At 42.9% G+C, this 72,089-nt stretch overlaps 1 protein-coding gene across 1 annotated transcript; it reads left to right on the top strand.

Moving 5' to 3' along the window:
• Positions 1 to 41,722: 41,722 nt before the first annotated feature.
• On the top strand, positions 41,723 to 70,798 carry LOC124593873 (trans-aconitate 2-methyltransferase-like). Its single transcript, XM_047132219.1, has 3 exons — positions 41,723 to 41,959; positions 57,223 to 57,440; positions 70,645 to 70,798. The coding sequence occupies exons 1-3, from the start codon at positions 41,723 to 41,725 to the stop codon at positions 70,796 to 70,798; spliced, it is 609 nt and encodes a 202-aa protein (XP_046988175.1).
• Positions 70,799 to 72,089: the final 1,291 nt, after the last annotated feature.

Raw genomic sequence — 72,089 nt, 5'->3', positions numbered from 1 at the left:
TTGTGTATTCACAACAACAAAAAATATGTCGGCAGAAAACAAAAGTGGCATTTTGAATTTGGCAGTAACGTAAGGTTTTCGCTCTGACACTAAGGGTTACTGAAAGTAGCAAGACGAATTTTGCTCGAGCGTTGTCTTACGATTCCCTTATTGAGTTTGTATCTGCCTGCTTGTAGCTCTGCTACAAAAGAATTAAAAATCTGGCTTTCAGCGAGTCTCGAAAGGCGAACGAAAGCAGCTTGCACCTGGTAGCCAAGCATGTTTGTTACCTGGGAACTGGTTATTTCCTAAAGTGGGAAGACATCCTTTTGTGGTTGAATTGTTGGCAAATGTCAGTCATACGTATTCCGTTGGTCTAAGCTTTTGGGTGTGTTGAATTTGTACCAAAGATTTTTCTACAGGTTTCTTCTGTCCCAAATAGAGAGCTGAAGTCTCCCATTAGTATTTTCATGTCATCTTGGTTAATTTTGTTCATAGTATTTTCGAGTGTGTTCCAGAATTTTTGAACATTTTCGGTGTTTTTCTTATTGACAATGCTGGTGGGGGCATGTGCATTGATGTGTGTATACTTTTTACTGGGCCTCTGGATGAGCATAGTCATAAGTCGATTGTTGATGGGCGTGATTTCTTTGACAGAGTTGATGATAGACCTGTGTTCGAGAAATGCAGTGCTGAAGACTGGTACGCCTTTCGCTACTTTATGTTGTATTTTGCTCTTGAAGATGCAATGGTTTCCGTAATGCAAGGTTTCATTGCCAATTAGTCATGGTTCTTGAAGATCAAGGATGAGAAATTTTTGTCGGTCGATTTCTTTTGTGAGATTATTTAGTTTCGTGTTTGGATCAATGTATCGATGTTTGGTTTTCAAATGCATGTTTTGTGCTTGTAGGGAACGTTACCAGAGATCTTCGATATTCTCTGCCGTGCTAACCTGGACTCCCAAGAATCCGAAAATCCAACTGCCGCCTGTCGACAGGCGGGTTGTGCACCACCTGGAGTAAAGTTGACTTCGCTTTCACAGTTCATGTTTGTTTGTGTTTCATTGGTTTGGCCAGGGTGATTCCAGGACCGGACAGGACCAGAGGGTGGTGAAGCCTTTGGAAGCAAATATTTTCATCCTAGTTCATTGAGCTAACAGACGGCGACCAGAGTAGCAGTGATTTCCACTCAGAAGTGTCTGGATTTTGGGTTCAGAGGATTGAGTAGCCGTTTAGGATTGAGTTAGTGTTTGGTTCACCCCACGTATTTGATTTCCTCGGTACCACCCATATGGGGGTGGTTTTCCCCTATCGGCCACACGTGATTTTTATTATTATTATTAATATTATTATTGTCATTATGTCACCAGCCAATCTGATATGGTGTATCTTCCCACCACTGAAATAGATGTGTATTGTTCGGTTCAGTATTTACATCACGGGTTATAATTACGTTACATTGCTGCTAGTAGACATATTTCTCACTGTTTCTTAGACAGTTGCTGCCTGTTACTCCATCATAGGAATTTATGTGCGCAGCATTGTTGCAATACTGACGTTCAAATTATCCGATTTCTGTAATTTCATTTCGATACCAGATCGTTATAATCGGATTCAGTCAGTCAGTCTTAATGTGGATACGACTCTCATCATGTGATAGACTGGGTAAACCACATTCTTAATCGGACTGTTGAATCTAGGTCACTTATCTATGACAGGGCCTGAATTCTTAAACACTGTGCAAAATAATAATCCAATGTGCTTATTACAAATACGTTATTTAAATATAAATATATGATCTAACGAGATAACAGTTTATTTACAAGAGCAGAGCCCCATCCATTATAGCAGAGCAGTGCGAGGTTGGTTTCAGGGCCAAGAGAGGATAAAGCTGTTGCCGTTTGTTCCACGATCACCGAACATCAACCAGACAGAGAATATGTGGGCAAAGGTAACAACGTCATTGCCATGTGGACCTACAAATGCAAGCGACCTTTGGACGAATATAGAAAACGTCTGGTGGGAAGTAAACCATCACGCTACACTATCGACGACTTAATAAAATCAATGCCCCTACGCCTTCGAGAAATCTTACGTAATGATCGTGGGTGGGTTGGTTACTAAAAGTATACTCGTCCACAGAACCCATGTGGACAATTATCTGATATCGGTCAAGCTTTGCTTTTTCGCAGCTCTTTAGCATACAAGTCCATTTACTTTCAGTCTCCTCCTTACAACTCTCGCAATGCAAGGTAATTGAAAAATCTCATCCACTCGACGCCAACTGAGGAACTGACTGGTGCATGTGTTGTTCAACACACAGTAGATGTCACCTTCACTGGAATCAATGACTGTGTGTGTGTGTGTGTGTGTGTGTGTGTGTGTGTGTGTGTGTGTGTGTGTTTTCGTGTTCACGCACAATCTGAATCAATACTGTTAACATTAGAGAGACAACCAACAATAAATATTGCATCAAATATGACTGTAAAGTATTTTAATGCGATGGGAAGTTACAAACTGAATTTTTACAAAACCCACGACCTGCATATTACGTTAAGTAAGATGTATTAGCTCCATAGTATCGTTAGCAGAGACAGTGCACTCTTGTTGTCAAGGCTCGCGTCAAGTGCAGCGATTAGCAGTGCCCAATGCCGCCGCGATTTGTTTATGTTGGCTGAGCGTGGACACTGCAGCAGACGCTTCGCCATAAACAGAAAGAAATCACCTTGGCTCTGACTGCAGTTAGCGGGTATCACTGCCTGCGTGTTGTTATAGTAACCAACGTGACACTCTACTCACAGGTGCCATGGAGCAATTGCAACTGGGATCATGTCATTAGTCATCAGAATATTAACCACTGCTATTTGAATCCCAAGAAAATAGGAACCTTCTCACAAAGGAATATGAAGTGATATAAAAATTTATCCAACAAACAAAAATTAACTGCAGAGCTTTATGTATGCAGTAGTAGCACACAAGGAAATATTATGTCTTGGAAGCGTATATTTCATTTCGTCTTCTCATATTAACGCCCTTGTTTTAGTATGAAGTGAGAAAATAAACACGAAAAACAACAGTTCCTGAGAAGCATATAAGTCATTTCCTCTTCTCATATCATAACTTTTGTTTTAATATGAAGAAAAAAAAATAAACAGTTTAGGGTTCTGAAGCATAATATGACATCAGATTCTTATCGTAAGCGCTATCGGAAACGCAAAAAGCAGAGAGCTGTCCATTCTTTTGTCCAACAGTCTGTTTCCTTTCATGCATTACTCCCGCTAGGAGATTCTTATTTAAGGACTTGTGGGCATCAAGTTGTTCAGCAGAACAAGCCTTATGTTATTGTGCTAATTGCGGTATGGAAAAAATTCAACAAAGACGAGTTCCCCCAGAGCAGTGGGGATATTTGCACCTGTCTGTATTCAGCAATGACTGCCAGCTGTCACAACACTTCACAGAATCCTTGCGGCAGGCATCACAACCGTGCGTGCAGTTCAGACTTCATTCAGTAAGACGTCAGGAAATGGATGGAAACGTCAAATTAACGTCGCTTTCCGAGTCGTATTTAATCCAGAATGAGGTGTTATTAAGGTAGTTGACCGTTCTAGCAATTACACTTTTATAATTCCCATATGAGTATTCCGATAGCCAAAAGAACCCGTTAGTGTGAAACCATCGGGAACTGCATTAATAGCAAACTGCAACAACTTGACACAATACGTGGACTCTTCTCTTCGCTGGGTGACCTATTACTGTTATCTAGGATTCTCTCCGTCCTAGTCGTAATGCAAATGGAACTTCAGAGGCGCTTTCCGCTATTCTTGACAAACACCAGCAACTTGCAATCACTGCGAGTCACAACTGGGTGATGATAATGGTTCAGGTTGTCAGTAGTTGTGGTGGTGTTATGCTGTCAAACTGCTTACAGTAACGTTAATGGTGGCGCACATAATTCAGCGCTGACTACCTACTTAAGATAGTGTTGCGGCGTCGTCACTTGTCTTTATTGGCCTCATCTTGAGTAATCCAATTTAACGAACTTAGTACTCCATTCGCGGGCTGCTAATGCCACTGGAATCAATCAATAGAGGAAAGTCCACTGGACCTGACGGGATACCAATTCGATTCTACACAGAGTACGCGAAAGAACTTGCCCCCCTTCTAACAGCCGTGTACCGCAAGTCTCTAGAGGAACGGAGGGTTCCAAATGATTGGAAAAGAGCACAGATAGTCCCAGTCTTCAAGAAGGGTCGTCGAGCAGATGCGCAAAACTATAGACCTATATCTCTGAAGTCGATCTGTTGTAGAATTTTAGAACATGTTTTTTGCTCGAGTATCATGTCGTTTTTGGAAACCCAGAATCTACTATGTAGGAATCAACATGGATTCCGGAAACAGCGATCGTGTGAGACCCAACTCGCTTTATTTGTTTATGAGACCCAGAAAATATTAGATACAGGCTCCCAGGTAGATGCTATTTTTCTTGACTTCCGGAAGGCGTTCGATACAGTTCCGCACTGTTACCTGATAAACAAAGTAAGAGCCTACGGAATATCAGACCAGCTGTGTGGCTGGATTGAAGAGTTTTTAGCAAACAGAACACAGCATGTTGTTATCAATGGAGAGACGTCTACAGACGTTAAAGTAACCTCTGGCGTGCCACAGGGGAGTGTTGTGGGACCATTGCTTTTCACAATATATATAAATGACCTAGTAGATAGTGTCGGAAGTTCCATGCGGCTTTTCGTGGATGATGCTGTAGTATACAGAGAAGTTGCAGCATTAGAAAATTGTAGCGAAATGCAGGAAGATCTGCAGCGGATAGGCACTTGGTGCAGGGAGTGGCAACTGACCCTTAACATAGACAAATGTAATGTATTGCGAATACATAGAAAGAAGGATCCCTTATTGTATGATTATATGATAGCGGAACAAACACTGGTAGCAGTTACTTGTGTAAAATATGTGGGAGTATGCGTGCGGAACGATTTGAAGTGGAATGATCATATAAAATTAATTGTTGGTAAGGCGGGTACCAGGTTGAGATTCATTGGGAGAGTGCTTAGAAAATGTAGTCCATCAGCAAAGGAGGTGGCTTAGAAAACACTCGTTCGACCTATACTTGAGTATTGCTCATCAGTGTGGGATCCGTACCAGATCGGTCTGATTGAGGAGATAGAGAAGATCCAAAGAAGAGCGGCGCGTTTCGTCACAGGGTTATTCGGTAACCGTGATAGCGTTACGGAGATGTTTAATAAACTCAAGTGGCAGACTCTGCAAGAGAGGCACTCTGCATCGCGGTGTAGGTTGCTCGCCAGGTTTCGAGAGGGTGCGTTTCTGGATGAGGTATCGAATATATTGCTTCCCCCTACTTATACCTCCCGAGGAGATCACGAATGTAAAATTAGAGAGATTAGAGCGCGCACGGAGGCTTTCAGACAGTCGTTCTTCCCGCGAACCATACGCGATTGGAACAGAAAAGGGAGGTAATGACAGTGGCACGTAAAGTGCCCTCCGCCACACACCGTTGGGTGGCTTGCGGAGTATAAATGTAGATGTAGATGTAGACTACAGAGATCATCGTGCGGGTATTACACTGAACTGGCCAACTATGCTGTTCTTCGACATTCCTCTTCATAGCAGAGGTCTTGAATATAGGCTGGACATTTTTTAACAATTATAACAATGAAGAACGTATATTTTATGAGTTAACGTCCATTGAATGTCAGTATTTCGGTTCTTATATTTCATTATTTAATTATTATTATATAATTATTTCATTATTCAATAATCTGAAATAAAACAAAAAAAAAACAGAATACAGAACGTCGAAAGACTTTCTTTTATTCCCTATATCACACGAAACCACGATGGATTCGTTTAAAAATGAAAAAAGTGCTTTACTTCTTGCATCTATATTGGTATGCTCCTCGCAAGACAAATCCCACAAACATCTGCAGTCTTCAAATTTCTCCATAAACTCTGTCCTTGTCCTTGAGATATCCGCCTCGCAGCCTGTTATGTACATTACAACAGCGTGAAATCCCACGCGCAGTGACAAAAGACGAACTCTTGTTTGGAGCGGGGGGGGGGGGGGGGGGGGTGTTGGCACCACGACAGCGCTGCACACGGCACGATTTGACGATTTGTTGGGTGAAGTGTTGTGGGGGTCGGCTGTCAGGTGGTCCTACCCGCCCGACGTCACGATGAGCAACGTTCGTCGGTCGATCGGTCAAAACGACTACACACCTCCAATTTGTCGGTCGGTCTGTTGGTGAAAACGCCTAACACGCATATTTTGTCGGTCGGTCGGTTGGTGCGTGTGTTGAGCCCTTAAGGCAGTGCTGCAAGCCGCCAGATGGCGGAAAAGCACCGGTGCTGCTGTTGGTCTGGGGTGTGTTGCACCTATTTGCAGTGCGTCGCTGCACCTTGCTTCCTGTTGACGAGTCTGGTGAGTTTAGATCAGCTCAGCTTAGTTTGGTTAAGCTGAGGATCCACTGCTAACGCTGTCTGCCATCACTAAGCCATGTCTTCACTCTGAAGACATTGCTGTTTTTCGTACTAGTTTTCCTGTCAGCCGACAGTATGTGCTGCGATATGTATTACCACACTGTGTCTTCTAAGACGTCTATGTCAAATAAACAATGTCAGGCGAAAGCAGGGATACTTGGACCCCGGAGCTAATGTTTACTGTGCAAAGTCACATGCTCTAAACAAAACCTTCTAAGTGCCACGTTTCAAGCACGTTTTTTGTTCGTTTCTGTTCGCCCACATGCAAGCTCTTTGGCACAAGCGATTTTAGCAATATTTATTTCCAACTATCTTAATATATATTTTCGTTAGAGGATTCAGCGTAACGTACAGGATTTTCTTTTAGAAGCTGAGAAAATTAATTTACCATTCTAAGATTAATAAAGAATTTAATAAATTTCATTAGGTATTAAGTTTTCAATTACACGTGTTAAAGGATTTTCTAAAAAAAAATAAAAAGTGGTGAGCGCGACAGACTGTAAATCCTAAGAGCCCGGGTTCGATTCCAGGCTAGGTCGGAGATTTTTCTCCGCTCAGGGACTGGATGTTGTGTTGTCCTGATCATCATCATCATCATCATCATTATTTCATCCCCACCGACGCGCAAGTCGCCGAAGTGGCGTCAAATCGAAAGACTTGCACCAGGCGAGACGCCGTCGTCACACGACATAATTATTATGAGCTGGTTTACCGAGCCAGTCACTGGAGGTGCGGAAGAAGTTTTTCTCATATTAACCGTTCCCAAAGATAACAAAATGAATTAAAGTTAAAGTAAATCGGGAGATTCGGTCTAACAAATGTTTGCTGCAAATATACTTCGGTAATAGCCGATGAAACGGACTGATTTTGTGGGGTAAGACAGGGCAAAAGTCGTTCACAGCACTTTAAAAATCGAAGTAACAATTTACGGTAGAAATAGTATGGCTGTTTAGTTACCCTAGTTAATGTCACAGAAGAGAGATCTTAATCTGTTATGAAAGATTTTAAGAAAATATAGTATAGGTCTCACGGAACTATTGTCAAAAGCCACTAAAGTAGGCAGCCAGCAAAGATTATGAACAGATGAAGATTCATATCACAAAAGATAACTTTTATGACCTCAATAACAACCCCTTTACTAAAAAGTATTTGCGGGCGATGTAAGCCAGCACCACCACTGAAAAGACTGGAATCATGAAGAAAAAGTGAAGAGTATGGCTCTTCAGGTATCTAGACATTAACGGCTCAATACATAGTGTCACGCTATAGTTTAAACATTGAATGAATCACCATGTGTTATCGTATCCAATTCCGTATCTCTAATTAAAAAACTAGATTACGGCCACTTTTGACATATTGGCCGCATAACGGAAGTTTAAAGCTTAATTTCATGTGCTTTAGCAGGGTGCACTTTCGCATTTAGTTTTTTTTCACATCTAGGAGTCTTTGCTATAAATATTTCTCGTTCTTGAATACTCCTTTTCGTAATCTCGTTTTCGTGCTGCTCCATTTTCCCAGAATTACAAACCTTCGTTTTCTCTTTTCGTGCATTTTGACAAATATCTCATTGTCAAGCCTTTAGGCTAGAGTTGTTCAAATGTTATCTACAACGTCTATCGACATTAGTCTTATTTATTTTGCCTCATGTTTCCAATATTTTGACACATTGGTGGCATTGCTTTTTGCCATTTTGTTGTAATGGAATTTGTATGTAGCTGCCGAAAACGCACCCAATGCTTACGCGTTACTGTTAACATTATTTCTGCCAGTTTTGTTGAGCCATTGGTGCTCATAAAGTATACAAAACTCGCAAATACTACTAACGTGAACAGCTACCAACTTAAATTCAATTGCGTAAGTCTTCAAATTTTGGAATCTGGTTTCTCGTGCAAACTGTTTGGCAAATATGGTCACGAGGAATTTTGTGCAACCATGCCTCATCTGTAGGGTAAATTCGCGTGAGCGTTTAAACTGTAGTGGTGGCTACAGACTAAAATATGCGCTTGAGCAGCGTGGACGATCAGCCGTTTTGTGCAAGCACGGACGAATCGCCCTCGGCTCCTCAGACAAGTTTCCTTGTTAAAGTCTCTGTTCATGACTGAAATATTTAGAGTTTGGATGGCGATGATGTTGCACATTTGGCCAACTACGCTGTTCTTCGAAGACCAGGGTACGTGATATTTGTGGTAAAGACTTGTAAATAAAACGTGTTCTCACATTCACTGTCAGTGGCTAAGAATGCATCCGCATAGTGATTTTAAGATCGAACTTTAACATCTGACCACTTGTAACGCATTTGATTAAAAAGCATGATTTAAGAGAAACTGTAATACAACATTGAAAAGTGACAGTAATATAGAGGGGACCCGTGTGCCGAAGGTGCTTGAAGACTTGAAATACACACCTATGCACATTATTCTTCACCTGCCCATTCAGTCTACCCCGGAATAAAAAACATTCTTTTATTTTTCCATTTTGTATTTGAGTGCGGGAGAATTTAGATTTTAGTAAAATTGTTCGTAACACAGCGAAATGTTTTTGTTTAAAGTATAACGTTTAAAGTATAACGTTTAAAGTATAACGTTTAAAGTATAACGTTTAAAGTATAACGTTTAAAGTATAACGTTTAAAGTATAACGTTTAAAGTATAACGTTTAAAGTATAACGTTTAAAGTATAACGTTTAAAGTATAACGTTTAAAGTATAACGTTTAAAGTATAACGTTTAAAGTATAACGTTTAAAGTATAACGTTTAAAGTATAACGTTTAAAGTATAACGTTTAAAGTATAACGTTTAAAGTATAACGTTTAAAGTATAACGTTTAAAGTATAACGTTTAAAGTATAACGTTTAAAGTATAACGTTTAAAGTATAACGTTTAAGGTATAACGTTTAAGGTATAACGTTTAAGGTATAACGTTTAAAGTATAACGTTTAAAGTATAACGCATTCCTAGTTGCCTTAGTCACGGACTTTCGATTTAATGCTGCTGAAACAAGGCTAACTTTAATGCATTCCAATACTTTTCCAGCAATTCGCGACGGGTTAGCTTGACATCGCTCGACATAGTGCCGCTATGAAGGTTGTCTCGCAACTGACTTTTGCTTGTACATCTCTGCATTGTTAGGAACTGCTAAAGAACATACACCCTTTGTATCCTTGCACAAGCTTGCACGATTGAAAACCGATAAAGCTTAAAGCAGCTTGAATAGTCATAATTCTTGTGCAAACATTTCGAACTCGTGTGTGTGTGTGTGTGTGTGTGTGTGTGTGTGTGTGTGTGTGTGTGTGTGTGTGTGTGTACACAAAATATTGAGGGCTGTTCTAGCGAACGTAAGCACTGAGACAGTTTCTGTATCGGGCATCATTCCAAACGATGTGGAGAAAATACTTTAGTTGGGAGCGCTTATTCGATGACTGGAAACTCAGCGTTGCCTCTAGTTTTAAATACGAAACATGTCACGGTAACTCAGAGGAATGCTGCACACCATACTGGTTCAATGAAATATAAAGCAACAGACGCAATCGCAAAACAAAAATGTTGTAGGAAAGGCTAATTCCCCGAAGGCTATGAACACAAAGGAAAAGAAGAAAATGAAATCGCTATAAATACGATGGTGTCACAGATAGTTTCTTTTAGCAAATTCCAGCAACTAAGAAACTTAATGCCTGTAGAGATGAGTGTGTGAAGTACTCCTAAATCCTAAGTTGCGAGATACAGCAGTGTTTCACTGAATCTTTCATATGTTACAGATTCTATTAGTTTTGCAACCTGCTTGTGTTAGTTAAATGACAACGTTCAAGTAAGTTTCTTTGTTTATCTTGAGATAAATGTCACGTAAATGCATAAATTCAGTACGTTAACGCAGAAATGTCAATCATTACAAAAAGTTGCAGGTATGTGTGTAGCCCTATACGCCAAGCGAGACTAAAATATCCATATTGTGGGAAGTTTTCGTTCCTCGAGCCAATTTTTAAACCTCAGCTTTCTCCACATTTTTTCATCAAGAAACTCTGGGAGAGCGGGATCGCGTGATGAAGATAGCATGCAGCAGTTGTCAAAATTAAGTCCATAAACGTTCAATTTGTTCAACAGAGCCGGCGATATTAAATAACGTCGAAAAATTGTTTGCGCAGAAGCAGCATAACAAAACTCTCAAACTGAATACTGTCAGATTCGCGGCGTGTAAACCTCCTTAATAAATTAGTGGTCAAATGCACATTTAGCTGTTTAAAGTGGAGAAACGGTATGGCATTGCGTCGCACATATTCTGCGATCTATAGACGTCATTAGTCACAGTTAGACGATATTTATGGCAGCGAGAAAGACTATATACATTTCATAATATGAAAGCAAAATTTCCATGAGAGGATAATCAAAGTATGCGAACCGTGTTAAGTGGCTAGTAATTAAGCAAGGGTTAATTATTCATACAATATGAAATTGCCGCCCAAAAACGGGTATTTTTGCAGTTACGTCCGTTTTCAACGATTTCATTATGCAGAAACGCAAACGTTCTTAGGTTATTTTTTGCTGTTCCCTTTCAGTCGGTTCGCATTTTAATGGTACTGCGATCTCCGGAAACTGGTCAGATGGGTGTAAACTTGGCCCCACATTTTTCTGGTGGTAATGCTGAAGCCAAGCAAAGTGCCTATCAGGTTCACTTGGATTGGAGAAGACTAGAAGAAATACTTCAAGATCGCATTACACGCCTCACTTATTCAATTTAGCTGCTTGTTTTAAGAGCCGTCCATAGTGATGTCATTAGACAGCGCACAAGCTCAGATAGGTCAGAAAACGAAATCAATCACGGCAGTTTTCAAGAAACCAACCTGACGTTCAATTAGACGCACAGAACCGAAGGAAAACCATAATTTGGATTACCAGACGGTAGTTGAATCCCGCTTCATCACAGTAAGAATCCATTATCATAACCTCTGCTCCTATTGCTCCGTTTACAACAGCTGAAGGAAGCGTTGACACAGCCAGCGATGTGATACTGGATATTGATGAATTATCATTCTGACTAGAAATAAAGTAACATTCTCTCCCGGTTTCGCCTTAAAATTCGCTTATAGAATGTTAGAGTAAAACTTCGTATATACCTTGTACTAAATCGTGTGCTGATTCAAATTCATATGAACAAATTCATTGTGAGAAAGACGCTTTTGCGCGTAGTTTAAAGCAGGTCAACGTGATAAGAAGCTGCATAAGATACCGAGAGTAGTGAATACGCTACAGTAGGCAAGACAGAATTCTAACACCCACCACAAGTTAGGTTATATGCCTACTAGCGCTGCAAACTATATAAATAAGGTATGAAGAGATAAACGAAATTATTGAAATAGTTAAGGGGGAGACGAAAATCTAATTATGATAGAGGGCTGTTATTACATAGTAAGGAAAGGAAGAGATGGAAAAATAAAACATTTCAGGAAAGAATTTTATGCAGAGAACAATTAAAATACTAATGGTTTAAAAATCGTGAAAGAAGGTTGTGTACTAAGGGACCTGGAGATACCGGAGGTTTCAGATTGATTATACACTCCTGGAAATTGAAATAAGAACACCGTGAATTCATTGTCCCAGGAAGGGGAAACTTTATTGACACATTCCTGGGGTCAGATACATCACATGATCACACTGACAGAACCACAGGCACATAGACACAGGCAACAGAGCATGCACAATGTCGGCACTAGTACAGTGTATATCCACCTTTCGCAGCAATGCAGGCTGCTATTCTCCCATGGAGACGATCGTAGAGATGCTGGATGTAGTCCTGTGGAACGGCTTGCCATGCCATTTCCACCTGGCGCCTCAGTTGGATCAGCGTTCGTGCTGGACGTGCAGACCGCGTGAGACGACGCTTCATCCAGTCCCAAACATGCTCAATGGGGGACAGATCCGGAGATCTTGCTGGCCAGGGTAGTTGATTTACACCTTCTAGAGCACGTTGGGTGGCACGGGATACATTCGGACGTGCATTGTCCTGTTGGAACAGCAAGTTCCCTTGCCGGTCTAGGAATGGTAGAACGATGGGTTCGGTGACGGTTTGGATGTACCGTGCACTATTCAGTGTCCCCTCGACGATCACCAGTGGTGTACGGCCAGTGTAGGAGATCGCTCCCCACACCATGATGCCGGGTGTTGGCCCTGTGTGCCTCGGTCGTATGCAGTCCTGATTGTGGCGCTCACCTGCACGGCGCCAAACACGCATACGACCATCATTGGCACCAAGGCAGAAGCGACTCTCATCGCTGAAGACGACACGTCTCCATTCGTCCCTCCATTCACGCCTGTCACGACACCACTGGAGGCGGGCTGCACGATGTTGGGGCGTGAGCGGAAGACGGCCTAACGGTGTGCGGGACCGTAGCCCAGCTTCATGGAGACAGTCGCGAATGGTCCTCGCCGATACCCCAGGAGCAACAGTGTCCCTAATTTGCTGGGAAGTGGCGGTGCGGTCCCCTACGGCACTGCGTAGGATCCTACGGTCTTGGCGTGCATCCGTGCGTCGCTGCGGTCTGGTCCCAGGTCGACGGGCACGTGCACCTTCCGCCGACCACTGGCGACAACATCGATGTACTGTGGAGACCTCACGCCCCACGTGTTGAGCAATTCGGCGGTACGTCCACCCGGCCTCCCGCATGCCCACTATACGCCCTCGCTCAAAGTCCGTCAACTGCACATACGGTTCGCGTCCACGCTGTCGCGGCATGCTACCAGTGTTAAAGACTGCGATGGAGCTCCGTATGCCACGGCAAACTGGCTGACACTGACGGCGGCGGCGCACAAATGCTGCGCAGCTAGCGCCATTCGACGGCCAACACCGCGGTTCCTGGTGTGTCCGCTGTGCCGTGCGTGTGATCATTGCTTGTACAGCCCTCTCGCAGTGTCCGGAGCAAGTATGGTGGGTCTGACACACCGGTGTCAATGTGTTCTTTTTTCCATTCCAGGAGTGTATAATGGTAAGATTATGATACAGATTTTAAACTGCAAAACATTGCCATGGACAGATGTGGATTCTACGGTTTACTATTAAACTGTAGATTAAAACGGAAGAAACTGCAGAAAGATAACTGTAGAAAATTGACAATATGGGGGTTTCGATTAGATGAAACATCCAAAGGTTGTTGAGAGTTACAAAGGATGCACTAGGCAACGATTGACTGAAACAGCGGTAAGGAATGGGAAGAAGAATCCCGCTTTATGCAAGATACCTTTTTTCTGTTCTGTGTCACCCAGACATGTTTCAGGACATTTTGTGCTATCTTCAGTAGATTATTTTCTATTTACTAACTATAAAATTCTTGTTACATATTAACATTCAGCGAAACTTTTGGTACACAACATTTACAATTGTGAATAATTGTTGTCAAATATTGTACATCATTTGTTCAAAGTTCACAGTTGAAATATTTATTAACGACTCGATGCACTGTGTGTTTATAACATTGTCAAAGGAACACTACAGACGACGAATGGGTAGCCTTTAGAGATTGCGGCGGCGCGGTTCCTTCAGTCCCTTTACGACGAACCTGCACCTACCTGCGAACATTCTCAGCATATCATCAGTAGGGAAGACGAGCGAAACCTACTGTACTTTGACGTGAACCAAGCTGCAATTAGTCACTAATCTAAGTTTCGGAAGAAAGTTGTCCCACGAAATGAAAGGTTGGAAATTTTGTCCTAAATTAATATATTCTGTAACTTAGGTGAACAAGTATCACTGCCAAGCCCGTGCTAGTCTTAACACAGTCACTCGCAATCCCTTTCACTCACGTTAGCAAGTTTATGGTGCTGCATTTAACGAAAACGTAATAGCTACAAAAATACTGATTGTTTTTGATTGAGAATGCTCGTCAAATATTAAGTCTGTCGGTACCAAATGCAGTCACAGTTTTTAGCCACCGACTTGCTCAATGCGCCACGCGGAATACATGTCTTTTCTAGTCTCAAAATTCACTTATAAATTCCGAAATTTCTACACGTCCATCGGAATAATTATGCCGTCACTTTACCACACTTTTGATGTATGAAACACTGCTAGTTACGGCAACTTATCGTTTCCATCGGAACTACTACTACACACGTCCGAACTGTTTCATGGCTAGGCTCCAACTCTTCTCTAGAATACGCTAAGTCTTTTCTACCAGCAGAGAAAGGCGCGCGAAAAATGTTGCTGTACCATTGATCAGTTTACTCAACAGCCAATAGCAAAACATTCTCCCGCGTCAATCCGCCCTTTCCATCAACAACCAATCGCAAAATAGTAAACCTAACGGTTGCACTTTTTACCGACGTAATTATCTAATACACTGAAGTTTTGCTTATGCATAAAGTTATTTGCTATTGTTATTTGCACCTGAATTAACTTTCCCTTTACCATAAACTTACTTTACAAATCTATTCTAGAAAAATTCCCCGTGTCCACATCCATACTTCTTCGAAATGTTTCCACACTACATCCTACTACATAACTCGTTAAACAATTATCTTCATATTAACGTTAAACCACACTCACGCATCACTCATACTGCTAAAACACATTTATAACATTTTTCATACACAAAAAGACAAAACACTTTATGAAAATACTAGAACAGTTTATGAAAAATATTCTATTACTTTAGTGCACTTTAGTGCACAATCGAAACTAAAATCAGTCCCCCTATCCAACATTGTCCTCTATCGGCTGATACATAAACTACGTGTGCGTCCAGTCTCACATCACCATCTTCACTTTCCAGCTCTGAGACACATCTCCCACTTCACCGCCTCCAACGCAGGATCGTTATACGGCGCTACGCCTCAAGATGAAATGAGAAAACATAAAAATGCAGCAAATAAAGCAGGCCAAAGGCAAAACAGTCATCTTGGAGATCTAAAGAAATTGCAGACTAGCAAAGCAGGAATGGCTGGACGCGAGAATTGCAAGCGCACAGACGCTTGCGCTACTATGCTCTCCCCGACGTCGACCAATCTGCACACTGAGTAAGCAGCAAGGCAAACCAGGCAGAAATGTGAAACACAGGGAGGAGAAAAACAAAAATTTTGAGGTTGTCAGCCGATAAACGACCTGGAAGAGCAGTTGAGCGAAATCGGTGTCTTGAAAAGGTTATAAGGCGAAAATTAACAATGGCGAAACAAGATTAATGGAATGTAATCTACTAAAATCATGCTCTGGTGAGGGAGTTACATTAGGAAATGACACTAATAGTAGTACATTAGTTTTGCTATTAAGGCAGCAAAATAGCTGAAGACCTCCGAAGTAGAGACGGCATAAAATACTGACCGGAAACAGGCTTTTTAAATGTGACTCTACAGAAGAATGCATTGTACTGATAGTTCACCAGAGCTACTTTTCTACTATGTACTACCGACAGCACTAAAAAAAGATATAAAAAGCAGTCCCGGTAGACTAGCATTGCAATGTGTTTTACACAATTTGTAGCTACGGATCAGCATACAAAACTGCAGAAGAATGCTGAAAATTCGGTAGAGTAATCGAATAACTACTGAGGTACTCAGCCTCAGGAAAAGAGACATTTGTGACACAACCTGACTAAAAGAAATCCGCTGATACGACATATCCCGAAGCTTCAAGGATCGTAAATTTGGTAACAGAAGTAACAGTGGAGAGTATAAATCGTAGGAAGCAGAGATTTGAATACGGTGAGGAGCATGTAGGTTAGATCAGTAAAGAATAGATGAGTAGGTTTACACCGGTAGAATTACTGTCAGGAACTGCTTGAAAGCAGTCTTACTACTACTACTACTACTACTACTACTACTACTACTACATCATCTGGGTTAGTATAACAAATTCTTTACAGTTGTTAATATGGTGATACAATCTGACGTCGTTTGTAAGATACACTTTGCCAGAGCTTCCAGAGTACTGGAAGCCGTACTGCATCTCACGATACGGCACAGTGGTACGCTTCATAGGCGTTCAGACATACGTCCGGAAACCGAAAATGACGTACTCTATAGTTTAACTATATCACTTTTAATTGCATCCTAATGTGTTTCATAACAAACCACGGCATATTCCCAACTGTATTGTTGTTAACTCCGCTTACCTCATAACGCAGACTTCAGATTTTTAAATTATAACCTTCCCTGTGGTATTCGGTTCAGTAAGGTTTAAACTGCCTGCAGCTGCACAGTTTTTAGTAAGGAATTTTTGCAGAAAAGCTTAATACTCCTTCGCAGGCTCTTAGTAACTAACGTATAAACGACTTTTTTCTGGAAAATACCCTACCATGGAAATAAGTTTTCATCTTTCAAGTAGTGGTTCGTAATTGTCAAACAAGTTCTGTAAACTGTATGAAAAGGCGTGTGAATATTCGAAATATACTCTGATTCTGTCACTCTGACTACTGCATTGTTTTTATTACGTCATTTTCTCGGAAAAGGTACCTTCGGTTTGTTAAAACTAGAGATAAAGTAAAGATCGCGTTACGATGTGTGTAGTTTGTAACGCAATAAACACACTGACTTGTAATCAGCCAGGCGACAGTCGTGTATCTCATTTTTCATTAGCTGAGTTTCGTACATCGGAATAATTGAATAAAAACTACTAGACAGCTAACAGTATTTTTCGTAAACGGAAGAAACAGAGGATCGTAAAATACTGCAGGTAGAGCATCATACAGCATACATACTAACTAGAAGAAACATTGTTGTAAAATAATCGATACTATTATGAAAAATTAACTTGATCTATATAGCTCAACTCTAGTGCGCGATACACAGGTAAGATTATATGCATCAGGAGACACTTGAAGTAGTTAGTGCAAACAAAAATATAACTACATTTATCGTAATTAGACTGAAGAGCCAAAGCAACTGGTACACCTACCTAATAACATGTAGGGCCACCGCGAGCACGCAGAAGTACCGCAACACGATGTGGCATGGACTCGAATAATGTCTGAAGTAGTGCTGGAGGGAATTGACACCATGAACCCTGCAGGCTTGTCTATAAATCCGTAAGAGTACGAGGGGATAGACATGTCTTCTTAACAGCACGTTGCAAAGCATCCCAGATATGCTTAATAATGTTCGTGTCTGGGGAGCTTTGTGACCAGCGGAAGTGTTTACTCAGAGGACTGTTCCTGGAGCCACTCTTCAGCAATTCTGGACGTGTGGGCTGAAGCATTATCCTGCTGGAATTTCCCAAGTCCGTCGGAATGCACAGTGGACATGAATAGATGGAGGTGATCAGACAGGATGCTTTCGAACGTGTCACCTGTCAGTCGTATCTATACGTATCAGGCGTCCCATATCACTCCTACCGCACACGCCCCACACCATTGCAGAGCCTCCACCAGCTTAAACAGTTCCCTGCTGACATGCAGGATGCATGGATTCATGAGGTTGTCTCCATACCCGTACACGTCCATCGACTCGATAAAATTTGAAACGAGACTCGTCCGACCAGGCAACACGTTTCCGGTCAACAGTCCAATGACTGTCGACGGGCCCAGGCGAGGCGTAAAACTTTGAGTCGTGCAATCATCAACGGTACACGAGTGGACCTTATCCTCCGAATGCCCATATCGATGTTTCGTTGAATGGTTCGCACGCTGACACTTGTTGATGTCTCAGCATTGAAATCTGCAGCAATTTCCAGACGGGTTGCACTTGTCACGCTGAACGATTATCGTCAATCGTCGTCTGTCCCGTTCTTGCAGAATCTTTTTGCGCCCACAGCGATATCGGAGATTTGTTTTACCGGAGTCCTGATATTCAAGGTGCACTCGTTAAATGGTCGTAGTTTCCCCACTCCATTGCTACCACGGAGATGCTGTGTCTCATCGCTCGTGCGCCGACTATAACACGTTTAAACTCACTTAAATCTTAATAACCTGCCATTGTAGCAGCACTAATCGATCTAACAACTGCGCCAGACACTTGTCTTACATAGACGTTGCCGACTACAGCGCCATATTCTGCCTATTTACATCAATCTGTATCTGAATACGCATGCTTATACCATTTATTCGGCCCTTCAGTGTATCGAATATCGCAGAAAAGTTCAAATGGAGTGAAGACTAAGATTAAGAGGGGTAAAGTCTAATAAGAGAAGCTAGTTTAGAAAAATAAGATTTAGCAGTATAGCTCAACTGGTGTTTCTATACCCACTTACGAATATACTTGTATGTTTCATGAGGAAATCGACTGTTACTGCAAAATGACACTTCACATTCCAAAAAAAAGCAAGAAACGTTGCACGTAGAAGTCGCCGACTCACTGACGAGGGGAGGCCGCCAATTGTGAAATTCAGATTCGATTCATACTGCGCATAATAAAAACTCATGGCCAGAGGTGTAATGTGGCAAAGCACCAAGATGCACTTCTCAGCCGTTGTCGAGAAAATCGACAGTTAAAAGAAACCGTTGCCGTGAAATACTCTCTACGATTAATGGTTTTCTACAGCGTCATAGCGCAGCGGTTCGTAATCCGAAGGTCGCCGGATCGAATCTCGCGCCATGCAATATTTTTATTAGTTTTTTGCAATTCAAATATATATATATATAAATTATCAATGAATTGCTTATGCATGTTGGTGAAGGCGGATCGCTCTCCAATTGTACCGCCTCCATTTTTCCGTTTGTTTAACAGGGTGTACCAAAGCTGTCCCGTCCGCACTGATTTTCGACGATGTTATAAGTTGCGCTAGGGACCGCATCTACCTTCTTTCGACCCCCCTGCGGGTCCGGGGTAAGAATAGGCCCGAGGTATTCCTGCCTGTCGTAATAGGCGACTAAAAGGACTTTCAACCGTTTCGGCCTTCTATGTGATGGTCCCCCTTGGGGTTTGACCTCCATTTTTCAAAATTCTACAGAAGTACGAGCCTTTTGGGGAAGGACACCTTACATGGTGTACCACTGGTCCTAAGTGCACTAAGACCTTGGCACTCAGCATTGCACCGGCGTTGTAACCATACCCACTATTCCTCAAATTGGGCCTAAACGCCTGATGGGTTGTCCAAGTTACGCCCATAGTGCATCTCCATCTGCACCAGCGATCATGATGGACTTTCCATGGCACCAGAAATCCAGCACGGTAGCCAGCCCGTTGTGGTGGGGTCGTCATGTACCCTCTAGGTTGTAGCCCCCTGACAACACAGGGATCGTACTGCCGATACCTGAGCTGCACCCTCCCCACGTTGGCCAAGGAGTAGATGCCCGTCTCCTTGGGGCATCAGGACTCCCGGCAATGGTCATCCTGCCAGGTGGCCCTTGCTGCGGCTGGGTGGCGCCCGTGGGGAGAGCCCCTGGTCGGAGTGGGTGGTATCGGGGCGGATGTTTCGCAGATGAAACGTCAACACGTATCAGGTCGCTCTGCAGCCGAGTCTTTCAAAAGAAAAGGTACCGTTTCTAATTCTGGTTCTCCTGCCCTTTCCCCCTTGGCCACTCCCTGGGAGGAGGGACAGGCCCACCGGCTTAGGGCGAAGTACTTCCCCCGCTATTTGGTCTGTTCTCGAACCGATGGGGGGGCGTTCGCCACCTCCAAGCCCATGTTCTTTGTTCAGCACATTGAGGACGTCTTCGGGGAAATCGAGGCTCTCAGCAAGATGCGATCAGGGTCCGTTCTTATCAAGACCACCTCTGCCACACAGTCGGCGGCACTCCAGGCGTGCGACCGCCTAGGGGACATCCCAGTATCCATTGTGCCACATCTGGCACTAAATAGGACGCAGGGGGTTATTTTTCATCGTGACCTCCTGCTACAATCTGATGAGGAGCTCAGGGCCAACCTGGAGCGCCGCAGCGTGCATTTCGTCCGGCGAGTCCAGCGCGGCCCCAAAGACCGTCGCATCGACACCGGGGCCTTTATCCTCGCCTTCCAGGGGGACGTTCTCCCGGAGAAGGTAAAGGTGATGTGCTACCGGTGCGACGTGCGCCCTTACGTCCCGCCTCCTATGCGCTGTTTTAGGTGTTTGCGCTTTGGGCACATGTCGTCCCGGTGTGAGGCTGAGCCCCTTTGTGGCGATTGTGGACGTCCTCTTCGTGAGGAACATACATGCACCCCACCACCTCGGTGCGTTAATTGTCCTGGTGTCCACTCGCCTAGATCCTCAGACTGCCCCGCCTATCAGAAGAAGAAGATACAAGAAATCAAAACTTTGGATCGGCTCTCTTATTCTGAGGCCCGGAAGAAGTAAGACCGCCTCCATCCCGTGTCATTGACCACTTCGTTCGCCTCAGTTGTGTCCACTCCTTCCGCGATATCCTCACCCCTCTCCTGTCCCCCCTCCGCCTCCTCCGCCCATCAGGGGGCTCTGCCTCTGCCTCCCAAATCCCTCCCTTCCAAATCCTCCTCCCCCATGGCCCCCATCCCCTCTGCCCCAGGGGCCACCCTTCCTCCTCCTCCTCCTCCTCCCCCCACGCCACCTGAGAAGCGATCCTCTTCTCAGGCGTCCATCGGGGCAACGTTCCAGACCTCAGCTTCCGAGGTCCGGCGTTCCAAAACGGACCCCGCGCGTGAGGACCTTCTTCGGGTCCAGCCCACCATCCCTGTGCCTCCTCGGCCTTCAAAGAAGGCCTCCAAGAAGAAGTCTCTATCCCCCTCTCCACCCCGGCGCGTTTCGTCTGACGCTCCATCCGTGAGTCGCTGCTCCCGGCCGTCCTCAGTTTCGCCGGGACGCTCTGCTGCCAGGCGCTCCGCCGGCCTTTCGTCGGCAAATGATGCGGCCCCTCCTACACAACCAGGGATAGCGGCCGCGGCTGGCGACGAGTCGATGGAACCGGATCCGCCTCCCGTCGGTTGTAGCGTTGTTCCCTCGCAACCTGGCCCTCCGCGGCCGTCGAGATGACCAGCTCTTCCCTCGTCTCGTTCCCCCAACCTTTTGACTAGCGATGGCGTTGTTTCATTGGAACATAAGAGGTATTCGATCTAATCGAGAGGAATTACAACTGCTCCTCCGCCTGTACTGTCCGCTCGTCCTTCGTCTCCAGGAAACCAAGTTGCGCCCGACTGACCGTATTGCCTTTACCCACAATACCTCGGAGCGGTATGACCTCACCCCTGTGGACGGTATCCCAGCTCATGGTGGGGTCATGTTGCTCGTTCGGGACGATGTTTATTACCATCCCATTGACCACCCCACTCCAAGCAATAGCTGTCCGCATTACTCTTTCTGCTTTTACTTTTTCAGTTTGTACCATCTACACTCCACCGTCATCTGCTGTTAGTCGGGCTGACATGATGCACCTGATCGTTCAGCTTCCCCCGCCGTTCTTATTGTTTGGCGACTTCAATGCCCATCATCCCCTTTGGGGCTCTCCTGCATCCTGTCCAAGAGGCTCACTCTTGGCGGATGTCTTCAACCATCTCAATCTTGTCTGCCTCAATACCGGCGCCCCGACTTTCCTCTCGGACTCTACTCATACCTACTCCCACTTGGACCTCTCGATCTGTTCTACCACTCTTGCCCGTCGGTTCGAGTGGTATGTCCTTTCGGACACCTATTCGAGCGACCACTTCCCCTGTGTCGTTCGTCTCCTGCACCACACCCCATCCCCACGTCCTTCGAGCTGGAACATACTGAAAGCTGACTGGGGACTTTACTCCTCCCTGGCGACCTTTCCGGACCACGATTTTCCCAGTTGTGACAGTCAGGTCGAATACCTCACGGCTGTTATTATCAATGCTGCCGAACGTTCCATACCTCGTACTACTTCTTCTTCACGTCGCGTTTCCGTCCCCTGGTGGAACGAGGCTTGTAGGGACGCTATCCGTGCTCGACGACGTGCTTTACGCACCTTTCGCCGCCATCCTACGTTGGCGAATTGTATTGAATACAAACGACTCCGAGCGCAATGCCGTAGAGTCATCAAAGACAGCAAAAAAGCTTGTCGGGCCTCTTTCACCAGCTCCTTTAACAGTTTTACTCCCTCTTCTGTCGTATGGGGTAGCCTGCGCCGGCTGTCTGGCATTAAGGTCCACTCCTCAGTACCTGGCCTGACCTCAGGTAATGAGGTCCTTGTTGATCCTGTGGCTGTCTCCAACGCCTTTGGCCGCTTTTTCGCGGAGGTTTCAAGCTCCGCCCATTACCATCCTGCCTTCCTTCCCAGGAAAGAGGCAGAAGAGGCTCGGCGACCTTCCTTCCACTCGCTGAATCTGGAAACTTATAATGCCCCCTTTACTATGCGGGAACTCGAACGTGCTCTTGCACTGTCCCGGTCCTCTGCTCCGGGGCCAGATGCCATTCACGTTCAGATGCTGGCACACCTTTCTCTGGCGGGCAAAAGCTTCCTTCTTCGTACCTACAACCGCGTCTGGACCGAAGGTCGCGTCCCCATGCGTTGGCGTGATGCCGTTGTTGTTCCTATACCCAAACCCGGGAAGGATAGACACCTTCCTTCTAGTTACCGCCCCATTTCTCTTACAAGCTGTGTCTGCAAGGTGATGGAGCGTATGGTTAATGCTCGGTTAGTCTGGATTCTTGAATCTCGACGACTACTTACTAATGTCCAATGCGGCTTTCGTCGCCGCCGCTCCGCTGTTGACCACCTTGTGACCTTGTCGACATTCATCATGAACAACTTTTTGCGAAGGCGCCAAACGGTAGCCGTGTTCTTCGACTTGGAGAAGGCTTATGATACCTGTTGGAGAGGAGGTATCCTCCGCACTATGCACAGGTGGGGCCTACGCGGTCGCCTGCCCCTTTTTATTGATTCCTTTTTAACGGATCGGAAGTTTAGGGTACGTGTGGGTTCCGTATTGTCCGACGTCTTCCTCCAGGAGAACGGAGTGCCTCAGGGCTCCGTCTTGAGCGTAGCCCTTTTTGCCATCGCGATCAATCCAATTATGGATTGCATTCCACCTAATGTCTCAGGCTCTCTCTTTGTCGATGACTTCGTGATCTACTGCAGTGCCCAGAGAACATGCCTCCTGGAGCGCTGCCTTCAGCGTTGTCTAGACAGCCTCTACTCATGGAGCGTGGCAAATGGCTTCCGGTTCTCTGAAGAGAAGACGGTTTGTATCAACTTTTGGTGATATAAAGCATTCCTTCTGCCATCCTTACATCTCGGTCCTGTTGTTCTCCCATTCGTGGACACAACTAAGTTTCTAGGGCTCACGTTGGACAGGAAACTGTGTTGGTCTCCACATGTCTCTTATTTGGCGGCCCGTTGTACACGTTCCCTTAATGTCCTCAGAGTTCTTAGCGGTTCATCTTGGGGAGCGGATCGCACTGTCCTGCTTCGCTTGTATCGGTCCATAGTCCGATCGAAGCTGGATTATGGGAGCTTCGTCTACTCGTCCGCTCGGCCATCCCTCTTACGCCGGCTCAACTCCATCCACCATCGGGGGATACGTCTTGCGACCGGAGCCTTCTACACTAGTCCTGTCGAGAGTCTTTATGCTGAAGCTGCCGAGTTAACATTGACCTACCGGCGCGACGTACTGCTGTGTCGGTATGCCTGCCGGCTGTTGTCTATGCCCGACCACCCCTCTTAAGAGTCCTTCTTCGCCGATTCTCTCGACCGTCAGTACGGGTTGTATGTGTCTGCCCTGCTGCCCCCCGGAGTCCGCTTCCGTCGCCTGCTTCGACAATTGGATTTTGCCCTCCCTACCACCTTCAGAGAGGATGAGAGCCCGACACCACCTTGGCTCCAGGCTCCGGTCCCTATTTATCTCGACCTCAGCTCACTCCTGAAGGAGGGTACTCCGGCTGCAATGTATTGCTCACGGTTTGTCGAACTTTGTGCTCGACTTGCCGGTCACACCTTTATTTACACCGATGGCTCCAAAACTGACGACGGTGTCGGCTGTGCCTTTGTCGTCGGGGCCGCCACCTTTAAATACCGGCTCCTCGACCAATGTTCCAGCTTTACGGCCGAGCTTTTTGCTCTCCATCAGGCCGTTCAGTATGCCCGCCGCCACCGCCATTCATTGTATGTAATTTGCTCTGACTCACTCAGTGCTCTTCAGAGCCTTGTAGTTCCCTATCCGGTCCATCCCTTGATTCAACGGATACAGCAGTCCCTCCATTCTTTCGCTGATAATGGTGGTTCTGTCAGCTTTCTGTGGGTTCCCGGACATGTAGGAGTGCCTGGGAATGAGGCTGCGGATGCTGCAGCCAAGGCTGCAGTCCTCCTGCCTCGGTCAGCCTCCCATTGTGTCCCGTCATCTGACGTTCGTGGGGATGTATGTAAGAGGCTTGTGTCGTTGTGGTGGGATGCTTGGTCATCCCTCCAAGGAAACAAGCTCCGGGCAGTTAAACCGCTCCCAACTGCTTGGACAACATCCTCCCGATCATCTCGGCGCGAGGAGGTCCTTCTGACCAGGTTGCGGATTGGGCATTGCCGGTTTAGCCACCGCTACCTGCTCTCCGGTGACCCAGCCCCGCAGTGCCCTTGTGGTCAGAAATTAACAGTGCGCCATGTTTTATTGTCGTGTCCACGTTTTAGTCAATTTCGTGTTATCCTGTCCCTGCCATCTACTTTACCGGATGCTTTAGCTGATGACGCTCGAGCAGCTGCTCGTATTCTCCGTTTTATAACTTTAACTGGCTTGTCCAAAGACATTTAACCTTTTTACTTATTTTATCCGCATCTTTGTCAGGTCCTTCTGATGTCCCCCCATCCCCTTGAATTTTAGCAGTTTCCATGTGCTCTAACACCAGTGACTGGGCGCTAATGACCTCAGGAGTTGAGCGCCCTTAAACCCTACCAAAAAAAAAACCTTCTTTCGAAGTTAGCAGGCAACTACGCTGTTATGGGGCGGCTCGTTTCGGCCCATTCAACATCTGTCCAAGTGTAACGAGCGAGTAACGGAGTTTATATTTCATACCTGCCACTGCAAGTTTGTGTTCGTGGGGTCTCTATTCTAATTCGAACGTTTGACTTAAGCTATAAGTATTCGTTTCTACGTCTTCCGCTAACTATACGTGGTTAACATTATGAAGACAATTAATAACATTTGTGAAATACAACTTTGTTTGCGGAAAACATAATGATGTTCGAAGTCGCCAGTTTTTCCACGACAAACGACTTTCAACAACTTATTATATGCATAATTGTTGCGACTGATTGCCGGGAATTATATATATATATATATATATATATATATATATATATATATATATATATATATATATATAAATTACAAAAAACAAATACTAAAAAAAAGTTGCATGTAGCGAGATTCGATCCGGCGACCTTCGGATTACGAACCCGAGCGCTTACCGCTGCACCACCACGCTGTAGAAAATTACTAATCGTAGAGAGTATTTCACCGCAACGGTTTCTTTTAACTGTCGATTTTCTCGACAACGGCTGAGAAGTGCATCTTGGTGCTTTGCCACATTACACCTCTGGCCATGAGCTTTTATTATGCGCAGTATGAATCGAATCTGAATTTCACAATTGGCGGCCTCCCCTTGTGAGTGTCTTATCTCGAACGATCGGCTGCAGAGATGTTGACAAGAGAGACGAGAAGAGACGAACGTATTGAAAAGTCATTAAAAAGAGTAACCACGGGAATGTATTAACAAAATAAGGTATTTCGACGTTGTGCACAATACCATGTGCGGTGTGGGCCGTGGGCACCATCCCCTTTCCTCCCTTCTTAGGATACACTTGACAGGTCTTTCTGGAATTGTAGACAATTTTTCAGTATCACTCGAACTGGGAGTCAACTGCTTCCACATTAGAGAATTCGACGTGCGCGTTGCACTGGATTCACTCATAAGTTTTAACTATTATCATGCGACATTCTGTTGTCAAAGTAGAAAAAAATCCATATTTGCCGCTTAGTGTGTCGAGCATTCGATATACATCACTCTCAGAGAGGCCGTAACTTCGATATGCACCGTTGCTAGGTAATTACCCAAAAAGTCAGATTTCTAATCACTTCACCCAATTCCAGAATGATGAAATGCATTTCTGGGACGTCACGATAAAAAGTCCCTCTATCTTCAAAAATATCAACACAATCATCATATTTCCCGTTAAAAAGGGCCTAATAACTCTACGAAAACTCAGAACTGCTGCCGAAACAGAAAAGTTGTTTTTCTGACATAAAGCAGAGATTAAAAAATGTTCCGAAACCAGCGGGAATGTGAAAACGAACAAGATCCAAAATTTGCAAGTTGTTGATTCATCACGACCCACGTATGGCACGTAACCAAGGAGATCAACTGAAATAAACTAGTAACTCCACTGTATTGTTTTTTGCATAATAGTATAGGTGTCATAGCTATACGAATTGTTTCAGATTTGTGAAATAGCTACAGTTCCATAACTATATTAAGCAAGGCAACAAAATCAGTAATATAAGGAAACGAGCCACTGTTGGTGTTTACGCGGCGGCCGCAGGTGAAGTAGTCTTTCTGCTACTAACGTCAGATGTTTTCATGTTATGATCCGCAGCGGGTAGGTGTTCAGATGTTGCAAATCACAGGACAACACAGAAAATGATCAACGGCACATAACGCGAAAAGGTAAGACTGAATGTGTGTTCAGAATACTTATCGCTGTTGATAGGGGGCAGCGGCACTTACGCCGACCACGTTGTTATGCAGGGGCGCTTCGGTCGGCTCGTGTTTACACGCGCGCTTGAAACCTACGAAAATGTGCTCTGCTGTTTTAACGACCATACAACTAGATCCTGAAAGTGTTAGGGCTTCCACAGTGCGTCCTACAGTAAAAAAAAAATTTATTGTAATTTCAACGCCCGTTTCCGATCAGGGTCACAAGGGCAAAGTGCTGTAGTATCACGGTTGGGCAGTTAGTTATAACCGCACTTTCTACGTATAGTTTACAAAGTCAGTTTCACATATGGTCGCTAATGTAGTTATCTCAAGAAAGTCATTTTATAGTCTTCCTTCCACACATCAGATAAGTATCGTTTATGTAGACTGTCTCCGTGGCAATATTTTGCCACGCAACGGAGGTATTTGATATTTCTGTTGCTGTGGCGTGTGTCATTGTGAGAATAGTTTTCGTGGCTTTATTTATTGTAACAGAAGGTAGGAAAAGGAAGATGTTTCCGTCCATTTTTCTTCTCATACATCAGAAAGAAAGGTTTGTCACTATCCTTCGCGTCTTCTGTAACAAACATCTACCTCCCTCACCCCCCCCCCCCCCCCCCCCCGGAAGAGTCTCTTCCGCAATACTTAATCTCTTCTAGAACACTTAGGTAGTGTTCTCTTCGGTGAAGCAGCAGTTGCTGCCCGAGATGCGGTTATATAAAATATTGATATTCGTCATAGTGTGGTCTTAGATCCCTTCTCTAATGTCGGTATTAAATATGTGTAATACGTCATACTTTTTTAAAATTAATGGTGCGAAAGTGAACGGTGACATGTGTTGCTGGCACTGTGGGCAGATAAATTTTTCACGTATTCCTCCTGATTTACTGTCTTCAGGGGATTTAGGTTTCACCTGCCATTACATATAAGTGAGAAAGAAAACTGGCGTTCTACGGATCGGAGCGTGGAATGTCAGATCCCTTAATCGGGCAGGTAGGTTAGAAAATTTAAAAAGGGAAATGGATAGGTTAAAGTTATAGTGGGAATTAGTGAAGTTCGGTGGCGGGAGGAACAAGACTTTTGGTCTGGTGATGACAGGGTTATAAATACAAAATCAAATAGGGGTAATGCAGGACTAGGTTTAATAATGAATAAAAAAATAGGAGTGCGGGTTAGCTACTACAAACAGCATAGTGAACGCATTATTGTGGCCAAGATAGACACAAAGCCCATGCCTACTACAGTAGTACAAGTTTATATGCCAACTAGCTCTGCAGATGATGAAGAAATTCATGAAATGTATGACGAGATAAAAGAAATTATGCAGGTAGTGAAGGGAGACGAAAATTCAATAGTCATGGGTGACTGGAATTCGTCAGTAGGAAAAGGGTGAGAAGGAAACATTGTAGGTGAATGTGGATTGGGGGGGAAGAAATGAAAGAGGAAGCCGCCATGTAGAATTTTGCACAGAGCATAACTTAATTATAGCTAACACTTGGTTCAAGAATCGTGAAAGAAGGTTGTGTACCTGGAAGAATCCTGGAAATACTAAAAGGTATCAGATAGATTACATAATGCTAAGACAGAGATTTAAGAACCAGGTTTTAAATTGTAAGACATTTCCTGGGGCAGATGTGGATTCTGACCACAATCTATTGGTTATGAACTGCAGATTGAAACTGAAGAAACTGCAAAAAGGCGGGAATTTAAGGAGATGGGACCTGGATAAACTGAAAGAACCAGAGGTTGTACAGAGTTTCAGGGAGAGCATAAGGGAACAATTGACAGGAATGGGGGAAAGAAATACAGTGGAAGAAGAATGGGTAGCTCTGAGGGATGAATTAGTGAAGGCAGCAGACGATCAAGTAGCTAAAAAGACGAGGGCTAATAGAAATGCTTGGGCAACAGAAGAAATATTGAATTTAATTGATGAAAGGAGAAAATATAAAAATGCAGTAAATGAAGCAGGCAAAAAGGAATACAAACGTCTCAAAATGAGATCGACAGGAAGTGCAAAATGGCTAAGCAGCGATGGCTAGAGGACAAATGTAAGGATGTAGAGGCTTGTCTTACTAGGGGTAAGATAGATACTGCCTACAGGAAAATTAGACACACCTTTGGAGAGAAGAGAACCACTTGTATGAATATCAAGAGCTCAGATGGCAACCCAGTTCTAAGTAAAGAAGGGAAGGCAGAAAGGTGGAAGGATTATATAGAAGGTTTATACAAGGGCGATGTACTTGAGGACAATATTATGGAAATGGAAGAGGATGTAGATGAAGACGAAATGGGAGATAAGATACTGCGTGAAGAGTTTGACAGAGCACGGAAAGGCCTGAGTCGAAACAAGGCCCCAGGAGTAGACACCATTCCATTGGAACTACTAACGGCCTTGGGAGAGCCAGTCATGACAAAACTCTACCATCTAATGAGCGAGATGTGTGAGACAGGCGAAATACCCTCAGACTTCAAGAAGAATATAATAATTCCAATCCCAAAGAAAGCAGGTGTTGACAGATGTGAAAATTACCGAACTATCACATTAATAAGTCACAGCTGCAAAATACTAACGCGAATTATTTACAGACGAATGGAAAAACTGGTAGAAACGGACCTCGGGGAAGATCAGTTTGGATTCCGTAGAAATGTTGGAACACGTGAGGCAATACTAACCTTACGACGTATCTTAGAAGAAAGATTAAGAAAAGGCAAACCTACGTTTCTAGCATTTGTAGACTTAGAGAAAGCTTTTGGCAATGTTAACTGGAATACTCTCTTTCAAATTCTGAAGGTGGCAGGGGTAAAACACAGGGAGCGAAAGGCTATTTACAATTTGTACAGGAACCAGATGGCAGTTATAAGAGTCGAGGGGCATGAAAGGGAAGCAGTGGTTGGGAAGGGAGTGAGATAGGGTTGTAGCCTCTCCCCAATGTTATTCAATCTGTATATTGAGCAAGCAGTGAAGGAAACAAGAAAAATTCGGAGTAGGTATTAAAATTCATGGAGAAGTAAAAACTTTGAGGTTCGCCGATGACATTGTAATTCTGTCAGACAGCAAAGGACTTGGAAGAGCAGTTGAACGGAATGGACAGTGTCTTGAAGGGAGCGTATAAGATGAACATCAACAAAAGCAAAACGAGGATAATGGAATGTAGTCAAATTAAATCGGGTGATGCTGAGGGAATTAGATTGGGAAATGAGACACTTAAAGTAGTAAAGGAGTTTTGCTATTTAGGGAGTAAAATAACTGATGATGGTTGAAGTAGAGAGGATATAAAATTTAGACAGGCAATGGCAAGGAAATCGTTTCTGAAGAGAAATTTGTTAACATCGAGTATAGATTTAAGTGTCAGGAAGTCGTTTCTGAAAGTATTTGTATGGAGTGTAGCCATGTATGGAAGTGAAACATGGACGATAACCAGTTTGGACAAGAAGAGAATAGAAGCTTTCGAAATGTGGTGCTACAGAAGAATGCTGAAGATAAGGTGGGTAGATCACGTAACTAATGAGGAGGTATTGAATAGGATTGGGGAGAAGAGAAATCTTGCACAGGATAGAGTAGCATGGAGAGCTGCATCAAACCAGTCTCAGGACTGAAGACCACAACATCATATATATATATAAGTTGATAGAGCTGTTATATTTTCCCAGGGCACCATTTGGCAATATCGTCTCATTTCTCAGAGTAGCGAATTAAAATTGTTTATAACGTTACTCTTTCATGTAGCGGCAGTTTATGTTGTTAGTTAATTTTCCCGAAGTAAATGCATGCTACAGTTTCAACCTAAACTCTCTTGAAGTAGTGCGCTGTATGATGTGTAATTACATATTTGGGTTCCAGCTTTGCACCTAACTATGTGCTTCATCAACGGAAATTTTTCCTTAGATTGTCCGGTTAATTTTAACGTGCCTGTCGTACCTGCAACGTGGCTAAAGCATGACAAATTTTTCACTGTTTCCTCAACAGCTCATCAATCTTCCCGTACAATTCTCCCATGATTCATCATACTTCAAATTCATTATTTAATAAATGTCAGTGCTTCAGAGGACGTTATAGTGCACTCATGTAGTTATATTTCATAAGCCACATAAAGAAAGGAAAAAAGGGTTAAACGTGCGCCGGTGACGTCATTAGTAGATGAGCTAAGGTTCGAATTCTGTAAGGTCAGGGAAGGAAATCTGCCAAGACATCTCAAAGGGACCATCCTGAGGTTAAGGACTTAGGGAAATCGCGGATAAGGTAAACCTACAGTGAACCTACGTGGCTGACTGACTTTTGACCTGTTGTAACCACTGCTCCATCTCACTGCGTGAGCCACAGAGTATGCAGTTTGTTACAGTCATTCATCTGCCTGCATCTTGCCCTTTAATATTTAAAGGAGAATTTCCGTTGTATACAGTTTTGTTTATACTACATTCTTTATTACGGCAAAAACGTTTTACGAGTTTCTCACCGTACACTCATGATTCATCGAGCATTAATAAAACATTAAAGTGCGTAATTCTAATTATAAAATCTTCATGTTGGAGATATATTTATCTGGAAACTTTTTTTCTTCAAGTGAATACACATTCTAAATATTGAAACTGTGTTTACACTTAGGATTTAACGAGATTGGGTCACAAAATACCCCTTACAGGATTTAGACATTTTTTGTGTATTTTATGTTAACGATTCCGCTCTTGGCGATGCTGTTGCATTCAAATTGCTATACTGGAAGCGGAGGACATTGTTGATTATATTCAGTTTCAGTATTTTCTCCTTAAAAAAATGGCTGTTAGATGCGGTGGAGATTAATCCGCAGGACTGGCCGCGGCTTACCAAGCTGCACGCATGTGCTACGTTTGGGTCTCGAGCAGGGCTACGCTTGCCTTTGCTCGGTCCTTCGCGGAAGTATTCGGTACGGAACGACATTTCATGTAGTGCAGCAATACGGCACTGTTTCTTCTGGCATATGGTGCGGTATTCTTCGAAGTGCCAACGCTGTGTATTCCTCACTGCTTGTGGTTTAAAGGAAGCGCAAGAGGACAGAGGTGGTTGCAATAGCACGCACACTCAAAAAGAGGCAGCTAGCGACACATTGTCACGACCATGTAAATATGAATGGGGGCTACAGTACTACTTACAAGAGAATGATGAAACTTCTCAGTGTCCGTTATGCAATCACGTAATTGCCAGACACTAAAAATATGCTATAGAACGGCATTACATCACAGCGCACAAGGAATTTAAAGATTTAGTTAGCGATGAAAGAGAAGAAAAGATGGCGGACGTAAAACGATAGTGCTGCACAGCGAGCCGATCTCAACGTGAAAATTACTGTTTTTGTGCTGCTTATATTTTTTACTTATTTCCTTGTGTTTATAGTCCCTTCTATTGTTTATTTATTTTTACCTGGTGACAAGCTGTACGAGCCCCGTCATTAAAAGCAAGCAACAAAATAAAGCTAAAAATTGCCAGATCTAATAGACCGTTCATTAAGGAGTACAGAGGAACTCGTGACGCCATAGGAGGTACAGGAAGTAGTTTTCCGAAAATAGTCCCTCTCAACGAGCAATAACTAGCCTCATGCGTGTCAAGGTGGTATGTCTACATGCAGTTCATTGGCAATCCCAACAAGTTCATTGCATTCTCGATGGGTTTGGTCTTGTGGATCGACATTCCGGACACAGCACAACTTGGTATTCATGTTTCTGGAGAAGACAGCAAAAATGAAATGATCGTATAGCATTTACTGGCCTGGAGGCCGCATTCGAGGAAGTTCTGCCACGGAGTCTTTTCAGTCGACGCCACAGTGAGCGACTCGAGTGCCGGAGATGAGGATGAAATGATGACAACACAAGACCCAGCGGAGAAAATCTCCAATCCGGCCGGGGATCGACTCCGGGTCCGCTGTATGAGGGGCAAGCACATAACCACTCAGCTAAGCAGGTGGACAGCAGACAGCAATTGGCACATGGCAGAAGAACAGTTAGATTTGGTGCCAATGAAAGCCACGACGACAGGGATCTACTTGCTGAAAACTGTTGAAGAGGAAACACAAGCCGCTGGTCTGTTGCCGCCGATGGAGCTGGAGCGCTTTCACGTATTCCATTATCACGAAATAAGGGAGAGAGTGTAACTGAAATGATATAGGATTTGGGATGGACATCATTAAAACAAATGCGTTTTTCGTTGCGGCGGATTCTCACGAAATTCCAATCACCAATTTTCTTTTGTTGACACCGACACACACAGGGAGAAACAATCACCGTAATAAAATACGGGGAATCAGCGCTCGTACTGATAGATAACGCGTTCGTTCTTTCCGCGCACTATAAGAGATTGGAACAATAGAGAATTGTGAAGGTGGTTCGATGAACCCTCTGCAAGGCACTTAAATGTGATTTGCAGAGTATCGATGTAGATATAGGGGGCACAAAATGAGCTCGTGGCATTGTTGCGTAAAAATCTAAAACGATCAACATAGCAACAGACGATCTGTACGGAATCCACTGTTTGGCACATCAAGAAGCTCTTCGTTCTAAATATTCTGGAACGGAGCACGTCATGAAACTGATAGTCCGAGTGGTACAGTATCTAAAGTCACAATGGGTTATTACATTGTCAATTTAAACCGTTTTGGTGGAACCTCAAGAAGAGTAAGGAGACGTGATTTACTACTGCAACCTATCTTGGTTAAGTGGAGGGCTTAGAGTTAAGACCATCTATTGTTCAATTTATGAAGGAAAAAGAAAAGCAGGAACCAACGTTAGAAGATAAGGAATGGATTGCACACAGAATTTTTTAGTTGACTTCATTGCACATTTGATCACACTCCAGAGGACGTCGCAAGATGAGAAGTGTTAACGTCTGGTCTAATGAGCAAGGTTAATGCATTTAAAATGAAAATCACATTATGGAAGAAACAGATTCTGGAAAAGAATGTCGCCCATTCCAGTAAGTGTTCTGATGTAAAATAAAAGGCGAATTTTGAACAATTCATTTCGGAGGAGAATAAATACAGGAAGTGTTTCCGTATCGTTTTCTAAGGCACTGCCAACTTCGCACCTATTTCTGACACGCTTTGAAGACCATTTACCGTATCAGTTGAAAGTACCCCTGTTCATTTGCAGATTTAACTGGTGAAACGATCGATCCGCAGCTTAATTCCCGATTAAAAGCCAAAGTCTTATGTTAAAACTATCCAGGAGCTGCATGAAGGTTTTTCTCGGGAAGTGTTTCCACGTCATAGTGACGCTGCAAAAGTGATATCCACGGTTGTATTAACTTACGTGTGTGAAAGACTTTCTTTTTCGATAGTGAAATAAAGTCCCTATTACGAGGCAGCCTGGGTGACAGGAATCTGATAACTTGCGCCTGTCAGTATACCAACAATTTGTACCGGATATCAATTACACTATGTCTTTGGCGAACCAAAAACAATAATGATGCAATTTTTCTGATACACACTATGTGATCAAAAGCATCCGGACACCCCCAAAAACATACGTTTTTCATATTAGGTGCATTGTAAAACCACATAGTGCCAGGTACTCCATATCAGCGACCTCAGTAGTCATTAGACATCGTGGGAGAGCAGAATGGGGCGCTCTGCGGCACTCACGGACTTCGAACGTGGTTAGGTGATTGGGTGTCATTTGTGTCATACGTCTGTACGTGAGATTTCCATGCTACTAAAAATCCCTAGGTCCACTGTTTCCGAAGTGATAGTGAAGTGGAAACGTGAAGGGACACGTACAGCACAAAAGCGTACAGGCTGACCTCGTCGATTGACTGACGTAGACCGTCTATAGTTTAGTAATGTGTAACAGGCAGACATCTATCCATACCATCACACAGGAATTTCAAACTGCATCTGGATCCACTGCAAGTACTGTGACAGTTAGGCGGGAGGTGAGAATACTTGGATTTCATGGTCGATCGGCAGCTCATAAGCCACACATCACGCTGGTAAATGCCAAAGCACGCCTCACTCGCGCTGGTAAATGCCAAACGATGCCTTGCTTGGTGTATGGAGCGTAAACATTGGACTATTGAATAGTGGAAAAACATTTTGTGGACTGACGAATCACGGTACACAATCTGGCGATCCGATGGCAGGGTGTGGGTATGGCGAATTCCCGGTGAACGTCATCTGCCAGCATGTGTAGTGGCAACAGTAAAATTCGGAGGCGGTGGTGTTACGGTGTGGTTGTGTTTTTCATGGAGGGGCTTGCACCCCTTGTTTTGCCTGGTACTATCTCAGCGCAGTCCTACATTGATATTTTAAGCACATTCTTGCTTCCCGTGCTTGAAGAGCAATTCGGGAATGGCGACTGCATCGTACAACACGGCGAGCTCCTGTTTATACCCCCCTACGGGTCCAGGGGTTATAATAGGCCCAGGGTGTTTCTGCCTGTCGTAAGAGGCGACTTAAAGGAGTCTAACGCGTTTCGATTTTTATGTGATGGTCCACTGTAGGATCTGACCTCCATTTTCGACAGTATCCCGAAGAACGAGCCAATTGGGGAAGGACGGATTACATGGTGCACCATGTCCATCACGCACTGAGACCTATCTCACCCTTCGTCGACGTGGACCTGCACTTCTGCTCATTCTTCAACTGTTGGGCGAAGTCACCCTCCTGGGTTCGTATTTTTTCAACAACTGTGCAATATAGTTTTCTACGCTGACAAAGATAATGGACTTCTTTGCTTGGTGGCACCTGATATACAGCACGGTAGCCAGCTCATTGTGGTGGCGCCTCCACGTACCCCGTTGCTTGTAGCCCCCGACCACACAGAGATCGCTCTGCTGATGCCTGCGCTGTTAACTCCTCACGTATGCCAAGGAATAGATGCCTGTCGCCCTGGGGTTTTGGGACTGCCAGAATGGCCCTCCCGCCATGTAGCTTTCACTGCGGCTGGGTGGCGCCGGTGGGGAGGGCCCCTGGTCGGAGTGGGTGACATCATATCTTGCTGGTAGTTAAACTCCAGCAGTCTCTAAGCATTCACGGGCTCAATTCAACACACAGAATGACGACCTCACATCGTTCCCCTCCCTGGCCATACCATGGGAGAAATGAGAAATGTCAGGCTGAGGATGGCAGCGATCTCTCCCCCCCCCCCCCCCCCCCCCAGCATCTTGCATGTTAGCGAGCAGATGGGGAATCTTTCACGACGATGAAGCCTCAGTTTTTTGTTGAGTATTTAGAGGACAAGTTTAGGGAGATGAAGGGCTTCCCCAAAATGAGATCTGGGTCAGCCTTGATCAAAATAGCATCCTTTGTCTAGTCCCAGGCGATACACGCTTGTGGCAAGCTGGGATGTTTCTGTAACCATCACACCCCATAAGAGCTTAAATATGGACCAGGGTATCACTTCACAGGGACCTTTGTTTTGCAGTCTGACGATGAACTGCACGCCAATTGAAAGCGGCGAGGTGTACATTTAGTTCGGCGCTTCCCCTGGGGATCTGAGGGATAATCAGGTTGCCACTGGTGCCTTCATCTTCGCCTTTGAGGATGATAAAAGACCCGAGGTGGTCAAAGTGATGGTATACCACTGTGATTTAAAGCCCTATATCCCTCCCCCAATGAGGTGCTTTAAATGCTGGAAGTGGTGGTGATTTGGCTGTCACCTAATAACATTACCTATTCCCTTAGGATTTCTATAAAAAACTACTACTACTACTACCACCACTATATTATTATTATTTCTTTACTTTCTCAGACGTTAAGTCTGGTAAAAAATTGGAAGTGACGCGGACCTTGATCAAGCGTCACTTCCTTTTCACTGTACGGTATATGTTATATTGCATTTAGGAACTTTCAGGTAATTGAACATGTATCAATAATTACGGATTTCTGTAATTGTATATACAAGTTTGGACGTAGCTGTATTGCATTGATGTACTGGTGGATATTGTGTGGTATGACTCCTGTAGTTGATAGTATAATTGGTATAATGTCAACTTTATCCTGATGCCACATGTCCTTGACTACCTCAGCCAGTTGGATGTATTTTTCAATTTTTTCTCCTGTTTCCTTTTGTATATTTGTTGTATTGGGTATGGATATTTCGATTAGTTGTGTTAATTTCTTCTTTTTATTGGTGAGTATGATGTCAGGTTTGTTATGTGGTGGTGTTGTATCTGTTATAATGGTTGTGTTCCAGTATAATTTGTATTCATCATTCTCCAGTACATTTTGTGGTGCATACTTGTATGTGGAAACGTGTTGTTTCATAAGTTTATGTTGTAAGGCAAGCTGTTGATGTATTATTTTTGCTACATTGTCATGTCTTCTGGGGTATTCTGTATTTGCTAGTGTTGTACATCAGCTTTTGATGTGATCTACTGTTTCTATTTGTTGTTTACAAAGTCTGCATTTATCTGTTGTGGTATTGGGATCTTTAATAATGTGCTTACTGTAATATCTGGTGTTTATTGTTCGATCCTGTATTGCAATCATGAATCCTTCCGTCTCACTGTATATATTGCCTTTTCTTAGCCATGTGTTGAATGCGTCTTGATCGATGTGTGGCTGTGTTAGATGATACGGGTGCTTGCCATGTAGTATTTTCTTTTTCCAATTTACTTTCTTCGTATCTGTTGATGTTACGTGATCTAAAGGGTTGTAGAAGTGGTTATGAAATTGCAGTGGTGTAGCCGATGTATTTATATGAGTGATTGCTTTGTGTATTTTGCTAGTTTCTGCTCGTTCTAGAAAGAATTTTCTTAAATTGTCTACCTGTCCATAATGTAGGTTTTTTATATCGATAAATCCCCTTCCTCCTTCCTTTCTGCTTAATATGAATCTTTCTGTTGCTGAATTTATGTGATGTATTCTATATTTGTGGCATTGTGAACGTGTAAGTGTATTGAGTGCTTCCAGGTCTGTGTTACTCCATTTCACTACTCCAAATGAGTAGGTCAGTATTGGTATAGCATAAGTATTTATAGCTTTTGTCTTGTTTCTTGCTGTCAATTCTGTTTTCAGTATTTTTGTTAGCCTTTGTCTATATTTTTCTTTTAGTTATTCTTTAATATTTGTATTATCTATTGCTATTTTTTGTCTGTATCCTAGGTATCCATAGGCATCTGTTTTTTCCATCGCTTTTATGGAGTCACTGTGGTTATTCAATATGTAATCTTCTTGTTTAGTGTGTTTTCCCTTGACTATGCTATTTTTCTTTCATTTGTCTGTTCCAAAAGCCATATTTATATCATTGCTGAATACTTCTGTTATCTTTAGTAATTGGTTGAGTTGTTGATTGGTTGCTGCCAGTAGTTTTAGATCATCCATGTATAGCAAATGTGTGATTTTGTGTGGGTATGTTCCAGTAATATTATATCCATAATTTGTATTATTTAGCATGTTGGATAGTGGGTTCAGAGCAAGACAGAACCAGAAAGGACTTAATGAGTCTCCTTGGTATATTCCACGCTTAATCTGTATTGGCTGTGATGTGATGTTATCTGAATTTGTTTGGATATTAAGTGTGGTTTTCCAGTTTTTCATTACTATGTTTAGAAACTGTATCAATTTAGGATCTACTTTGTATATTTCCAATATCTGTAGTAACCATGAGTGGGGTACACTATCAAAAGCTTTTTGGTAATCAATGTATGTGTAGTGTAGCGACCTTTGTTTGGTTTTAGCTTGATATGTCACCTCTGTATCTATTATCAGTTGCTCTTTACATCCTCGTGCTCCTTTGCAGCAGCCTTTTTGTTCTTCATTTATAATTTTGTTCTGTGTTTTATGTGTCATTAATTTCTGTGTAATGACTGAAGTTAATATTTTGTATATTGTTGGTAGGCATGTTATGGGGCGATATTTAGCTGGGTTTGCTATTTATTTTATTTCGAGTCAAAAACATTACAACAATATTTACAATATATACAATATAACAAATCAGGTCAAATCATAAAAGAACAAACTAAACGGTATTAGCCCAAAATTGTGCAACGGCAGCAGCATTGTCTGAAACATCAACAAGCTCTTGTGTGGAACATGATACAGGACATCTAGGACAGTTAATTAAATGTTTGGTTGTCTGTTCTTCTCCGCAGTCACACAAGGTGGAAGATTCCTTCATGAAGCCCCATTTAAACAGATTGTCCTTAGTTCGTCCGACGCCACTCCTGAGCCGATTTAGAGACTTCCACACTGTCCAGACTTGATTTCCACCAGGAGGAAGGGTCTCAGAAGGAGTCATCCAATCGTTACTGTCAGATTTTGCTGTCCACTGAGATAGTCTGGCTGCTCCAGTCCGACCGGTGAGGGGTGTAGTAGTTCTCATGAAGCTCCTCCTAGATTTGAGTCTACTAATTGGTAGCTGGTATCCATGTAGCAGGTGATCGGTGTTATGATCTGCTTTATGTCTCTCAAGTTTGGCTGCGACTTCACGCCTTATGTCTGGAGGAGCAATACCTGCTAGTTTATGGAGTTTATCAATAGGTGTAGCTTTGAGGCATCCCGTTACTGTCCTGCAGGTTTCGTTCAGGGCCACATCAACCTGCTTTGCATGAGATGACTTGTACCATACAGGACATGCGTATTCAGCTGCGGAATAACACAAGGCCAAGGCTGATGTTCTTAGTAGTTTGGGATCTGCACCCCAAACGCTGCCAGTGAGCTTCCGCAGGATGTTGTTACGAGCAGCAACTTTCTGCTTGGTGTTAGTGCAGTGTTTTCTGTAGGTCAACGTTCGATCTAAGGTGACACCCAGATATTTGGGGTAGAAACAATGTTCAAGCTCTTGATCTTCCCAAAACACTGTAAGTTTTCTATAGGCCTCTCGATTGCGTAGGTGGAAAGCACAAACTTGAGTTTTAGCAGGGTTCGGTCTTAAGTTATTGACTCTGTAGTACTCAGATAGGTCCTTGAGAGCAACAGTAAGCTGGTTTTCTACTGTGTCAAAATCTCTGGCTTGTGTGACTAAGGCAAGATCATCTGCATAGATGAAACTCTTTGTAAGAGAAGGTTGAGGCTGGTCATTTGTAAATATGTTGAACAATATGGGGGAAAGGACACTACCCTGAGGCAAGCCATTCCTTTGACTTCTCCATCTACTCTTTCTTCCTTGGAACTCCCCATAGAATCGTCGGTTTTCCAAAAGTGTCTGCACAGTTCTGGTGAAATTAATGTCTCTAGTGATGTAATAGACTTTGTGCAATAATTGTCGATGTTGAATGGTGTCATATGCTGCTGTGAGATCCACGAAGACAGCCCCGGAAATGTATCCTTTCTCATATCCCTCTTCAATATGTTCAGTCAGATTAAGGACTTGTGCTGTACAATTCTTTCCAGGTCGGAAACCTGCTTGTTGAGGTATGAGTTGTTTTTCAACAATGGGAGTGAGTCTATTTAGCAACATTCTTTCATAGATTTTATACAAATGGCAAAGGAGCGAAATCGGTCGGTAGTTCTTGGGATCAGCTGCACCCTTTCCAGGTTTTAGTAAGGGAATAACTTTAGTTTTCCTCCAGATGGCAGGGATCTGTTTCCGCTTCAGACAACCATTATAGAATTGCAGAAGCCATCTTTCCGTGATGGGACCAAAATGTTTAATTTGCTCAATCATTAGGTCGTCTAGACCAGGCGCTTTACCATTTTTGCATTTCTGAATTGCGGTTCTGAGTTCTTGTAAGATGAAGTCATTTGATATATGGTTGTTAGCTGGGTTTGCTGTGTCTGCTTGATCTTTAGGTTTCAGATAGGTTATTCCATGTGCAAGTGTATCAGGGAATGTGTATGGGTCTGCAATGTAACTGTTAAATAATTTAGTTAGATGTGAATGTGTTGAGGTGAACTTCTTTAGCCAGTAATTTGCTATTTTATCATTTCCAGGGGCTTTCCAATGGTGTGTAGAATTAATTGCTCGGGTGACTTCACATTGCAAAATTATCACTTCAGGCATTTGTGGTATCATCTGTTTCTGCTTGTATTATTATTATTATTATTATTATTATTACTATATTCCTTTCTCAGACGTTATGTCTGGTTAAAAATGGAAAGTGACGCGGACCTTGATCAAGCGTAACTTCCTTTTAACTGTACAGTATATGTTATCTTGCATTTAGGAACTTTCGGGTAATTGAACAAGTATCAATAATTACAGATTTCTGTAGTTGTATATACAAGTTTGGATGTAGCTGTATTGCTTTGATGCACTGGTGGACATTGTGTGGTGTCACTCCTGTAGTTGATAGTATAATAGGTATAATGTCAACTTTATCCTGATGCCACATGTCCTTGACTTCCTCAGCCAGTTGGATGTATTTTTCAATTTTTTCTCCTGTTTTCTTCTGTATATTTGTTGTATTGGGTATGGATATTTCGATTAGTTGTGTTAATTTCTTCTTTTTATTGGTGAGTATGATGTGAGGTTTGTTATGTGGTGTTGTTTTATCTGTTATAATGGTTGTGTTCCAGTATAATTTGTATTCATCACTCTCCAGTACATTTTGTGGTGCATAGTTGTATGTGGGAACGTGTTGTTTTATTAGTTTGTTGTATGGCAAGTTGTTGATGAATTATTATTATTATTATTATTATTTATTATTATTATTTATTATTATTATTGCTACATCATTTGACCCATCAGTAGCAAGTTAAAAGTGGAGATGATTGCAAGTTATCTTTGAGGGACTGGAGGGGCGGAGGATACCCAGCTGATATCCTCCCTCGACCCCAAAAGCCGAACCCTGTATCCGCCTTGTCACGCATTCTGTAATTCTGTACGTTGATGACGACTGAGTGCCGCATCCTGTTGCTGGTCAGGGTGCGGGGCGGCGCGATGCTGGACGCGGAGCTGTACGCGGTGCACTGCGCGCCACAGCGGCTGGCGGCCTTGGAGGCGGTGGACGCCGTCTGGCCGCTGCTGCGTTGGCCGCAGGCGGAGGCAGTCCTGAGGGCGGGGCCCCTCCGCCGCAGGCTCACCGTGCTCGACCTGGGCTGCGGCCCGGGGGACACCACTGCCTGGGTGAGTGCTCACACCCTGCTGTTGATCCTACTCCTCCAGCCTCACCCTGCACCTGTGAATCTGTTGGCGGTTGATAGGGGAGGGTGTGGCTGACGGAGCAGGGGGGCGGGGTAGCAGTGGCTAAGGGTGATCGGGATATCCTGTGATAGAGGCCTATCTGTAAAGAAGACACAAGAAAGAACAAACTAAGCCTTTTTAAGCAGCAGGACTCTGGGTTGCTCTGCCTCACTGTATTAGAGAATTCATGTCTAAAACTTGAAGACAGGTAATGATACATTTACTAAAACAGTGTCTGGTTTTGTTATGTATACACCTGTCAACACATTGAAACTAAACACACTTCTTTACCAAAAGTATCTCATTTCCAAAGCTCCTGGATGGGGCAGTCTGTCTAAATTTCTCTCTTTCAGAACTTACTATCTCATAAAATCCCTCTCCTACAGCTGTAGATAATTTTGTACCTCGTAATGCAACTATATTTCTTACTGCGAATAGGTCATCTGAGGACCACATTCCAACATCAGTTCTTCGTTCTTTTATTTCCTTCCAGTATGGTTTCATCTGTTATGTTTCTTCTTCCTGTCTTCAGAACATTTCGAACCCGTCTTTTTAGATATCCTGCCTTGGAATCCTTCCATTTTAGATACTTTACCCGAAAGTCTTCTGTTTACATCTTCTGTTTTTATATTGTTTCTTCCTAAATCGTTTAAATCCTTTTTTACTTCGTTGAAACAGCTTATTGTGGGCTACTTATCCCAAAAATATTATAAAATCTTGTTAATCTACTGTCTCGCAATCGAAATAAATGTGAAAGAAACATCTATTATTTGGAAACTTCCTGGCAGATTAAAACTGTGTGCCCGACCGAGACTCTAACTTGGGACCTTTGCCTTTCGTGGGCAAGTGCTCTACCATCTGAGCTACTGAAGCACGACTCACGCCCGGTCCTCACAGCTTTGCTTCTGCCAGTATCTCGTCTCCTACCTTGCAAACTTTACTGAAGCTTTCCTGCGAACCTTGCAGAACTAGCACTCCTGAAAGAAAGGAGGACCGGGCGTGAGTCGTGCTTCGGTAGCTCAGATGGTAGAGCACTTGCCCGCGATAGGCAAAGGTCCCGAATTCGAGTCTCGGTCGGGCACACAGTTTTAATCTGCCAGGAAGTTTCATATGAGCGCACACTCCGCTGCAGAGTGAAAATCTCATTCTAGGTGTATTATTTTTCTCATTAAACTTCAAATATTTTTTTATATTTTGGTATATTTCAGCAGTACTTCGTAGTTTCCAACCTTCTGCTGTGTTTTGTGGTCCTAATATTTCCCTTATAATTCGCCTTTCTAGTACTTCAAATTTATCCACAAAATTATAGTTTAATGCCAGGCATCCGCTTACATGCTGGCATTCTGGCTACACTACTATGCTGTAATGCCTTATTTTTGCATTTTTGGATAGGCACTTTTTATAGTAGAGGTCTTTGCTTATACCATATGCTCCCCCCACTTCATGCAACCGTTCCTCTACAGATGATTTTTCCGAAGCATTTTCTTCGATTATTTCCTATAGATATACGAAATTTTTTTAAAACCGATCTATCTGGCTAAATCGGTTTCCTTAACGTTTCTTACAATTTTTTCTGTAGAAATTCGTACGCCAGGTCTGCTGGCTATTTCTTCCAGGATATTTATTTGTGTAACAGCAGATGCCACATTTTCCGAAAGTATAGCAAAATCATCTGCAAATGCAGTACAATTGATTTCGATATTTTTGCTTCCTTTTCCTAACCTTATGGGCGAGATGTTGAGTTCAGTAACTTTTTCGTTCCAAATTCTCACTGTTTTCTCTAACACTATTAAAAATAATTTAGGCTAGGCCGCCATTTTTCCGTACCCCTGTTTCGATTTGGAACGGCTGTGAAATTTCTCCCATAAATTTTACTGTACAGACTGTTTTTCTTTTTGAGAGGGTTGCCAGTTTAGATATTAAGCCGAATTCTGGAATTACTTTCTCTATAGTTTGTCTATCGACAGAATCAAAAGCCTTATTGAAATCCACAAACCTATCTACAATTCCTCTGAATTAAGTAATCTGTGGATAATTACTGACTTGAGATGAAATATTTGTGTGATGTCCTTAGGTTAGTTAGGTTTGAGCAGTTCTAAGTTCTAGGGGACTGATGACCATAGATGTTAAGTCCCATAGTGCTCAGAGCCATTTGAACCTTTTTTTTTTTTTTTGAAATATTTGTTCCGAGCGTGACCTTTCCTTCCTGAAAACGCCTTGATATTCATGTAAATGACTGTCTAGTGTTTCTATTCCCATTAATAAAATCTTGCAAAAATACCTAATACGCTAGTGGCAGTGCTATTATTCGCTAGTCACTATTATTTTCATTGTCATTACATACATCCAAACAATTTTTATTCTGTTAATATCATTTCATTAGTATAAATCGTTAAAATTATTATTCCCGAAGAAAAAGTAAACTAAAAAAGGATTATAGTTAATTTGTCTGAAGTTTGCCAGAAGGTCCATTGATCGGTTTAAATGAATAGATATCAAACTACACAACCGCTATAAAAGAAGTGGCGTCTCTTGTTGGATCGGTAACACACAATGACAAAATGTGGTAGCACGTGTTGAGGTTACTAATGGTCTTGAGCCCTGAAGAAATGCATTCTTTATCTGTGACGTTTTGCACATCGGTAAGGAACTCGCATCCAAACGGTCACACACATGCTATTCTAGGTGTCGTGAAAGAAATTAAATCAAAAGTACATAATAACTTGCTCTTGACTCACTACGAACACAAACTATATCTAACAGTGTTGAAGACAGAAGCCATAAAATATTCATGTGCTGCACAAAAGTGCGCAATGATTTATCACCACACAGCGTTTGATACCAGTCTACCGCAGCTCGTCTTATTGGGATGTTTAGTACCCATGACCTAATAGACTGACATGGTTCAGCTGTTAATTCATTCAAGAATGACTTCATGTAGAGTTCAAAATATTACAAATGCACCGCTTATAGCTCCATATGTCCTATTTATTACAAGAGACAAAGTATATCGATAACTATTGGTGTTACAGTTGTTAATATCTTCTGATGGAATGACATCGTATTCGTCGTCGTCTTCGTCGTCCGTTATTCTTCAGCTAGTCAGGCCGCATACAATAGAAATACTGAAAAAAGACAGTTTTAGGTTATATGCAGATTATGTCCAAAGCCATCTGCGAATGACGATGAGCTCTGTCTGCGAGTCTGGGGGTTAGAATAGGCCTGAGGTATTCTTGCCTGTCGTAAGAGGAGACTAAAAGGAGTCCCACACGTTTCAGCCTTTATGTGATGGTCCCCTGTAGGGTTTGACCTCAATTTCACAAAATTTTCGCCGCTAAGAGCGAGCCAGTTAGGGAAGGGCGTCTTACGCTGTGCATCGTGTCCATCATTCTGAGACCTATAGCATCCTTCGTCGACGTGGATCTGCACTTCCGCTCATTCTCCAACTGTAGGGCGAGGACACCCCCGTGGGTGCGTTTTCCTCCATCCTCTGTGCAGTATCGCTTTCTGTACTGTCGACGGTAATGGAGTATTTAGCTCGTTGGTGCCTGATATCCAGCACGGTAGCCAGTCCGTCGTGGTGGCGCCGCCATGTACCCTGTTTGTTGGATCCCCCTGACCACTCTGCTGAGACCTGCGCCGTAAATTCCCCATGTATGCCAAGGAGTAGATGCCCATCACCCTGGGGCATATCGGAACTCCTGGCAATGGTCAACCTGCTGCGGCTGGGTGGCACCTGTGGGAAGGACCCCTGGTTGGAGTGGGTGGCATCAGGGCAGATGACATACCATGAAGCGTAGTACGTCACCTCTTGCTAGGGGTCCGCCGCCAGCAGTCTCTCAGCGAGCAAAGTCTAACTTCAATGGCAATAAACATGATCCCAAATCGTTCCCCTCCCTGGCCACACCATGGGAGGAACACCAGGCTAAGGATGGCAGTGAAGCTTATTCGCCCTAGTGCCTCATATGTACAAGAGTTTATGGAAATCTTTCGTGTTCATGAAGCCTCAGTTTTCTGTGGAGCATTTGGAGGACAAGTTTGGGGAGGTGGAGGGCATCTCAAAAATGCATTCAGGGTTGGCCTTGATCAAAATAGCATCCTCTGCCCAGTTACGGCCACTGCTCGCCTGTGACGAGATAGTGATGTTTTGGTAAATATTGTCCAGGGAATCGTATTTCACAGGGGCCTTCTTTTGCAGTCTAACGATGAACTGCATGCGAATTTAAAGCGGCGAGGTGTCCATTTCGTCCAGCGGGTCCACCGGGCTCCGAGGGATAACCAGGTTGCCACTAGTGGCTTCATCTTGGCGTTTGAGGGAGACACATTACCCGAGAAGGTCAAGATGATGGTCTACCGCTGCGATGTAAAGCCATATATCCCTCCCCCAATTCTGTGCCTTAAGTGCTGGAAGTTCGACCATAAGTCTTCCCACTGTACATCTAGAATCAATTTTCTGGATTGTGGACGTCATTGACATCACAATACGCCCTGTGCCCTGCCTCCCATCTGTGTCACTGTGGAGAGCACCACTCGCCTTGCTCGCCAAACTACAGGAGTCTCCAGAAAGAAAGGAAAATAATGGAATAAAAGATCCTGCACCGACTGACCTACACTCAGGCTAAGAGAAAACGTGAGAGGTTACATCCTGCATATATCACATCAACCTACGCCGCTGCTACAACGGTTCTACTATCTTTCGTTCCACCGCACACAGTTGGCTCTCAGAGCTGTCAGACTCCAGCTGGCCCTTTGATGGTGGGGGGTGGGGGGCACTTGCCTCCCTGTTGGTCCTGCACAACCTACTTCAGCATCAAGAACCCGCCCCCAACCATTGGGGACATCAATTCCCACTCCTCAGCCAGGGAAGTATGTCTTCTTTGGCTCCTCTCGCCAGGAAGGGATCCCTTGGATCACACTCCCTTTCCAGGTTCCTACCAGTGGCAAAGCCGATACCTGCCAGTGGCTGAAGCAACCACAGGTAGCTGGTCTTAGGGCTTCACTGTCATCCTCAGTCCCTGAGACTGAATCAGTGAAGCCCTCCCAGCTAAACAAACCAAAGGAGCAGTGAGAGAAAACTAAAAAGTAAAAGACCCCCTAGAACCAAGGCACTGGAGTGGCGGCACCACCGCCACCGCCACAACCTACAAGCTCTTCCTCTGAGGAGGTGGAGATTCTGGCGTCCGCTGAGGACCTAGATCTCGCCAGATCCTCAGACACAATGGATACAGCCTGCTCAGCCAATAAGCGGTGGCAGCAGGTGACTGAGGCGTAACCCGTCTCATTGAATGTTCCATGCCTCCCCAGTCTCACGATGACATCATCTTCCAGTGGAACTGCGGCGGTTTTTCCCCACCACCCGGCTGAGCCATGGCAACTGTTAAACTTTACACCTGCTTTCTGCATTTCCATCCAGGAAACTTGGTTTCTGCCAATGCATATCCCTGCCCTCTGCAGCTATAAGGGATATTACAGGAACTGTAGTGCCTATAATAGTGTCAGGTGGAGTTTGCGTTTATGTCCTAAACTCAGTCTGTAGTGAACATGTGCCCCTTCTAACACCTCTTAAAGCTGTGGCTGTCGGAATAAGGACAATGCAGGAAATAACTGTCTGCAATGTATATCTTCCTCCAGATGGTGCAGTACCCCTGAATGTATTAGCTGCACTGATTGATCAACTCCCTAAACCTTTCCTACTCCTGGGAGATTTTAATACCCATAACCCCTTGTGGGGTGGTACCATGCGTACTGGCTGAGGCAGAGATGCCGAAACTTTACTGACGCAATTTGACCGCTCCCTCTTAGATACTGGGGCCGCCACACATTACAGTGTGGCTCATGGTAGTTTCTAGGCCATTGATTTATCAATTTGCAGCCCAGGATTTCTCCCATCTATCCACTGGAGAGCACATGATGACCTGTGTGGTAGTGACCACTTCCCCATCTTCCTGTCACTGCCCTGGCGTCAGGCACACGGACGCCTGCCCAGATGGCTTTAAACAATGCGGACTGAGAAAACCTCTGCTGTCACTGTTGAATCTCCTCACTTGGGAGCATCGATGTGATTGTTGAGCAGGTGACAACAATCTTTTGTGGCAGAAAACGCGATCCCCTGCTCTTTAGGATGCCCCAGCGAAAGGCAGTCCCTTGGTGGTCCCTGGAAGTCGCTGAAGCAATTAAGGAGCGTCGGCGAGCTCTACAGCAGCATAACCGGCACCCTTCCGTGGAGCACCCCTTAGCCTTTAAATGGCTCCCTGCTCGCGTTCGCCAACTTATCAAACGACGGAAGCAGGAGTGTTGGGAGAGATATCTTGTCCATTGGGTGCCATACATCAACCTTCCCAAGTCTGGGCAAGGATATAACTTGCTGTCGGGTACCAGACCCCAACAGGTGTTTCTGGTGTTAACATAAATGGCGTGTTATCTACCGACACAATCGCGATTGCCGAGCACCTTGCTGGACACACTGCTCTAGCCTCTGTGTCGGAGAATTACCACCCAGCCTTTCACACTCTCAAATGGTGGCTGAAAGGGAAAAATCCTCTCGTTCACTAAACGCCACAGTGAATCCTATAACGCCCCATTTACAGAGTGGGAGCTCCTCAGTGCCGTTGCACCTTGCCCCGACACTGCTCCTGGCCCAGATCGGATCCACAGTTAGATGATTAAACATCTCTCATCTGACTACAACCGACATCTCCTCGTTATCTTCAACTGGACTGGTGTGATGGTGTCTTTCCATCGCAATGGCGGGAGAGCACCATCATTCCAGTGCTCAAACCCGGAAAGAACCCACATGATGCGGATAGCTATCGGCCCATCAGCCTCACCACCGTTCTTTGTAAGCTGCTGGAACGTGTGGTGTGTCGGTGGTGGGGTTGGGCCTTGGAGTAGCGTGGACTACTGGCTCCATGTCAGCGCAGCTTCCGCCAGGGTCGCTCTACCACTGACAATCTTGTGACCCTCGAGTCTGCCATCCGAAGAGTCTTTTCCAGACTCAAACATCTGGTTGCAGTCTTTTTGATTCAGGAAAAGCGTATGACAGGACCTGGTGACATCATATCCTTGCCACATTGGATGAGTGAGGTCTCCGAGCCTGCTCCCGATTTTTACCCAAATTTACTGTCTCTTCGTACTTTCCATTTCCAAATTGGAGCTTCCCATAGTTCACTTCATATCGAGGAGAATGGGGTCCTGTAGGGCTCTGTATTGTATTTATATTTGTTGTAGCCATTAATGATCAGCAGCTGTAGGGCCGTCCGTCTCACCTTCTGTGTATGTAGAAGACTTCTGCATTTCGTACTGCTCCACCAGTACTGGTGTTGCTGAGCGGCGCCTACAAGGAGCCATCCACAAGGTGCAGTCATGGGCTATAGATCACGGTTTCCAGGTTTCGGCAGCAAATTCGCGTGTTATGCACTTCTGTCGGCCTCGTACCGTTCATCCAGAACAAGAACTTTACCTTAATGACGATCCATTCACTTTTGTGGAGTCATATCGATTCTTGGGGCTGGTTTTCGACGTCAGATTGGCCAGATTGACTTGGCTTCCTCACCTTTGTCAGCTGAAGCGGAAGTGCTGGCAGCACCTCAATGCCCTCCGCTGCCTGAGCAACACCAACTGGGGTGCTCAACGCTATACGCTGCTGCAGCTCTACAGAGCCCTTGTTCAATCCTGCTTTGACTACGGGAGTCTGGTTTACGGTTCGGTGGCGCCCTCAGCGTTGCGTTTGCTCGACGCAGTGCACCATAGTGGCGTTCGCCTAGCGACAGGAGCTTTTAGGACTAGTACGCTGACCAGCGTCCTGTTGGAGGCCGGAGTCCTTCCATTGAAGGTTAGACTTGCTCATCTGCTCGCCATTTATGTTGCACACGTCCGTAGTTCTCCTGCGCATCCGAATTACGGTCTCCTTTTCCCACCCACGGTGGTTCATCTCCCACATCAGCGGCCCAGTTCAGGGCTTCCAATAGCAGTTTATGTCCGACCCCTTCTTTCTGAACTGGAGTCCTTGCCTCTACCACCTATACTTGAGGTCCAATCACGTACACCTCCATGGGGTACACTTAGGCCGCGGCTTTGCCTGGACCTTTCACATGGCCCTTAGGACTCAGTTAACCCCGTGGCTCTGCTGTCACTGCCTCTCGATTCTTGACATGTTCTGAGGCCATGAAGTGTTTTACACCGACTGCTCAAAGGCTGACGATCACGTCGGCTTAGAGTATGTCCATGGAGCACATATTGAACAGCAATCGTTGCCCAATGGCTGCAAGTTTCCACTGACGAGCTGGTGGCTATATCTCGTGCTCTTGAGCACATCCGATCATGCTCGGGGGAGTCACTTCTCTGTACTGACTCCTTGAGCAGCCTACAAGCTATCTATCAGCGCTACCCTCGCCATCCTTTGATAGCATCCATGAAGAAGGCCTGGTGGTTGTGTGGACCCCAGGCCACGTCGCAATCCCAGGAAATGAACTTGACAGGCTGGACAAACAGGCTACACAGAAACCGCTTCTGGAGATAGGCGTCGCTGTAACTGACCTGCGATCATTATTACACCGCAAGGTTTTCCAGCTTTAGGAGACGGAATGGCATAATCTCAGTATGCACAACTGCGTACCCTTAAGGAGACTATGAATGTGTGGAAGACATCTATGTGGGCCTCTCTGTGACTCTGTGGTTCCCTCCCGGTTCCACATTGGCCATACATGGCTAACACATGGCTGCCTCCTCCGTCGCGAGGACCCACCTCGGTGTCAGTGTTGCTTACATATGACTGTCGTCCACATCTTGCTAGACTGAGCACATTTAGCCGCTCTGTGGCTACCTTCGCTGTAGGGCGACAACGCCTCAACAGCAGATTTGGTCAGGAGGGGGTTTTTATCGGACCATCTAAGGGCGGGCATTTAGCCTTCTCTCAGAGGCTACCACCCTCCCTCCATTGTAATTGTATTGCAATCTCTTTGCATTTGTTTGTCTTGGTGCTCGTCTTTTCGCTACATGTGTTCATCTGGCCTTATGTTTTTGGGGTGGACACTTAAATGTGTTGGAGAGTGGCTGGCTCATCCTCTTTTATTATTGTGATCAGCCAGCCCAGACCATATGCTCCATGTTTTAATACCTTTTTCCACTTTTCCACTATTCCTTGTGATGTGTGTTTTCCCCGTTCCTTGTTCGTTCCATTCGTTTTCTTTTTAGGTGGGGTGTTTGGTGTTTTTGTACTTTGAGCCTTGCTTGCGTCAGAAAGAGACTTATGACCACGTAGTTTGGTCCCTTTATACCCCAAACAAACCAACCAACCAACCAATACCACAATCGGAAAATCTGACGGACGTAACCTAAGCTAGAACACAGCGAACGATACAACCCTAGCGAATACTGCTAGCCCATAATACTTCTGCGGTACCCCAATTTGGAATGTTTCCATGTAAAACTATGATATGGACCATTACTGAAAATAAACAACATTCCTGCCCCCCAGGTTCATATGCAGTCAACATTAGACCACTGTCATATCCGAACGCCCCACAAATCTGAATACTGCGCGATTTACCAGGCGCCCCACATGGAGATACTCAACGAAGCCACTTTTAAACTGGCAGTTGCGTATAATGCTGTCTCTGACGAGTACGTCACATGTCCGTATCCTTCATTGATCACTGGACACACTCTTTATCATGCTTGATAGCAACACTAAACACGAAGAACACAAACGCAATCTGTCGGCCGTTCTGTATCCAACAGAATTCCATACCCGCCTATGGAGTGTACGCGTAGAAAGTACCACTGACATTGGACTTATCTTTTGGGTGTTTCACTTTGTCACACAATGTAGAGGAAATATGTATGCTACCATGAGACCAACCCTCTTAAATTGCTTTGAAATGAAGTTTTCTAGTAAAGGCATCCGAAAAAGGAAACAAATCAGAAAATTGAGATTTCTGTATTGTGTTGAGTGAGAGTTGAGCCTGTCATGCAACTAAAGCTACCGGTCGTGATAAAAGCCTTCGGTAGTTTCGCGGTTTCAGTGCATCTATCTTTACAATGAATAGCCAGAAGCTTAAGTTCAAGATGGTGAGTTCACCTATCTTTAATCACGTCCTTCAGATCCTACCGATAATGAACAGGTCTTTCACTATATAATAATGTTCGCTCAAAGATATTTAGTACGGACATAGGCGGAGCTTAGCAGTTTTCACTACTGAAAGTACACTCCGTAAAGACGAAGTATCATTTCCTCACACGTAGTAGTTACGTAAAAAAAGTCACAGAACAGTTACTGTGCACTGAGGTGACAACTCAAGGGCCAGCGATATATACGTACACAGATGGCGATATTATCACGTACACAAGGTATAAAAGGGCAGTGCGTTGGCGGAACTGTCATTTGTAATCAGGTGCTTCATGTGAAAAGATTTCCGGCGTCATTATGCCCGCACGACGGGAATAAAGACTCTGAAAGCGGAATGGTAGTTTGAGCTTGATGCGTGGGATATTCCATTTCGGAAATCGTTAGGGATTTCAGTATTCCGAGAGTCATATTATCAAGAGTGTGCCCAGTAGAAGAAACTTCAGGTATTACCTCTCACCACGGATAACGCAGTGGTCGACGACCTTCATTACACGACCAACAGCAGCGGCGTTTCTGTAGAGTTGTCAAGGCTAACAGAGAACCAGCACTGCGTGAAATAACCACAGAAATCAATGTGGCACGTACGACGAACGTATCCGTTAGGACAGCGCGACGAAATTTGGTGTTAATGGATTATGGCAGCAGACGACCGAGGCAAGTGCCTTTGCTAGGAGCACATCACCACCTGCAGCGCTTCTCCTAGGCTCATGACCACATCGGTTGGGCCCTACACGACTGGAAACCATGGCCTGGTCCAATGAGTCGCGATTTCAGTTGGTAAGAACTGATGGTAATGCCAGTTTGTGGCGCAGACCCGACTGAGCCATAGACCCAAGTTGTGAACAAGGCTCCGTGCAAACTGGTGTTGGCCCCATAATGGTGTGGGTGTGTTTACATTAAGTGGACTGGGTGCTCTGTTCTAGCTGAAGTGATCGTAGACTGGAATTTATTATGCTCGGCTGTTTGCAGTCCATCTGCAGCTCCTAAAAGACGATGTCATGTCTACAGGCCACAGTTGTTCCCGACTGGTTTAAAGAACATTCGGGACAATTCGAAAAAATACGGCCAAGCATCGAACACTTATGTGACACAATCGGGAGGTCAGTTCGTGCAAAAAAAATCCTGCACCAGCAACACCTTCAAAATTATGGAGGCTGTAGAAACAGGGAACTTCAAACGACTTGAGTCCATGCCACATCGATATTTTGCACTACACCTGGCAGAAAAAGGCCAGACACCATATTAGGAATGTCCCATGACGTTTGTCACCTTATTGTAATTAGAAGTATTATTCGAACGAAAATACGAATTTTTATGTCTTACTCATAATTATAAAATGCTCTCAACCTAAATTAAACCGAGTGTTCTCGAGCCTGGGTTAAAGTACAGACCAGATAGCCTGAAGCTATAGCACAAGAAGACTAGGAGCAGAATGAACAGACTGCGAGCAGAATGAATGAATATTAAGGGTAGACCGAGCAGAATGAAGACTGAAACGGTGCGACTGTTGGCCTTATAAAGACGTCGTTCCAGCATGTTGTTAAGCGTTTTTATATAGGGAAGAATGTTTGCCTTTCACTGGCTGACGACTGATTTTACTGTGTTTATATACTATTCCTTACGAACAACCTCTATTAATCATCAGCAATTTTTGCTTACGCATTTTGGAATCATGGTTTTGTGACTATGGGAATAATCTTGTACATTAAAAGTTATTAAAATTTAGTAATTTTTAATGAGCTTTTGTTGCTCGTCAATACTGGCTTCAGGAAAATCGTGCGATCAAAAGTGTATCACCAGATTCCGGATATATACAGTAATTTTCCTATAAATTGTACCGAAAATCTCGACCAGGTGAAGTCTTTTACAGTATCATTTAAATCTTTGGGAATGGAAGAGAATGTAGATGAAGATGAAATGGGACGTATGATACTGCGTGAAGAGCTTGACAGAGCACTGAAAGACCTGAGTCGAAACAAGGCCCCGGGAGTAGACAACATTCCATTAGAACTACTGACGGCCTTGGGAGGGCCAGTCATGAAAAAACTCTACCATCTGGTGAGCAAGATGTACGAGACAGGCGAAATTCCCTCAGACTTCAAGAAGAATATAATAATTCCAATCCCAAAGAAAGCAGGTGTTGACAGATGTGAAAATTACCGAACTATCAGTTTAATAAGTCACAGCTGCAAAATACTAACGCGAATTCTTTACAGACGAATGGAAAAACTGGTAGAAGCCGACCTCGGGGAAGATCAGTTTGGATTCCGTAGAAATGTTGGAACACGTGGGGCAATACTGACCCTACGACTCATCTTAGAAGAAAGATTAAGGAAAGGCAAACCCACGTTTCTAGCATTTGTAGACTTAGAGAAAGCTTTTGACAATGTTAACTGGAATACTCTCTTTCAAATTCTGAAGGTGGCAGGGGTAAAATACAGGGAGCGAAAGGCTATTTACAATTTGTACAGAAACCAGATGGTAGTTATAATAGTCGAGGGACATGAAAGGGAAGCAGTGATTGGGAAGGGGTGAGACAGGGTTGTAGCCTCTCCCCGATGTTATCTATATATTGAGCAATCAGTAAAGGAAACAAAAGAAAAGTTAGGAGTAGGTATTAAAGTCCATGGAGAAGAAATAAAAACTTTGAGGTTCGCCGATGACGTTGTAATTCTGTCAGACAGCAAAGGACATGGAAGAGCAGCTGAACGGAACGGACAGTGTCTTGAAGGGAGCGTATAAGATGAACATCAACAAAAGCAAAACGAGGATAATGGAATGTAGTCGAATTAAGTCCGGTGATGCTGAGGGAATTAGATTAGGAAATGACACTTAAAGTAGTAAAGGAGTTTTGCTATTTGGGGAGCAAAATAACTGATGATGGTCGAAGTAGAGAAGATATAAAATGTAGACTGGCAATGGCAAGGAAATCGTTTCTGAAGAGAAATTTGTTAACATCGAGTATAGATTTAAGTGTCAGGAAGTCATTTCTGGAAGTATTTGTATGGAGTGTAGCAATGTATGGAAGTGAGACGTGGACGATAAATAGTTTGGACAGGAAGAGAATAGAAGCTTTCGAAATGTCGTGTTACAGAAGAATGCTGAAGATTAGATGGGTAGATCACATAACTAATGAGGAGGTATTGAATAGAATTGGGGAGAAGAGGAGTTTATGGCACAACATTGAGTATAACTAGACTTTTAATTTGAAAGTGATCTTTCCTTCTGCATATATCTGTTAATTTCTGAGTTATCCCCTAAGCCTAGAGGTAAGAATTTTTCTAGTTGCAATAACTTTTAATGCCATTTTTGATGAAAGTAATTCTCATTGCAATCAGGACAACAAACTGAACGCTCTAAGTTACGTAGGGGACGTTTTCTACAATTTTGATAATTTGCATAACATACTGAATGTAGAAACTTTAACATCGGAATTTTGTAAAGGTCAGCGAAAATTTTGTATAGACCTTAATACCTGAAATAGGAGGCATACAAAATACCGTGGCGGGATTCAACCAGTTTTGTCACAGTCATAAACAGTGAAAATTGTAAGGTTCTGCACATGAGTACTAAAACCATTCATTGAATTTCCGTTATAGATATATAAGAATTTTAAAAGCAGACACTTCAACTAAGTACTTTGGGATAGAGCTGCACTCTACCAAAAGTACGGCTTCGTAGTTTTGGTACACAAAATAAATGTAGTAAATGGTAGTCTCTCGGTAGTACTGGTAGAATTCGTAGGGAAAGAAACAAATGGATGTGCAAGAGAAAAAAGCCGACTACTTCTTTCACTTTTGTTTGGTTGTTTTGCATATAATTGGAACCGCACGTGATTCAACGTTAGTCCGTTGCGTATTTTATATCCTTAGAGAATATAAATTACATTTTATAAGTAAGAATAGTTATTTGATTGGGTAACTTTCGCACTTTTATGTGACAAAACGAAATACTTTTGAGTATCAATTGTACTTCATACGTCTGTAAGTATAATTTTCACACACAAACAAAAAATATATACAATTTTTATTTTGTACTCAGTTAAATCTTGTTCATCATAATCAAGAGCTTTGTTATTGATACATGCAAAGTTGTTCATAAAAACAGGACCATGTTTTGTGTAAGTTCGAAGTACTGAAGCGCTGTTTGATCCGTCTTTTATTTTGCCTTTTTGTGGAGGAAATTGCATTGTTTTCTTTTTTACAACAGCATCCCTCTGTTCCACGTCAAGAATCAATAATTTTCGAATAAAACATGAATTAAATGTAGACTGTTTGTATTGCTATAAACATTGTTTAAGTAAAAGACAGTAGGATGAGTATGTAGAACAAAAATGTGTTGCAGGTTACCCAGACCTTTATATATCCTGCGTTTCTAGACGGGTTACTGCTTTCTGTTTTAGGGGAATGTAGTGAAACACTGATCGAATTTGTAAAGAAAGCGATCGTTGTGAGTTAGCACCAGACTGGTATGCAACACATCCAAGATACAGGTAACGTGGGTACTGTCGTAACCGTCCAAAGCTACAGGACAAACTACGGTAGTCTTTGCTTATGTACGGTAGTTTCGCGACATTACGTACGGATTGCAATTACGAAAGCTGAAATCGGAAACATAGCTTAGAAAGTGTTATGGGAAGGCTAACTGAAGACTGTTTCATTGGCGGTGCTACAGATCTACTAGACTGCCTACACTGGGCTTCTCCATCCTCTTCTTGGGTATTGCTGCATAGTGTGGGACCTTACAAGATAGGTTTGATGCAGGACATCGAGAAAGTTCAATGGACATCTCATTCTGTATTACCACGAAATAGTGTCAGATATGAGAGTTGAAGTGGCGACCACTAAACCAAAACCGGTTTTTCATTGCATTTCTTTCCACCTAGTTTGTCACTATCTCCTCCGATCACGAAAATCTTTTATTGACTACAACCCGCCCAGGGGGAAATGACCGTTGCAATAAAATAAGAAAAACTCGAGAAGGCTTAGGTGTTGGTTCTTCCCACGTGCTATTGCAGAATGGAATTGTCGACAGTGCGTGTGCGTGTGCGTGTGCACCCTCTGCCTCCTCCTTGCGGCAGGTGCTGGCGCCGCGCCTGCCGGAGCGCGTGCTGCTGGTGGGGGCGGACGCGCACCCTGGCTTCGTGCAGCACGCCCGCCTCCGCAACTCGCGCGCCGGCGTCTGCTACGAGCTGTTCGACGCCGACTCCTTCGAGGTGGAGCTGAGCCTGCTCTGGCGGTGCGCGCCCTTCGCCATCGTCTTCTCCTTCCTGCTGCTGCACCGCGTCTGCAACATCAGGCAAGCAGGCGGCTACCAGCTTAGTGGACATACGAACAATCATAAAGTTTCCAGTAGTATGCAATGTAATTGTTTGCATTCTCTCTCTCTCTCTCTCTCTCTCTCTCTCTCTCTCTCTAATATATATATATATATATATATATCGACTGAACAACCAGAGCACTGTGCTTACGTAAACGCTATCTGATGGAGTCATCAAATCCGTCTAAATAGTGTAACTGTATTCCAATTAACTTTCAGCAAAAGACTTAGATAAACTGAAACACTAAGGAAGCTATCAAGTGAAACTCTGTATTCTGCATTTCAGTGAACAGTGCTACAACGAATGTCACAGTACGTCTCTTGCAGTTCCAGCATACAAAATTACAAACTAAGCTTTGAAAGAATAAATGCTCGTAACACTTCTGTTAAAATGCCCTGCACATTTCCCAATCCAAGCTGACTAAGGAGGCTTACACGGCATGTGCCACAATCTGTTTTCCAGGGACTTCGTTCAGGGGAAGAGAGCTCAAAATAAGCTAACTCGTGTCTCAGCTTATCTGTAGATACCAGACAGTTCCTGAAAAAAAAAAAAAGATGAAGTTTCCGAGGTATGTTACAAGTACTTGGTGCCTCTTACCGCCTGAAATCCTCACACGAGATAATGGCACAGTACTTACCGTCGCGGATTCTTAATTTTGCGCCGGCCGCGGTGGCCGAGCGCTTCTAGGCGCTCCAGTCCGGAACCGCGCGACTGCTACGGTCGCAGGTTCGAATTCTGCCTCGGGCATGGATGTATGTGATGTCCTTAGGTTAGGTTAGGTTTAAGTAGTTCTAAGTTCTAGGGGACTGGTGACCTAAGATGTTAAGTCCCATAGTGCTCAGAGCCATTTGAACCATTTTTTCTTAATTTTGCAACCTGTGTTCGAAACCCGCTTATTACTTTTTTCAGTTATGTACCCATCTCTGTAGAAGAATACTACACGAATCTTACCCAGTGTGCGTAGATATAACGTTGTGCTTATTTACCTACTAATTGCATGTCGCATAAATGAATTTTTAAAAATGAGAATTATTAGAAACTGTTTTTGATGAAATTCCTGCAGTGTATCTTTATTCATAGAAAATTGTAAGCACCAGTTTCCGGAAGAATGATTCATTATGCGAGGTTTGCGCGAAATATTCATCAGCGCTAAAGACGTTTCTTTCCTCAGTGATAATCATATGAAGAAATGTCATTGCGGCAAACCTGCCTTCACGCGATGCTCTTGGTGCGCGAAATATGTTTTTCGAATGTTTCTACGATCGATATCATCCAAATCAATGCACCAAACCTTCCTCAAACATAAACATATCAATAAACTATGAAAATTAATATAAGAATTGATATGAGAATGAAATATCAGAATATGAGAATTTACAAAAAATTGTACTCAACACGCCATACACACATGCATGTTAATGTGACACTCACTTTGAAATCCAGTTCTATTTTAACAATTAATATTACTCACTTGTATCCCCAGAATTTAATAAGACACAGTTTCATAAAGTAAGCTTCTAAGCACACGGGTAGACAAATGAAAAAAAAAATAAAAACAATGGAGTTTGGAACTCAGGGCGCAAAATTAAGATGTTGCGACGCTAATCACTGTTCCACCATATCGTCTGAGGATATCACGTGGTAAAAAGCACATACAGTACCTCTAAAATACCCCCAAAACTTTTTCCAGAAACGGTAGAGTATCAATGGATAAGCCGAGACACGTTTTCGCTTATTTTGACTCCTCTTCCATTATTAGTTTGTGAGAAATCAGATGAAGGTTCTTGCTGTGTTCTCCTCGTAAGTAAAATTCCGAACATTAAAAAATACACTCGCGAGATTGTAACAATGCACTATAAGAGTAAGAATGCCTGACAAAAGAAATGAGACATGAACTAAACTGACCAATGAAAATTGGTAACACAAAGACTGTAAATGGTCTTAATGTGTCGTGACAGTGATGTTAAACTGGCCCTGACAAACGTTCACGACTTGACCGTGTGCAGCGCAAACTCGATACTGCTCGAAAGTTGTAAACGTTAGAACGCAGCGCAGCAGCAAACCGGCTTAAGAAAACTTGGCCCGAAAGGGAAGCTAGGAAAAGTAGCACATCACACTTAAAGCCTTGAGTAACTGTGTTCCGCTAAGTACAATGCGGCAACACACAATTGATAAAGAAAAGTTTATTAAGAAGACGGGGGATGAAACTGCACCACTGAATGATACATAAGAGAATATAATTCGAAAGCTATATTATAAAACTTACTTTCATCAGTTAAAACAATTCTTTATAAAATTCACTTCTTATATAATCAAGTTCATGAAATGCTGCAGTAGTAGTCAATCTATAGCTCTTAATCCAAGGCATGTGAGCAGATAATTTTGGTTAATCTAGTCTCAACAATCTAATTAACCAATTCAAATCACTAAAGAAAAATCACACAGAAAATTTATCGTTCTCAAACACACAAAAAATTAAGCACGAGCAAGTAATGCAGCGACGACGTTATCTCATTATACTCATGTATCTAAACACAATCTTCACCAAAATATATTTCTAAAAAGAAACTTCATCTGCCTTTGCATCTGTATGTTGTGCTAGTTATTGCCAGACCGCTCAGCGGTATGACGAACACCAGACTCACTTAATATTCTCTGATGCTGTATTGCAACGGTAGCATTCATCTTACGCTAGGTGAGGAGACCCCTATGTCATAAGAGACGTAATGCTAAGTCATCGCCACGTAAATAACCTAAATCGACTGCATGTGTACGTACATCAATCTTTGCAGTTGTACCGATAATGTCAAAGCTAAATGTAAATACATGTGTACAAACGAAGTGACAGGAGTTGTGTGGTATGCTTATCCCAGTTACATTGATTATTAAGCTGTAATTCCAACAATTTGGGATGTTATCCTGTATTTCATGAACATAATTAATGTCTGAATGAACGAAGGAACCATAATGAAAGTAAAAAAAGCTTGTCATTTTTTAAATCTGATGAATCTAGCATAAATCGTGTGGAGAGAAACCTGCAATAATTAATAAGCTGCAGTCCAAAGAATGTGGGCTGTTGTGTGTTTCATGAACATAAAGAATATCTGAATGACGGAATCATAACCTTAACGAAAGTTAAGAGTGTGTACTCATTTTTTAATCCGATTAATTGTGCAAAAATTATGTGGATGAAAACGTGAAATAGGGAGAAATTAGTTTCGTATTTTTATAAAGGCCAATGAATTGTACACAACTCATGTGGGCAGAAACGTTAAACTAAGAAATTGAAGTGGTTCCGAAGATAATTCAGTGTTGCTGCAAATGCACACAAAGAAATAACCATGTAGATTCAAGACGCACACAACAGTCGATATATATACAGAATGCACACAAGTCGACAGGACAACTCGTGAAACCCATGATGAAACGACAATACGACTGACAACCAAAGATCACATTCCTACTACTCAGAACGTCTGTGACGTAACATATCGACTATTAAGATTTGTATGAAGACCATCCCGTGTACAAATAACTGCGGCTCATCACTCATGAAGAGAACTGACTACTCTCATGAAATCCCAAAACACTGGTATGTGCATGCCTTGGCAGTCCTAGTCTACGCATACCTACGTCGGTGGTCATAGCATTCTTTCCTTATTTGCTTTTTTGTTTATAAGTACGTGTATTTTAAGTTTCTCTTAATTAAATGTATCTGTGCCTATCATTATCTATAATTGAGGAAACGCTTATGTCCTGGTGACGTGATTTTGGTATTCAGAGCGTCCACTGGTCTTAAAAACTGAAAGTTATGCAGTAGCCTTTTAGATGTCCGATGTACTATCCCATTGACTTTAGTCCACAACGTTTGTTTGCAGTCTCTCTCTGCGTGAAAAAGGGGCATCTGGTAACGGCACGATCAACGGAATCTTCCTCTCCACATTCAGATGTATTGCTACATCCCACTCGATGTAGATGTTTGGGATACAGACTATTACCTGTTAACTGGTGCACCATACCTCGACTAGGGCAATGTCGCGCAGTTCCTCATGCTAGGGAATATGCTGTAAAAAAGCCTTACAGTGCTCCTAGTGTCCCTTTCAGATTGCCATTCACCTAACTTCATGCTCCCTGTGTGTCTGATCAGTAATATGCGTTCCTGTGATCTCTAACAAACGTTCATATTCCTCAAGCCTCAACCAATACAGTGCTACCATGTAACGTATCACGATCTACATTGGACATAACCGAAGGATCATCAGGTAGCCGTTTACAGGTGTAGTGACAAAGACACGGGTGAGCCGCAAAACTACACTCCGCCGAATTCGTCGCAGTCTTGTTTTTTAGCTGCCCAGTCTAAGGCGATGCCCAGACGCTGGCACTTAGGTGCCACAATGACGTAGAAGATCGCTTCGCGATTTTACGCATAACTTTGGCCACTTTCTGAGTAACTGATTTGGTGTGTTCTAGAAAGTTTTTCTCATCTAGAAGAGTGCCTAAATATCTGCAAACAGTGCAACATTTTACAGGTATTCCGTCGAGCCTCTGGGAAGGATTTCTGGCAAGGTAAAGTCTTCCCTTCATAAGTATTTATGTTGTTGTGAACAGCTATAGTCAGTTTGTCGCTCTTACACCAATGCTGCAGCTAAGCAAGCACATCATTCGTTTTTCCCTCAAGTCTCGCCCTAGAGTCTGCAGATGCAACTATTAGGATGTCATCTACGTATGCAACAACTTCCTCAGTAGCATATGCTCCGTCTAACAGATGTAATAAGAGTTCCATACAAAGATCACAGAACAGTGGACCACTTACGGAGCCTTGAGGACAGCCCTTGGTAGCCTTTCAGATTATTTTGCTCTATCACGCAAGCCACTCGACGCTACGTCTACTACAATAATGTACAAAAGCCATATCCGCAGGAAAATGGAACTTATTATTTCTACTGTATGGTTCTTGCAAACGGACTATACCAATACTCAGCTCGTCAATTAGTTTCTGTATTTGCCATTGCCAGTTTACTTCGAGCAGCATTTGTCTCTAGTATCTTCTCCTTCCACGTGTTTAGATTGTGAACAAAGCTTTTGAGAGGGAAGAGCACAGTTAGCGAAAGCTCGTCCCTACGTTTGTACAAAATCACGTACAAATACTCAATATCGAATGGCTCTTTTCTTCTCGTGAACGCCTGCCGAAAGATTTCACGTAATGGTTTAATCTCTGTTGGCAGATTATTTACTCTCAAAAGAATCCTGTTTGTGCCACTGGTGTAGGATACACAACAGATTTTCATATACGATGCCCAGCTCTGATTGTGTCTAAGAGCAACCTGCAGTACACTGAGGTCCTCCAGACGACGTAACTGGACAGCAGCTTCTAAATTATAATAAATTTTGTGTGTGCGACTGAAAATCACTTTTAGTAGGACTCGAAACGCTAATTTTTTTGTATTTGATAGGACAACCTTACTTTCACTGCACTTCACTATTTTGCCGTTCTTATACTCATCAGTATTATCGCGATCACCACACTCAACGCGGAAATAGGTGAGGCTCTGCAACTGAGGTTGAAGCTGCGTGGTTGTCTACTGCTACTACAGATGCAGTGTCGATGTTACCACGATCATCACCGTCTTTATCATACCCTTCGGCAGGAGTTCCACGTGGATGCATTGTCGGGGTTGGACAGAAGACAAGTCGGGAAGCCTCCCGCTTTAAGCATTGCTGCACCAGGAACATCCCGTCCTTCAGCAGCCCCTGCAGCTTGGTTTGCTGCAAATGTTCCCAATATGGTCTCTCCGTGAACGAAGTTCACAATCTTCACTTAGTGTGATTTCGCACGTGATGAGGAACTGCCTTCTTGGCTCGAGGACAGGTCGTTATGGGTTGTACTGTCTGTGTTAAAGCTTCTTGAATGTTAAACTTCACATGTACAAAATTGCTGTAGCTAAAGTTCATTAATCATGCAACAAATCTTTGTCTGCGTTATTACCCATTTAAGAGTCTAAGTTCAGTTGCAACTGCTGTCTCTAGTCTTTTCTGCAGTACCATGTCGTCTCTGGCAATACACCCCCAAGCTGCTGACACCACGCTATGGCACGACCCAAATTCCTGGTTACTGTCGATGATGACTTGTTCTTTTGTTTCCTGTGCAACGTACCTTCTGTTCCTTGATTTACATAGTTTTGATATAGAACTGACCACTCTGTTTGCTTGTATTCCAGATGGATCCATAGTCTGTCCTAGCTATTTCACGTTCTAAAAGCATTGCATAAGCTGCACAGTCTTTTCCATGGGGGGGTCTCATTTTCTATCCTTGTTGCGACAAGGGATGCAGGCAGGTTTCTCGTTGATTTTTGTGCGCACACGTTACTGATGGCGGCCTGCTCCACAGATGGAGCACACTCTTCCTTAAACTTAAAGCTTCTTGGTGTGACCTAAGTCACATCATTTATAGCTTTTTGGTACGTCCGCATGATTATTCATTCCTAAAGCACGGAAACATACACCTTTTGTTTTTGCGTCAGAAACTTACGAACGCGAGGAGTGACTTCCATTACGTGACTGACATAGGTTTTCTCTCGGGGTCCGGTGCAGAATATCTTACATCTTCTAAACTGCTTCTTTTACATGTGCCCAGACAAGTTACTCAAAAATATCTTCGAGAAGTTCATTGTCGTCCACTTCCTTGCGCCAGTTGTACACAGTTAGTAGATGCCTCTTCTTTTTCGATAGTTCACATTTAATGCTTTCTCTTGAAGCTTTCTGACTTAAACATTTTCCTTTTCCACTACGACAGCGCTATTGGTTGTCCGGATTGATTTGATCCTAATCTTGTCTCTCTTGGGATTTGTTGCTTCGGTAAGTTTCTTCCTTACATCTTTGGCATCCTTGTTCTCGGTGGACCTAAGAAAGTGTGCGCTAGTTTTCTTGTTCGCTGATTTCTGTGTCTTAGCTGTTGTACTTAGCTTTGGGTTTTGCGAAGCTGCGACGGCATCATAGGAATGAACAGATGTAGTCGCTTTTTCTATCTGGATAGGAGGTCTTAAACTTCGCAAGCGATTTAAATATTGAACACCATCCTTTGTTAGAATTAATGTTTTTTTATGCAGTACAGTACAAAAATTACCACAGTAGCCAAACAGTTTCTAATCTCTGCAATCACCGCTTCATGTTTAGATTCTTGACTTCCTTTTGAGAATTTTAAGTTCTTTATTGAACTCCGCCTTATAATGACATTTACTGCGACAATAGTAGCACTCAGCATTATTTCTGTTCATGGAAGCTTTGCCTGAAGTACTTTGTGAACACTGCCTTCTAGCCTTTGTTATTAACCTCAATAGCAGCGAATGCAGTTGCCATTCCTTCAGTCTGTGACAAGCGTTGCCATTCTTTCAGTAACTTTGCTATTAAATTGTCGAAAGACTGCCATATTTGACACAGGAGTCCCAACCAGTTACAAACTAACCATATTTCGTCTGAAGTCCATCTACATCTTCAGCTGTCTTGTCTGGATTTCCCACTAGTTCACCAACATCAGAATGTGACTATGCTTGTATTTAAACTTAATGTTGCCCAAAAATATCACAATGCGATATTCTTTAGTAAAAACTATATTGTCTCTATTATTATTATTATCTTTTTCTTTTCTACGTCGTTATGTCTGGTCAAAAATGGAAAGTGACGCGGACCTTGATAAAGCGTGACTTCCTTTTAACTGTACGGTATATGTTACATTGCATTTAGGAACTTTCGGGTAATTGAACGTGTATCAATAATTAGATTTCTGTAGTTGTATATATGTTTGGATTTAGCTTTATTGCGTTGATGTACTGGTGGATATTGTGTGGTATGACTTCTGTAGTTGACAGTATAATTGGTATGTCAACTTTATCCTGATGCCACATTTCTACATCTACATTTATACTCCGCAAGCCACCCAACGGTGTGTGGCGGAGGGCACTTTACGTGCCACTGTCATTACCTCCCTTTTCTGTTCCAGTCGCGTGTGGTTCGCGGGAAGAACGACTGTCTGAAAGCCTCCGTGCGCGCTCGAATCTCTCCAATTTTACATTCGTGATCTCCTCGAGAGGTATAAGTAGGGGAAGCAATATATTAGATACCTCATCCAGAAACGCACTGGACTCGCATTCGGGAGGACGACGGTTCAATCCCGCGTCCGGCCATCCTGATTTAGGTTTTCCGTGATTTCCCTAAATCACTCCAGGCAAATGCCGGGATGGGTCCTCTGAAAGGGCACGGCCGACATCCTTCCCTAATCCGATGAGATCGATGACCACGCTGTCTGGTCTCCTTCCCCAAACAACCAACCAACCAGAAACGCACCCTCTCGAAACCTGGCGAGCAAGCTACACCGCGATGCAGAGCGCCTCTCTTGCAGAGTCTCCCACTTGAGTTTGCTAAACATCTCCGTAACGCTATCACGCTTACCAAATAACCCTGTGACGAAACGCGCCGCTCTTCTTTGGATCTTCTCTCTCCTCCGTCAACCCGATCTGGTACGGATCCCACACTGATGAGCAATACTAAAGTATAGGTCGAACGAGTGTTTTGTAAACCACCTCCTTTGTTGATGGACTAAATTTTCTAAGGAGTCTCCCAATGAATCTCAACCTGGCACCCGCTTTACTAACAATTAATTGTATATTATCATTCCACTTCAAATCGTTCCGCACTCATACTCCCAGATATTTTACAGAAGTAACTGCTACCAGTGTTTGTTCCGCTATCATATAATCATACAATAAAGGATCCTTCCTTGGGTCAGTTGCCACTCCCTGCACCAAGTGCCTATCCGCTGCAGATCTTCCTGCATTTCGCTACAATTTTCTAATGCTGCAACTTCTCTGTATACTACAGCATCATCCGCGAAAAGCTTGACATCCTCAGCCAGTTGGATGTATTTTTCATTATTATTATTATTATTATTATTTCTTTCTTTCTTGTCTCAGACGTTATGTCTGGTTAAAAATGGAAGGTGACGTGGACCTTGATCAAGCGTGACTTCCTTTTAACTGTACAGTATATGTTATCTTGCATTTAGGAACTTTCGGGTAATTGAACATGTATCAATAATTACAGATTTCTGTAGTTGCATATATAAGTTTGGATGTAGCTGTATTGCATTGATGTACTGGTGGATATTGTGTGGTATGACTCCTGTAGTTGATAGTATAATTGGTATAATGTCAACTTTATCCTGATGCCACATGTCCTTGACTTCCTCAGCCAGTTGGATGTATTTTTCAATTTTTTCTCCTGTTTTCTTCTGTATATTTGTTGTATTGGGTGTGGATATTTCGATTAGTTGTGTTAATTTCTTCTTTTTATTGGTGAGTGTGATGTAAGGTTTGTTATGTGGTGGTGTATTATGTTATAATGGTTCTGTTCCAGTATAATTTGAATTCATCATTCTCCAGTACACTTTGTGGCGCATACAGGTACTTGTATGAGGGAACGTGTTGTTTTATAAGTTTATGTTGTAAGGCAAGCTGTTGATGTATTATTTTTGCTACATTGTCATGTCTTCTGGGGTATTCTGTATTTGCTAGTGTTGTACATCAGCTTTTGATGTGATCTACTGTTTCTATTCGTTGTTTACAAAGTCTGCATTTATCTGTTGTGGTATTGGGATCTTTAATAATATGCTTGCTGTAATATCTGGTGTTTATTGTTTGATCCTGTATTGCAATCATGAATCCTTCCGTCTCACTGTATATATTGCCTTTTCTTAGCCATGTGTTGGATGCGTCTTGATCGATGTGTGGCTGTGTTAGATGATACGGGTGCTTGCCATGTAGTGTTTTCTTTTTCCAATTTACTTTCTTCGTATCTGTTGATGTTATGTGATCTAAAGGGTTGTAGAAGTGGTTATGAAATTGCAGTGGTGTAGCCGATGTATTTATATGAGTGATTGCTTTGTGTATTTTGCTAGTTTCTGCTCGTTCTAGAAAGAATTTTCTTAAATTGTCTACCTGTCCATAATGTAGGTTTTTTATATCGATAAATCCCATTCCTCCTTCCTTTCTGCTTAATGTGAATCTTTCTGTTGCTGAATGTATGTGATGTATTCTATATTTGTGGCATTGTGATCGTGTAAGTGTATTGAGTGCTTCTAGGTCTGTCTTACTCCATTTCACTACTCCAAATGGGTAGGTCAATATTGGTATAGCGTAAGTATTTATAGCTTTTGTCTTGTTTCTTGCTGTCAATTCTGTTTTCAGTATTTTTGTTAGTATTTGTCTATATTTTTCTTTTAGTTATTCTTTAATATTTGTATTATCTATTCCTATTTTTTTGTCTGTATCCAAGATATTTATAGGAATGTTTTTTCCATCGCTTCTATGCAGTTGCTGTAGTTATCCAATATGTAATCTTCTTGTTTAGTGTGTTTTCCCTTGACTATGCTATTTTTCTTACATTTGTCTGTTCCAAAAGCCATATTTATATCATTGCTGAATATTTCTGTTATCTTTAGTAACGGGTTGAGTTGTTGATTTGTTGCTGCCAGTAGTTTTAGATCATCCATGTATAGCAAATGTGTGATTTTGTGTGGGTATGTTCCAGTAATATTGTATCCATAATTTGTATTATTTAGCACGTTGGATAGTGGGTTCAGAGCAAGGCAGAACCAGAAAGGACGTAATGAGTCTCCTTGGTATATTCCACGCTTAATCTGTATTGGCTGTGATATGATATTATTTGGATTTGTTTGGATATTAATTGTGGTTTTCCAATTTTTCATTACTATGTTTAGGAACTGTATCAATTTAGGATCTACTTTGTATATTTCCAATATTTGTAGTAACCATAAGTGGGGTACACTATCAAAAGCTTTTTGGTAATCAATGTATAGTGCAGCGACCTTTGGTTAGTTATAGCTCGATATGTCACCTCTGCATCTATTATCAGTTGCTCTTTACATCCTCGTGCTCCTTTGCAACAGCGTTTTTGTTCTTCATTTATAATTTTGTTCTGTGTTGTATGTGTCATTAATTTCTGTGTAATGACTGAAGTTAATATTTTGTATATTGTTGGTAGGCATGTTATGGGGCGATATTTAGCTGGGTTTGCTGTGTCTGCTTGATCTTTAGGTTTCAGATAAGTTATTCCATGCGTAAGTGTATCAGGGAATGTGTATGGGTTTGCAATGTAACTGTTAAATAATTTGCTTGGATGTGAATGTGTTGCAGTGAGCTTCTTTAGCCAGAAATTTGCTATTTTATCTTTTCCAGGGGCTTTCCAATTGTAAGTAGAATTAATTGCTTGGGTGACTTCATGTTGCAAAATTATCACTTCAGGCATTTGTGGTATCATCTTGTATGTGTCTGTACATGCCTGTTATGTTGTACCGAGTTTGACCATTTGTTGCTCCAGAAGTGTTCCATGTCTGTTATGTTTGGTGGATTGTCTATTTTAATGTGTGTGTTATTTATTGTCTGGTAAAATTTCTTATGGTTTGTGTTGAATGTTTGATTTTGTTTCCTTCTATTTTCACTTTTTTGTATCTTCTAAGTCGTTTGGCCAACGCTTGTAATTTCTGCTTCTTTTCATCTAATTGCTCTATCGCTTCTTGTTGTGAGATTTTACCTAACCATGTTCCAGTATTTGTTGTACGTCTTGTTTGATGTTTTCTAATTCTGACTGGGGTATCCTGTTATTTTTTATTATTACACGGATCTGATCAGCTAGTCGTTGTTCTGTTAAAAATTTTAATTCTGGGTATCTGGTAATAAATGTTGTGTATACTTGTGATCTGTATCCAGTTGTGTTGGTTCCTAGGTTTGTTGCTTGGTAATAACAGAACATGAGGTGTCGATTAACTTCATCTGACCATCTCGTCTTCTGTCTTTGTTTTCCTTCTAGGGTGGTTGCAGGAAGCATATCCTGCAAAACACCTCTATTTGGATTTAAATCATTTTCCAGTTGGCTAGCAGTGTCGTTACCATTGTGGGCGGGCATAGGGTTCAAGCGTCGTCCCCGACCATGACGGCGCTTGTCCGAGGCTTCTTTAGTTCTGTCCTGAACTTTATTATTATTATTATTATTATTATTATTATTCGCGTATGGATCCAATAGGACCACGCGAGGTACAATCCGTCAATGTCGCTTTTGATGGTTTGCCTTCCTTTGTGTCAAATTTGTTTCATCCTTCCAGAAAGAAGTCTCTTTCTTTCATCAGACCACAATGCTCCAGCCAGTTTTCTAATTTCCCTCTGACCAACTTCCCAATCAAATATCTTTTGTCTGAATGTTTTTCTATCTGTAACGTCATGTTACTTTATTTATTACAGGTGGCTGTTCGTGAATAATTATCTCAAGTCGACTCCACATAACATTTTCTGTAGCACACGACGTGAGCTTGTAGGTGGTCGGATTCCATAGCAGACGAAATAAGCATGGCTCAAGTTCCGTGCGTTTCTGCCTTCAACTAGCCGTACTTTACTTGATTAAACAATGTCCAGCAATTTCTCAGCGCAGAAGATAATTTCCCTTTAATAGTTCCATAATTGACAATTACCTCCATCTAATTTCTGGATTCTGAAAAAGTTAGTTACATCTTTTAGATTTTCACTTTCCAAGTGAAAAGGTTAGATGTAATTTAACTCACTTCAAAAGATTAGATTGACGTGGAGAAAAATAAGACCTTACCTCAGTACATAATAAAGGCAAAACAGTTTGTGATCAAATTTTATTTCTTGTATAAAAGAAGGCACTCTGCAATTAACAAAAACAGAAAAAGTATGCAATGGAATAAGACCATGTAGTGCTAAGGATATAAATGCATCAGACTTAGTAAAGAAAACGTTCACCTACATTCATAGTAAGGTAATCAGCTGAAGAAGATATACTATACAATAATTTCGTTTGCTTCGTACAAAAGTTTCACCAAGAACCCATAGCTGAACCAGTTAACTTTGTTTCAGATGTAAAGATTGTCTCAGTATTAAAGAATTCTCGTCCACGTAGTGACTACTTCAGTCATATTTAGCACTCTGCAAATCGATGAAATATAGGATGTAAAATTGCCGAAAAAATATTCACATGTGATTTTGTGGCGTCTATAGCAGTATTATCTAACCAATTACTGAAGTGCTGTTGCTAACGTCGAATGAGCTAGGACATCTAATCACGACAATCATAATGTAATGCCTCTCTGTTTCACAGGCGTTCCCTTGGAAACATTTATAAGCTAATGGCGCCCAGTGGAGATGCTCTGTTCACGCTCATTGCGCACACTCACCTCTACACGGTTTACTACCAGATGGCGCAGGAATCTGACTGGAAAGACTCGATGCTGGTAATAGAAAAATTTGTTTAAACTGCTCTTGAAGTTATAAAAACATATTACACGAAGATGAAACATTACAACAATACGATAATGATCGAAGCAGAAGAAATGAATTAAAGTTTGGGCACTGACCGGGACTCGAACCCGGATCTTATTGCTTGCTAGGCAGAAATGCTAAGCATTACACCGCCACTGAACGATGGTCAACATTGCTGCACGAACTATACCCAAGTTCAGTGCCCTCCCCAACACAAACTTCAATTCATATCTTCTGCTTGTTTTCCCTTACATTGTCACTACTGCCAGGGCACTCCGATATTGGAATAGCACCCCAGCGTTGGACGTAGTGGTAAAGTCCTGTACCATAGAAGATCTTATAGATATTATAATTGTTTCCCTGAGACATTAAAGCCTCTTCGTTACCTTTCCCATTACATCCAACGCTGGGGTGCTATTCCAATATCAGAGTGCCCTAGCAGTAATGACAATGTGAGGGAAAATAAACAGAAAATATGGATTGCAGTTTGTGTTGGGGAGGGCACTCAACTTGGATAGTTCGTGCAGCAATGTTGACCATCGTGCTGTGGTGGTGTAATGGTTAGAATTTTTGCCTAGCTAGCAAGAAGACCCGGACAACAGCTATTTCGGTTCTGCGGTGTTGCATTGTATCCAGATATACTTCATTATTTGTAGTATATTGTTTAGGATACTAGCATTACTTAGTGAAAAGAACCAACCACTCATAGAAAGAAATGGTTTCCTTTTCTATGTACTTTACAAAATTTATACTCTCCTCTCTGCTTCTATAATATGACATTATTTTTGCTTTATTCTTCAGTTTACCTTCAGTTTGTAGTATACGTAAAAATTTCTCCCACTTCTGCTCCATCTGCCATGTTGATGTTTCCTCTCATACTGTCCCAACAGTGCTGACTCGAGGTAGATATCAAACATGCAGGCACATAGAGCCTGTAGCACCACAAAGTGCATCACATACCTAAATCTGAGCTCATAATAATTTTTTTTACGACAGATATAAAGTATTTTGCCTGTTCTGCAATGGTTTATCCACAAAAAGACAATTGGCCATGGAACAAGACGAGAAAAGTGCAAAAGAAAATATACGAACGAAAACCTATAAAAAACGACAGAAATGTTGACCAACTGTAGGAATATAATACCTTAATAGAAAAATGTTTTGAAAATGTATCGTTGTTAAAAATTTAAATATATATGGTTACAAAAAGGTTATTCCCGGCCGCGGAACAAATTTTAATTCATTTCTTCTGCTTCGATCATTATCGTAGATAATGAAGAGACT

This window comes from Schistocerca americana, chromosome 2, assembly GCF_021461395.2.
Source record: "Schistocerca americana isolate TAMUIC-IGC-003095 chromosome 2, iqSchAmer2.1, whole genome shotgun sequence".
Classification (NCBI taxonomy): Eukaryota; Metazoa; Arthropoda; class Insecta; order Orthoptera; family Acrididae; genus Schistocerca; species Schistocerca americana.
This window is presented reverse-complemented; position numbering and strand designations above follow the sequence as displayed.

What these genes read in the sequence shown, in the direction of transcription:
- LOC124593873 (XM_047132219.1), top strand. Translation starts at nt 41,723, where the DNA reads ATGACGACTGAGTGCCGCATCCTGTTGCTGGTCAGGGTGCGGGGCGGC. An exon ending in CGGGGGACACCACTGCCTGG is followed by an intron (nt 41,960 to 57,222) that starts GTGAGTGCTCAC and finishes TCCTTGCGGCAG; the next exon opens with GTGCTGGCGCCGCGCCTGCC. An exon ending in CACCGCGTCTGCAACATCAG is followed by an intron (nt 57,441 to 70,644) that starts GCAAGCAGGCGG and finishes TCTGTTTCACAG; the next exon opens with GCGTTCCCTTGGAAACATTT.